Below are 70,619 nucleotides of genomic sequence, written 5' to 3' on the forward strand. Positions count from 1 at the left end.
AGGCTGTTTGGAGTCTGGAGAGTAGCTGGAGGCTGTTTGGAGTCTGGAGAGTTAGCTGGAGGCTGTTTGGAGTCTGGAGAGTTAGCTGGAGGCTGTTTGGAGTCTGGAGAGTTAGCTGGAGGTTGTTGGACTCTGGAGAGTTAGCTGGAGTCTGGAGAGTTAGCTGGAGGCTGTTTGAGTTGGAGAGTTAGCTGGAGGTTGTTTGGAGTCTGGAGAGTTAGCTGGAGGTTGTTTGGAGTCTGGAGAGTTAGCTGGAGGCTGTTTGGAGAGTTAGCTGGAGGTTGTTTGGAGAGTTAGCTGGAGGTTGTTTGGAGAGTTAGCTGGAGGTTGTTTGGAGAGTTAGCTGGAGGTTGTTTGGAGAGTTAGCTGGAGGTTGTTTGGAGAGTTAGCTGGAGGTTGTTTGGAGTCTGGAGAGTTAGCTGGAGGTTGTTTGGAGAGTTAGCTGGAGGTTGTTTGGAGAGTTAGCTGGAGGCTTGTTTGGAGAGTTAGCTGGAGGCTGTTTGGAGAGTTAGCTGGAGGCTGTTTGGAGTCTGGAGAGTTAGCTGGAGGCTGTTTGGAGTCTGGAGAGTTAGCTGGAGGTTGTTTGGAGTCTGGAGAGTTAGCTGGAGGCTGTTTGGAGTCTGGAGAGTTAGCTTGGAGGCTGTTTGGAGTCTGGAGAGTTAGCTTGGAGGCTGTTTGGAGTCTGGAGAGTTAGCTGGAGGCTGTTGGAGTCTGGAGAGTTAGCTGGAGGCTGTTTGGAGTCTGGAGAGTTAGCTGGAGGCTGTTTGGAGTCTGGAGAGTTAGCTGGAGGCTGTTTGGAGTCTGGAGAGTTAGCTGGAGGTTGTTTGGACTCTGGAGAGTTAGCTGGAGTCCTGGAGAGTTAGCTGGAGGCTGTTTGGAGTTTGGAGAGTTAGCTGGAGGTTGTTTGGAGTCTGGAGAGTTAGCTGGAGGTTGTTTGGAGTCTGGAGAGTTAGCTGGAGGCTGTTTGGAGTCTGGAGAGTTAGCTGGAGGCTGTTTGGAGAGTTAGCTGGAGGTTAGAGTTAGCTGGAGGTTGTTTGGAGAGTTAGCTGGAGGTTGTTTGGAGAGTTAGCTGGAGGTTGTTTGGAGAGTTAGCTGGAGGTTGTTTGGAGAGTTAGCTGGAGGCTGTTTGGAGAGTTAGCTGGAGGCTGTTTGGAGTTTGGAGAGTTAGCTGGAGGTTGTTTGGAGTCTGGAGAGTTAGCTGGAGGTTGTTTGGAGAGTTAGCTGGAGGTTGTTTGGAGAGTTAGCTGGAGGTTGTTTGGAGAGTTAGCTGGAGGTTGTTTGGAGAGTTAGCTGGAGGTTGTTTGGAGAGTTAGCTGGAGGCTGTTTGGAGAGTTAGCTGGAGGCTGTTTGGAGTTTGGAGAGTTAGCTGGAGGTTGTTTGGAGTCTGGAGAGTTAGCTGGAGGTTGTTTGGAGTCTGGAGAGTTAGCTGGAGGCTGTTGGAGAGTTAGCTGGAGGTTGTTTGGAGAGTTAGCTGGAGGTGTTGGAGAGTTAGCTGGAGGTGTTTGGAGAGTTAGCTGGAGGTTGTTTGGAGAGTTAGCTGGAGGTTGTTTGGAGAGTTAGCTGGAGTTGTTTTGGAGTCTGGAGAGTTAGCTGGAGGTTGTTTGGAGAGTTAGCTGGAGGTTGTTTGGAGAGTTAGCTGGAGGCTGTTTGGAGAGTTAGCTGGAGGCTGTTTGGAGAGTTAGCTGGAGGCTGTTTGGAGTCTGGAGAGTTAGCTGGAGGCTGTTTGGAGTCTGGAGAGTTAGCTGGAGGTTGTTTGGAGTCTGGAGAGTTAGCTGGAGGCTGTTTGGAGTCTGGAGAGTTAGCTTGGAGGCTGTTTGGAGTCTGGAGAGTTAGCTTGGAGGCTGTTTGGAGTCTGGAGAGTTAGCTGGAGGCTGTTTGGAGTCTGGAGAGTTAGCTGGAGGCTGTTTGGAGTCTGGAGAGTTTAGCTGGAGGCTGTTTGGAGTCTGGAGAGTTAGCTGGAGGTTGTTTGGACTCTGGAGAGTTAGCTGGAGTCTGGAGAGTTAGCTGGAGGCTGTTTGGAGTTTGGAGAGTTAGCTGGAGGTTGTTTGGAGTCTGGAGAGTTAGCTGGAGGTTGTTTGGAGTCTGGAGAGTTAGCTGGAGGCTGTTTGGAGTCTGGAGAGTTAGCTGGAGGCTGTTTGGAGAGTTAGCTGGAGGTTGTTGGAGAGTTAGCTGGAGGTTGTTTGGAGAGTTAGCTGGAGGTTGTTTGGAGAGTTAGCTGGAGGTTGTTTGGAGAGTTAGCTGGAGGCTGTTTGGAGAGTTAGCTGGAGGCTGTTTGGAGTTTGGAGAGTTAGCTGGAGGTTGTTTGGAGTCTGGAGAGTTAGCTGGAGGTTGTTTGGAGTCTGGAGAGTTAGCTGGAGGCTGTTTGGAGAGTTAGCTGGAGGCTGTTTTGGAGAGTTAGCTGGAGGTTGTTTGGAGAGTTAGCTGGAGGTTGTTTGGAGAGTTAGCTGGAGGTTGTTTGGAGAGTTAGCTGGAGGTTGTTTGGAGAGTTAGCTGGAGGTTGTTTGGAGAGTTAGCTGGAGGTTGTTTGGAGAGTTAGCTGGAGGCTGTTTGGAGAGTTAGCTGGAGGCTGTTTGGAGAGTTAGCTGGAGGCTGTTTGGAGTCTGTAGAGTTAGCTGGAGGCTGTTTGGAGAGTTAGCTGGAGGCTGTTTGGAGAGTTAGCTGGAGGCTGTTTGGAGAGTTAGCTGGAGGCTGTTTGGAGAGTTAGCTGGAGGCTGTTTGGAGAGTTAGCTGGAGGCTGTTTGGAGAGTTAGCTGGAGGCTGTTTGGAGAGTTAGCTGGAGGCTGTTTGGAGAGTTAGCTGGAGGCTGTTTGGAGTCTGGAGAGTTAGCTGGAGGCTGTTTGGAGTCTGGAGAGTTAGCTTGAGGTTGTTTGGAGTCTGGAGAGTTAGCTGGAGGCTGTTTGGAGTCTGGAGAGTTAGCTGGAGGCTGTTTGGAATCTGGAGAGTTAGCTGGAGGCTGTTTGGAGTCTGGAGAGTTAGCTGGAGGCTGTTTGGAGTCTGGAGAGTTAGCTGGAGGTTGTTTGGAGTCTGGAGAGTTAGCTGGAGGTTGTTTGGAGTCTGGAGAGTTAGCTGGAGGCTGTTTGGAGAGTTAGCTGGAGGTTGTTTGGAGAGTTAGCTGGAGGTTGTTTGGAGAGTTAGCTGGAGGTTGTTTGGAGAGTTAGCTGGAGGTTGTTTGGAGAGTTAGCTGGAGGCTGTTTGGAGAGTTAGCTGGAGGCTGTTTGGAGTTTGGAGAGTTAGCTGGAGGTTGTTTGGAGTCTGGAGAGTTAGCTGGAGGTTGTTTGGAGTCTGGAGAGTTAGCTGGAGGCTGTTTGGAGAGTTAGCTGGAGGTTGTTTGGAGAGTTAGCTGGAGGTTGTTTGGAGAGTTAGCTGGAGGTTGTTTGGAGAGTTAGCTGGAGGTTGTTTGGAGAGTTAGCTGGAGGTTGTTTGGAGAGTTAGCTGGAGGTTGTTTGGAGAGTTAGCTGGAGGTTGTTTGGAGTCTGGAGAGTTAGCTGGAGGTTGTTTGGAGAGTTAGCTGGAGGTTGTTTGGAGAGTTAGCTGGAGGCTGTTTGGAGAGTTAGCTGGAGGCTGTTTGGAGAGTTAGCTGGAGGCTGTTTGGAGTCTGGAGAGTTAGCTGGAGGCTGTTTGGAGTCTGGAGAGTTAGCTGGAGGTTGTTTGGAGTCTGGAGAGTTAGCTGGAGGCTGTTTGGAGTCTGGAGAGTTAGCTTGGAGGCTGTTTGGAGTCTGGAGAGTTAGCTTGGAGGCTGTTTGGAGTCTGGAGAGTTAGCTGGAGGCTGTTTGGAGTCTGGAGAGTTAGCTGGAGGCTGTTTGGAGTCTGGAGAGTTAGCTGGAGGCTGTTTGGAGTCTGGAGAGTTAGCTGGAGGCTGTTTGGAGTCTGGAGAGTTAGCTGGAGGTTGTTTGGACTCTGGAGAGTTAGCTGGAGTCTGGAGAGTTAGCTGGTGGCTGTTTGGAGTTTGGAGAGTTAGCTGGAGGTTGTTTGGAGTCTGGAGAGTTAGCTGGAGGTTGTTTGGAGTCTGGAGAGTTAGCTGGAGGCTGTTTGGAGTCTGGAGAGTTAGCTGGAGGCTGTTTGGAGAGTTAGCTGGAGGTTGTTTGGAGAGTTAGCTGGAGGTTGTTTGGAGAGTTAGCTGGAGGTTGTTTGGAGAGTTAGCTGGAGGCTGTTTGGAGAGTTAGCTGGAGGCTGTTTGGAGTTTGGAGAGTTAGCTGGAGGTTGTTTGGAGTCTGGAGAGTTAGCTGGAGGTTGTTTGGAGTCTGGAGAGTTAGCTGGAGGCTGTTTGGAGAGTTAGCTGGAGGTTGTTTGGAGAGTTAGCTGGAGGTTGTTTGGAGAGTTAGCTGGAGGTTGTTTGGAGAGTTAGCTGGAGGTTGTTTGGAGAGTTAGCTGGAGGTTGTTTGGAGAGTTAGCTGGAGGTTGTTTGGAGAGTTAGCTGGAGGCTGTTTGGAGAGTTAGCTGGAGGCTGTTTGGAGAGTTAGCTGGAGGCTGTTTGGAGAGTTAGCTGGAGGCTGTTTGGAGAGTTAGCTGGAGGCTGTTTGGAGAGTTAGCTGGAGGCTGTTTGGAGAGTTAGCTGGAGAGTTATTAGCTGGAGGCTGTTTGGAGAGTTTGCTGGAGGCTGTTTGGAGTCTGGAGAGTTTGCTGGAGGCTGTTTGGAGTCTGGAGAGTTAGCTTGAGGTTGTTTGGAGTCTGGAGAGTTAGCTGGAGGCTGTTTGGAGTCTGGAGAGTTAGCTGGAGGCTGTTTGGAATCTGGAGAGTTAGCTGGAGGCTGTTTGGAGTCTGGAGAGTTAGCTGGAGGCTGTTTGGAGTCTGGAGAGTTAGCTGGAGTCTGGAGAGTTAGCTGGAGGCTGTTTGGAGTCTGGAGAGTTAGCTGGAGGCTGTTTGGTGTCTGGAGAGTTAGCTGGAGGCTGTTTGGAGAGTTAGCTGGAGGCTGTTTGGAGAGTTAGCTGGAGGCTGTTTGGAGAGTTAGCTGGAGGCTGTTTGGAGTCTGGAGAGTTAGCTTGGAGGCTGTTTGGAGTCTGGAGAGTTAGCTGGAGGCTGTTTGGAGAGTTAGCTGGAGCCTGTTTGGAGTCTGGAGAGTTAGCTGGAGGCTGTTTGGAGTCTGGAGAGTTAGCTGGAGGCTGTTTGGAGTCTAGAGAGTTAGCTGGAGGCTGTTTGGAGTCTGGAGAGTTAGCTGGAGGCTGTTTGGAGTCTGGAGAGTTAGCTGGAGGCTGTTTGGAGTCTGGAGAGTTAGCTTGGAGGCTGTTTGGAGTCTGGAGAGTTAGCTTGGAGGTTGTTTGGAGTCTGGAGAGTTAGCTGGAGGCTGTTTGGAGTCTGGAGAGTTAGCTGGAGGTTGTTTGGAGTCTGGAGAGTTAGCTGGAGGCTGTTTGGAGTCTGTAGAATTAGCTGGAGGCTGTTTGGAGAGTTAGCTGGAGGATGTTTGGAGAGTTAGCTGGAGGCTGTTTGGAGAGTTAGCTGGAGGCTGTTTGGAGTCTGGAGAGTTAGCTGGAGGCTGTTTGGAGTCTGGAGAGTTAGCTGGAGGCTGTTTGGAGTCTGTAGAGTTAGCTGGAGGTTGTTTGGAGTCTGGAGAGTTAGCTGGAGGTTGTTTGGAGTCTGGAGAGTTAGCTGGAGGCTGTTTGGAGTCTGGAGAGTTAGCTGGAGCCTGTTTGGAGTCTGGAGAGTTAGCTGGAGCCTGTTTGGAGTCTGGAGAGTTAGCTGGAGGCTGTTTGGAGTCTGGAGAGTTAGCTGGAGGTTGTTTGGAGTCTGGAGAGTTAGCGGGAGGCTGTTTGGAGTCTGGAGAGTTAGCTTGGAGGCTGTTTGGAGTCTGGAGAGTTAGCTGGAGGCTGTTTGGAGTCTGGAGAGTTAGCTGGAGGTTGTTTGGAGTCTGGAGAGTTAGCGGGAGGCTGTTTGGAGTCTGGAGAGTTAGCTTGGAGGCTGTTTGGAGTCTGGAGAGTTAGCTGGAGGCTGTTTGGAGTCTGGAGAGTTAGCTGGAGGCTGTTTGGAGTCTGGAGAGTTAGCTGGAGGCTGTTTGGAGTCTGGAGAGTTAGCTGGAGGCTGTTTGGAGTCTGTAGAGTTAGCTGGAGGCTGTTTGGAGTCTGGAGAGTTAGCTGGAGGTTGTTTGGAGTCTGGAGAGTTAGCTTGGAGGCTGTTTGGAGTCTGGAGAGTTAGCTGGAGGCTGTTTGGAGTCTGGAGAGTTAGCTGGAGGTTGTTTGGAGTCTGGAGAGTTAGCTGGAGCCTGTTTGGAGTCTGGAGAGTTAGCTGGAGCCTGTTTGGAGTCTGGAGAGTTAGCTGGAGGTTGTTTGGAGTCTGGAGAGTTAGCTGGAGGTTGTTTGGAGTCTGGAGAGTTAGCTGGAGGCTGTTTGGAGTCTGGAGAGTTAGCTGGAGGCTGTTTGGAGTCTGGAGAGTTAGCTGGAGGCTGTATTTGGAGTCTGGAGAGTTAGCTGGAGGCTGTTTGGAGTCTCATCTTTTGTCATTGTTTTATTTAACCCTTATTTTACCAGGAAAGTTGACTGAGAACACATTTTCATTTACAGCAGCGACCTGGGGAATAGTTACGGGGGGGTAACCAATTGGAAGTCAATGGAGGGACTGGATAGGCTGTGTTATTCGTTTACCAGCCATTTTGGAGGTAGTTTTCATAGGGGTTTTAAGTTGATATCCTCAGACAGTGAGGCTTTGTAGAAATGGTAAGTGCAACAGCTGTCCTTGGTACACACTCTTTCAATTGTTTCCTATAAAACCATCTTGTCTGTATGTCAGTATGTCTGTGTGTCCTTCACAATCAGTTTGTCTGGAACAGAAGTTAGTCGGTATGTCCGTGTCTCGGTGTCCTTCACAACAGTTCCCAGTCAGACAGTTGTATTTATTATTCAGTGTAATTCACAGAAAGGCCAAGGTCCTCTAATCTACACTCTCCAACAAGTCAAGGGCTTACACTCAGTCATTATTCGGAAGTAAAGCCCCTCTTGTCTTTGACATTTCGCTGTGCCTGTCTGCTTAGCGAATGTCAAGTCCTCAAATAACTTAATCCAAAAGGGTTTCGGGTCATGAAAAATTCAACATCTGTGGCCAGACGTGCTGGGAGAGACAATTTGTCAAAGGAGTGTGCCTTCCAGAAAAAACGAAAAACTTTAGAGTGCAGCAGAGGATGACGGACAGAATTACCACACGTCCTAATTCCTAATGGACCGTTAGGTTTGACTGCATTTGTGTTATGTTTTCTCTGTTCCTTAAACTATTCACAACTGCAAAGTTACTTTTCCTAAACGCAGTACATACATTGTAGATTCAAATAGAGTGTGATTAATGTGACAATGCCCATATATATTATCAGCTTTAGATTTGAATCTGTTATAAGTCTCTGTTCCACTGTTCCAATCATCAGTTTACTACATTTCCTCAGTGTAGCGCGAGTAGCGAGTGGCCCTATGGAAAACGTATCAGAGTTGAATCGTGGAGCTCATGTCCATAACATTGTGTTAATATGCAGCTCAACCACCACCTGCTGAGAAAGACGATACTGTATGTTGAGGAAATAGTGGGCAGCTTTTGCTGCTGGGTGAAACAGAGGTCAGTTAGACTCTGAGGGTGCCACAATGAAAGATCATTGTTGACCGTATACAGAGTGGTTACAATGTCTTGTTAGGCCGTTGATATTGAGTTTACTGAATTACTATGCGATGCAACACTGTTGAGTTCAGGCCACTTTCATTTCAATTCAGTTAACTTTCTCCATAGTGCAAATCAAATTCCAAATTGAATGGAATTTAGATTGAAAATTATACTGTGGATATCCATTTTGAGGCAATGATATGTCCTGTGTGGCTCAGTTGGTTGAGGATGTTGTTTGCATGCCAGGGTTGTGGGTTCAATTCCCACAGGGGACCAGTACGAAAAATGTATGCACTCACTACTGTTAGTCACTCTGGATAAGAGCGTTTGCTAAATTACTCAAATGCAAATGTAAAGAATGATATCACTGAGACTTGCCGAAATAACCAAGGTCAACAGCTACTGTCATCCTTGGGTAAAGGTTTTGTTTGGCTGTGTTTGGACCCGACCAGCCCCACCACATTATTCACCGTCTCAGCTTTAAGAGAGAGCGATCGTTGGCATGGGTTTCTGGCTCCAGTGAGTGTACACATGTAAACAGAGGACCCTGTAATGATGTAGACTGTCTGGGGCGTCTCCTGTGTCTCACCCTGGGTGCTGTTTACAATGCTAGAGGACGTTAATCTATCTCCACCAGCCTCTGTCTGCTCAGCCTATAGAGAGCCATGGTGTCTCCTGACCTGCAGTAGGAAGTTAACAGCCAAAGCAGAGTTTGGTTTCTACTGGTTTCAGTGGACAGTTCTGGTTCCAAGTGGCCTTGATGTTGTGTCGGGGTTCTTTATGAGGCCCTGTCTGGTAAGGAATAGGGCAAAGACTAGTTAGTGGTTCAGTACAGATGCCTTATTGGTCTCTGGAGTTGTTAAAGTTATGCTCAAGAGAGTAAAACTTTGTACAAATAGAAAACTCACAGTAAAAGGTAAAGAGGCGTGTAAAACTCCTATCTGGGAAAAAAACTTTAGTTGCATCTCAACTCCTTCAACCCTGACCCCACAGTCGGGTTCACAGGCATACGGAAATGTCCAGTCTGGAGGGTGCTGGAGAGCCAGAGGTGAGACTGGGATCTGGGATCTTAAAAACACAGATACTGTACATGTGCTCACTTTCACTAAAACACAAACACTCACACAGAGGTATGTGTGCATACACACACCTACACACACATGCGCGCATACACACATGCGCGCGCACGCACGCACGCACACACACACACACACACACACACACACACACACACAGCGTATAAGTTCCTGGTGAGAACTGTAGCTCAAGACAAAATGAGTAACCTGCTCTGTTCCCATTAGCTTAGCTTAGTTGACGGCTGGAGAGACATACTTTTATGGAACGATGAGCTTCAAGGCATATTGGCATAACCCTCTTTAACTCTGCGGAAAGAGACCAAAGTTGGAACTGAGTACAATTGAGCCGAATATCATATAATCTATCTGTGTTATGAGATTTCATACTGTACCATGCAAGACATCTCTGCATCCATTAACATCTCTGTCATATAACCCTTCCTTCATACTGTACTATGCAAGACATCTCTGTGTCCAGTAACATCCTCTCTGTCATATAACCCTTCCTTCATACTGTATCCCAGCCCAACACAGACATCAAAACAATCTGTACTCCAAACTTTTTATTAATTCAGTTTCAAAGGTCATTGCACCACATCTCCGTCAAGGTAAAAACTCTTTCTGAAATCGGACCAGCTACTGCGAGGTCAAACGGGATAATTTAATGGCCATTTAATTAACTCAGCTTCAAGTCAAGTTAACAAAGCCTCGCTCTTAATCCATAACATAAACATGGCAGGTCTCCTGTAAAACGTCTTGCATATGAGAATCTGCATTAAATAGAGGTCTTATGGGAGGGTGAATTTGAAAGAGTTTGCCAGGAGTTGAATTCAAGGGTGTGTACTGTCTGAGACTACCTGATCGCTATACTGCATCTAGACCTATCCAGTAGGGTTATCACGAAAGAAAACATAAAGCAAATTAAACTATTTGGTCCTTTAAAAAAAATGACTGTATGTAACATTGTGTGCTATAGCTTAGAAAAGAAACATGATTCTGGGTGACAACATAAGGTTGCTTGTTTCCAACGTTACGACTGTTTTCCTCAAGAAATTAAGTCTGCTTCATGCAGGGGCGCAACTTTGTAAAAAAAATAATTATTATTATTTATTGCAAAAAACACAAGGAAGGGGTAACATTAAAGTATTAGAACATGAAGGACAAACAATACAGCATCAAGACACTATCAAACATGTATCAGTCTTTCCGCAACAGCCATCCTTGTGTGTGAGGGTGCGTGTGCATGATAGTGACATAAAATATATGTCATAGTTTCCTTTTTCATGATCACAATCTTTTGAAGGCCGAACCCTCCAAGATTCCCCCACAGTTTCCCAATAGCTGTCCCTCAACCATTCGAGACCCCTCCCACAGTCCCCCGGAAGAAAAAAAGGGGCGCAACTTTAGTTTTAGAAGTGGGGGGGACATAATTATTATATCAAAAAAATGTATTCGGATAAACACTCCAAAAAGCCTACCCCGACCGCTTGGAAGCATCCGCATGGTCCTAAAGTACATCGTTGCCTATTTTGTATCACATTCCAATTATAAAACAGGGGGGGGGACAAAAAGGCAATTTCAGAATGTGGGGGAGACGTATCCCCGTCCCCAGTGAAAGTTGTACCCCTGGCTTCATGTTTTGTTTCCTTGTCACGATACCGTTGAATTTTGTGATACTGGTACCGTGACAACCTTACTATCCAGACAAACAGTCTATACTGCATCTAGACCTATCCATCGTAGAAGAGAGCCTCCCACTCCTTAGGGACTTTGCTAACATCATTATAAATGTTAACCCGGCATGACATAAACACTTGGCATTTGAGAAACCTCCGGAAACCACAAACATCAACAAGAGTTTGACCCCACCAGCCATTAACCACATTCTTTTGAGCAACAGCAATATCTTTCTAAAGACTTCATTTTGTCAGAGCGTCACCTAATCCACAGTGTAACACGCAGATGTTAATCAAGTACCTCTCCCTTTTCTCTCTCCCTCATTGCCTCGGTCTCCCTCCCTCCCAGTATCCGGCGGCCTTGATGAATCTGGGTGCCATCCTCCACCTGAATGGGCGGCTGCCTGAGGCGGAGACCAACTACCTGCGGGCGCTGCAGCTCAAGCCTGATGACGTCATCACCCAGTCCAACCTGCGCAAGCTGTGGAACATCATGGAGAGGCAGGGTCTGAGGACCACGCAGGGGCCTTGAACCCTCAAAGACACAGGAAACCAGGAAATTGCCCCAAGTGAGGTCCCCTTAATAGGAGTGAAGGACCTAAAAAGAGGCGGGAAACCCCAGGAATGGAGCAAATAGAGGCCAGGGGATTGGTGTGCCTCAGTGATGAATACCGAGGCCAACCCAATCTGTTTGAGATCAGTAGTCTCATTGGAACGGTAGTAAGGGAAGCGTATAAACCTAGTGACCAGAGGCCTGAGGGTTTCTAGGCAGGATATGATGACCTGAGCTGGAGCGAAGGACAGTCGAGTCACATCAGGATGGGAGAGGTTAGCTACACAAGTCAACACAGCAAGGATGACAACCCTCGGTTACTCAGAGGCAGCCTTACTGAGGTCACAGTGTAAGGACTGGGATAGTCCTCATTAGACAACAAAAAACATTCCTAAGACGAAAGCTGATGGGTTACGTGATGACTCGTATCTCTGGGCCCATTTTAATTTATTTACTTTAATTGAAAATTCTCCCTCCGAGACCTGTGTGTATTCCAAATCACTTAATTTGAGTTAGGATGTGACTACGGAACAGAAGTCATAATTCTACTCCATTTGATGATATCATGAGGGCTTTGGGGGCCAAACATTGTACATGCTGTTGGTGCACGATAAACAAGTTGGCCTGAATATTTGCGTCACATACAGTATAGTACAGTCTGGGTTTAAATGCTGATTGCACATAAAGTTGCCCTGCGCTTATCATGACAGTGATAAATTCAAGAACTATTTCCAGTCAAACCCATATTTTGAGTCAAATGAGACAAAACTACAAATTATTCCATCAAGGATGCCAACATATCCAAGCACAACATTTATTCACGCCCAACAGTAGGTCTTTTTAGACGGTGCTAAAGGTGTACATTGTCTCATGTATCAGGATATCCAGCAGACAAGGTCTTCCTGATGTTATGTATTTTATTGTAATATAATTAAGAAGTTTTATTTCAGTTTTAAGAAGTTTTATTTCATTTCATGTGATCAGAAGATTATTAACTTATTGATTTGTGTTTACTGTCTGTGTCAACACCAACACTGTACACACACACACACACACACACACACACACACACACACACACACACACACACACACACACACACACACACACACACACACACAGGTTGATCTAATTCTACAGAAACAACCAGTGGAGTTGTTAAGCAATGTGTCCCTGCTCAGGGATATCAGGTCAACCAGGCTCTCCTAGCGGTGAAAGAGTTTACTAATTGATGGTAAGAGTGGATTTTTTAAAATATGGTTGTGTTTGTTTAAATGATGGGGGATTTGTATATTTTTGTCCTGTTCATTACTATATAATTCATGTTAATTATGTTCCCTGTATTCCACAATAAAAAGACACCTTCAGACCTTGAGTGGGTTAATTCATTGTGGCATCATCAGATTTTGTCTAGAGATTTAACATTTCACATCTACATTTTATAGAAAGGACATCCATTTCAAAGTCTTCATTTGAGTTGGTCCCAATAGATACTGGAATTCTGTCTAAAATAGTTCAAATCTTCTGACTTCAGAGGGAGGGGAATCTTGTGAATAATTTAGTAATACATCTCTCTATCTACACTTCTCTTGCCTACTCTTAGTTTCCATGGAGACCTCTTGACAGATAGGAGAGAGTTAGGGTTGAGTAGAGAGGATTCCCATCTCATCCATTTTAGAGAACATCCTCTGGTGTGTTAGTTTGAGAGTATACATGCAGCTCTTCAAAATATGACAATATGTTGACACACACACACAAAAATATAACTCTGAACACAGAACGTAGACAAATCCATGTGAAAGCAAACTAATGAGGACTTTTTTGGGGGGCAATCCCAATTTCTGCCAGGGCTTGAGCTACTGACGAATCAGACTAAGATCAAAAGGGGATTATGATAAAGCGCCTGACTCTGAACACACCAGGGTGTAAATATTTAACAGGGTATGACTGAGTCAGGAGACACTACCATTAGGAGTGGTAGGGTAGGTACATGGAATAGGGGAACATTACATAGTTATTATCTATTGTGTAACATCATACCTTTGAAGGAGTGAATGATCTCCATTGAGGGTTAGCGTTGTGGCTTAGTCCACCTTTAAAACTGTTCATCAACATTGACTGGGATATATAAGGTATCTGAGCTATAGCCCTTCTTTTCCATGGGAAAACGTTTAGCTAAAGTTCAAGACTGAAAGGCAATATGGGTAGGAAGTGGAGGCCAAGAAAAAACAAACAAGAGCTGAAAAAAGTCATCAAAATGTCAGAGATATAGCTAGTAGCCCAAATATATATATATATATATATATATCACACACACACACACAAAATAGTGTCTTCAAAGTGATAAACTATTCAGAGTAACATGAAAGTGTCTCCTGCCCCCTGTAGAGAGAGGAAATAGAGTGGTCTAGTTCTCAGTGTGGCTCCATCTCAATGTGAATCTGTGTTTCCCAGGTTACGTGAGTTCAGCAGCCAATGAGGAAGTGCTTTGATGCACTCTCTTCCTCCTGTCCGTGTGGTTGAACTCACTATGTGAGGACCGGAGGAGCCATTTCCAGTCCAAAAACAGCAGTTCAAACACAGCAGCAAAAACTGTCTGGTAATGTAGAAATTAGGATCCTGTTCAAGGTGAATTTCATGCTGAATGCCATGTTGCATCGACACTGATAAGACTCTACAGATTGAGGGACGGTTTCCCGGACACATATTAAACCTAGTCCTGGACTGAAAAACATCTTCAATGGAAATTCTCTATTTATTAGGTTTTTAGTCCAGAACAAGGTTTATGTGGGTTTGGGAAACCTGCCCTGATTGTTTTAAGAACTACAAACTCAAACCCTTTCAGAAGAGGTTGTATTTCAGTTTTTTCTATACTTCCATACTTGTTCCAATGAGAACAGAAATAATTTGTTATCACTTCAGCTAAACAGTTTAAACAGAGGTATCCTAACATTTACTAAATTAATTTGTGTGTGATATTTGTTTATATGTTGCTTGTTGTGATGAAATGCAAGGCTTGATTGTGTTTAAACTGTGTGCATACTTAAGTGAACATTTTGCCTGACAAGGAAATGGTTTGAACTCAAATAAATGTTGTGGTTTAGCCACAGTGAAAACTTTGAATTATAATTTACAAAACACTGAAGTGATTTCAAGGACCAATTCAGAGCGAAATATGCAAAATAAAATACATAACAAAGAAATCAATGGACATGTCCAATTCATTCAACGTTTTAATTCCATTCCAGTACAGCAGAGTGACTGCCCTGAGTTGACAGAAATCGAGCATTTTAGCATCTCATCTTCAATCATGAGAAGGGGCCTACAGGTGCGCATCAAGGTCAACAGCGACCTCTACTGCCAGTGCTCTGAAAATCTTTTTTTACTAGGCCACAACCTTTCCTACTGTAGGCTAACTAGTCTGGCTAACACCTAACTTTCAAAATCCTCCTGCTTCAGAGTCTGGAATGGCTCTTTCATGTTGTCGGCACAATGCGTCGATAATGAAGGGGGCTGTGCTGACTTGTTGGTTCTCCTCCTTGTCTTTCTCACTCAAACACCCACACCCACAGCCCCTGAGCGCCGCCCTATTCCGACACCACCGCAATAGCCTATTACACAATCCATCGTGATAGAAATTATTTACATTGAGAATGGACCACTGTTTAAAACAACAGTGAATAGAAATTCCATTAATTTGAATGCAAAATGTCCATTCAACGTATTCCAATGACAGGCTTACAGTTCATATTGCACATGGCAACTCATTGTAGGTCACTCGGTCTCCATCTTTATTTCAATAGTACTGAATTAAGTACTCTGGATATATCTGATTGGGATCAAATATGACAAAAATTCTGGGATACATGACATTGTCCACACAACTGTCATGGAAGTTAATAGCACTTTTGTCATCAGGCTTGAGGAAATCTGTCTTTCCCAGTGTAGTTTTCCCAACTATCACCTTGCACAGAAACATTGTTTTGGTCTTTTGGCTACTGAAGCCTTGTGGTGCCTCACCAAACAGAGGTACTGGATCAGTGTTCCATGGACTGTACTTATCTGCATATGAGGCAAATCTTGCAAAGTAGGTTCCTACATAAAAGGAAGAAGAGGGGTAATAATGGGGTTACTGTACCAGAGAGATTATACCTGCTGTCATACATACTATATTCATTTATAGCCTGTTTCATCATCACTTACCTTTTCCAAGAATATGGCCGTTGATACCAGCTAACCTGTTGTCAAAATTGTATGTACAAATTGAGTGTACGTTGCCGATTTTTGTTCCATGAAACAGCTTCTCCTCCTTGACCTCTGTAACACCTTGAATCCTTCCCAACTGAATCTTTTTCCTTTAAAAAGAGAATCACCATGGTTGTGAAAAAAGGCCTTCCTGCTCCTCTCATCTCTACATATCTCCCCTCACAGTCCCGTTAGTTTGGCTGCTCAGCCTACCTAAATTATCCCTCACCCATCATAGAACTGCCATTCGCAACCAATATGAGCGCTTGGAAATGAGCATCTGGACACTGCACCCACCCACTCAGGTCAGAGTGTTATCGTAGTCCGAAGGGAGAAGACACATGTTTCTGACGACTTTTAGTTGTCGACGGTAACACGAATGTCGGAATGTTGTGCGTGTATCAAAATGCAGAGAGTTTATTAGGGGTTTTACATGCTGTGTAATTTAAACTTTTTTATTTAACCTTCTTTTAAATAGGCAAGTCAGTTAAGAACAACTTCTTATTTACATTGACGGCCTACCCCGGCCAAACACTAACCCGGATGCCGCTGGGCCAATTGTGCGCCACCCTATGGGACTCCCAATCACAGCCAATTGTGATACAGCCTGGAATCGAACTATGGTCTGTAGTGACGCCTCTAGCACTGAGATGCAGTGCCTTAGACCGCTGTGCCACTCGGGAGCCCCAAAAACAATGGTTAATTACCACTAATTACTTACTGTTACTTTGATAGCTTTCGGACATATGTTCTTGATAAGGAAATATTTTTTGATAACAGACTGTCTGTCTGAGCCAGATTCGGAGCGACCTTGGCTGGGACACTGAGAACTTCCCAGTCCCAGGTCTCTCCCTATCTTAGGGGAGGGCAGGGAGACGCTATTCTCACGGACTCCCCTAAACTCTATTGGCGGGCGGATTTGATGGTTTGTGTGGAAGTATGTGTGTCACTATAAATTGAAGGTCTTTGTACTGTGCACGGCAGAACGTTCCGTGAATAAACGTTTAACTTTTGTAGACTGGGCCTCTGATAGAAATAAAACAGACAGTATCATACAAATCCTGATAGCGCAGACTGAGTAAACAAATTGAATTGGTTAATGAACAGGATAACTTAATTCTCTTATCAGTTCTACTGCATGGCTCTTACTATTCTTTAATGTTCAAGTTGCCAATACTGCTTTGCCTATTGTTTATCATATGTAGTATTATTCCATACAGCCATAAGTGTTATGGCATTGGTTGCACAAGTACTTTTGCAGAAGTGGTTTAATTGTTGTATTGGTAAACAGTCTTTTGCATGCACACGCTACAACAGCGTTTTCCATAGTGGCTTCAACATCATGTTCTAACCGGACAGCACTATAGAGGACAGAACCAAACCAATCAGAAGTATATAGCGGGTGAGGGCATTCACAGCTGACCGCTCAGACGGGTGAGGGCATTCACAGCTGACCGCTCAGACGGGTGAGGGCATTCACAGCTGACCGCTCAGACGGGTGAGGGCATTCACAGCTGACCGCTCAGACGGGTGAGGGCATTCACAGCTGACCGCTCAGACGGGTGAGGGCATTCACAGCTGACCGCTCAGACGGGTGAGGGCATTCACAGCTGACCGCTCAGACGGGTGAGGGCATTCACAGCTGACCGCTCAGACGGGTGAGGGCATACCAGCCAACCGTTTTCACGTGGTCCTTCTAGCCGGATTTAGTGACCAACAGTTTTTTACATGGTCCGTCATTTCTCCGGATTTAGCGACCAAAAGTTTTTACAATGGTCAATACAATACCAATAGTGATAGAATACCACCAAATTAGATAGGAAATGTATACTGTACTACATCTATTTCTGGAGAAATTATAATAATATTATGATGCTGATGATATAAATTAGAATTCCTCTTACCTACAGTAAAATTCCCAGAGGTCCAGGTTCTGTATTCTACAGATGGATTTGATGCGTCTGTCTAGTTCCCCCTCCTTTAAGCAGCCTGCCACATAATTATATTCAGCTGTGTCTCTCTTCAGACAGAACACCTATGGGTTAATGATGGAAATGAAATCATACTCAGATTACAAACAAACTCAGGATAAATGATAAGTAAACAAACATGTTATATTATTGCAGAATAATCGACTAAGGTTTGAATATATACTAGATACTACTTCTAACATCTGATGTGATTGAGTTAGCAACAACTTGGCTTTTATATGATCCAATTTTCCACTGGACATATATTGCTTTGTGTTCCCAAATCAATAAAAAAGAGATTACAAAAACTGATATGTAGAACATTTGTTTTATAACTTTATTTTCCTCTGCACCTGATAGGGGTATTTGGTGTCCACTGCTTCCCAGTGTGTGGGCACTGAACCAACACAAGAGCATCTAAAAGAGAAACAAAATAAACTACTTCATGTTAAAAGAAACCAAGCCACCAGTGAGTTGGTTTCACTTTCGTTTCTCAGTAAGTGAGAGTATGTGTTGCCTAAAGGTGGAGTAATACATTTCAGAGACATGTTTGATCTGGATCAATTCCATATCTTATTGAACCCCAGTGATCACAATTGCCAAATCTAAAGTTTCACCTTCCACTATTCCCAGTTTTGTGAGTCTTGTTGGATCGTTTGATTCGCCTCTGCTTCCTTGTTTTGATGTCAGTCAGAACCATCTCTGGAAATCAAAGAGTCCGTGCTATCAGTTCACAACATAAAACCTTTGATGTGAAAATAACTTCAAAACAATTACAAACAAATACTGTATGATATTATTGTGGATACAGGTTGATAGAAGGAATCAAGTAAATACCAGCAAAATCCAGCTTGTTGATGCCTCTGGATGTGGATATCTGTAACACTCCTTTTGGATTTCTTGTGTAATACCTTTCAATGTCCTCACTGGTCAGAGAATTTCTTTCCATTTGATCATTCTGAAAGAAAAATACAATTTATAAGACAAAGCAGTCTCAAACATGTAAGAGATGGACCACTGGGCACAGACGTCAATTCAACGTCTACTCCAAGTTGGTTCAACATCATTTCATTTAAATTATGTGGAAACAATTTGGACTCGACCAGTGTGTGCCCAGTGGGGGGGGGGGGGGGTAGTGGAGATTAACTCTAGACTGACAAAAGAGACAGCTACCTCAAACATGTGCCACGTTCCCCTTTCATCCAGGTAGAACCAAAGCCATGGATTTGTTTTGTAATCTGTCATAACAGGCATGTCTGAGGTGTCCATGTCCTCAACTTCTGAACTGCTTTCTGATTGAGTCCACATCTACATCAGGACAGCAAACACACATCTTATTTACTGAAACACCACTTCAATTTGGCTTGATAAAATACTAGGGAAAATGTTACTTTACCTTCTCCTGAGGTTTTCTTTTGTAGTAAAGGTGAATGGTACTGTAGCTATCCAAGATTAGCCTGCCACTCCTGACCTGGTTCAGCACTGCTTGAAAATGCTGTAGTAAAATCACCAGTCAAACCACACCCTCTTAAAGGAGGACGTCCTTGTCTGAAAGTCTGGTGTATGACGCTCACCTGTGGATTAAAATAAATCCGCTTTTTAGATGGAACGTCTGAGTCACCAATAAAGTTGATGTCAGACTTGTTTTGCAAATACAGTTGAAGTCGAAGGTTTACATACACCTTAGCCAAATACATTTAAACTTAGTTTCACAATTCTTGACATTTAATCCTAGTAAAAATTCCCTATCTTAGGTCAGTTAGGATCAACACTTTAATTTTAAGAATGTGAAATTTCAGAATAGAGAGAATGATTTATTTCATCACATTCCCAGTGGGTCAGAAGTTTACATACACTCAATTAGTATTTGGTAGCATTGCCTTTAAATTATTTAACTTGGGTCAAACATTTTGGGTAGCCTTCAACAAGCTTCCCACAATAAGCTGGGTGAATTTTGGCCCATGCCTCCTGACAGAGCTAGTGTAACGGAGTCAGGTTTGTAGGCCACCTTGCTTGCACACACTTTCAGTTCTGCCCACAAATATTCTATATGATTGAGGTCTTTTTGATGGCTACTCCAATACCTTGACTTTGTTGTCCTTAAGCCATTTTGCCACAACTTTGGAAGTATACTTGGGGTCATTGTCCATTTGGAAGAGCCATTTGCAACCAAGCTTTAACTTCCTGACTGATGTCTTGAGATGTTGCTTCAATATATCCACATAATTGTCCTTCTTCATGATGCCATCTATTTTGTGAAGTGCACCAGTCCCTCCTGCAGCAAAGCACCCACACAACAAATGATGCTGCCACCCCCGTGCTTCACGGGTGGGATGGTGTTCTTCTGCTTGCAAGCATCCCACTTTTTCCTCCAAAAATAATGATGGTCATTATGGCCAAACAGTTCTATTTTTGTTTCATCAGACCAGAGGACATTTCTCCAAAAAGTACGATATTTGTGCATGTGCAGTTCCAAACCGTAGTCTGGCTTTTTTATGGCGGTTTTGGAGCAGTGCCTTCTTCCTTGCTGAGCGGCCTTTCAGGTTATGTCGATATAGCACTCGTTTTACTGTGGATATAGATACTTTCGTACCGGTTTCCTCCAGCATCTTCACAAGGACCTTTGCTGTTGTTCTGTTTTTTTGCACTTTTCACACCAAAATACGTTCATCTCTAGGAGACAGAACACGTTTCCTTCCTGAGTGGTATGACGGCTGCGTGGTCCCATGGTGTTTATACTTGCATACTATTGTTTGTACAGATGACCGTGGTACCTTCAGGCATTTGGAAATTACTCCCAAGGATGAACCAGACTTGTGGAGGTCTACAATTATTTTTCTGAGGTCTTGGTTGATTTCCTTTGATTTTCCCATGATGTCAAGCAAAGATGCACTGAGTTTGAAGGTAGGCCTTGAAATACATCCACAGGTACACCTCCAATTGACTCAAATGATGTCAATTAGCCTATCAGAAGCTTCTAACGTCATGACATAATTTTCTGGAATATTCCAATCTGTTTAAAGGCACAGTCAACTTAGTGTATGTAAACTTCTGACCTACTGGAATTGTGATACAGTGAATTACAAGTGAAATAATCTGTCTGTAAACAATTGTTGGAAAAATTACTTGTGTCATGCACAAAGTAGATGTCCTAACCGACTTGCCAAAACTATAGTTTGCTAACAAGAAATTTGTGGTGTGGTTGAAAAACAAGTTTTAATGACTCCAACCTAAGTGTATGTAAACTTCCGACTTCAACTGTATGCCATACAAAACGTAGGTCATTTCTTCATTTTGTTGTCACTGGTCCATGATGTTCCAGTCAAGACTGGAGGAACTCACTCATTCTGCTAGTTATGATTTTTTTAAATGTGTGTATTTCCTCCTTATCCTAACGGATTGTATTCTTGAAATCTCCTGACGACTGTATAATCCTCACTAAGAAAAGACAATTGTTTAACCCCCCGCCCCTCCAAAAAAATAACAAAGACTAACTCACAATGACTTCATATGAAATGTACTAAGTTATGAGGCATGGTTATATCATCTCTGAGGGGATATCAGTCAATCCCATGCCTCAACAACATTTGAAAGTCAAATATGATTGAACAGAAATGTATGGTGTAATCTTGTGTTGTACTGCCGCCATGTGGCCAATTAGATGCACTCAGCACTTAATTTCCCTCCATTGTTTCATTTAAGTTTCCCTATCACTTAACCTTCAATGATCCTTGGCCGGTAAACATACACGTATAACATTTTAGTTTATTTACAGTGTAAATAACACAACAGTAGGCCTAAATCAAGCCCATATCAAGTTTATACATCAAAGCAGAGGACATGAAGTACTGACCAACATTACATGACTTTAAATGAACACGAAAATACTGTCATTATGACATAGTTTGACACCCTCTCATTAAGAGGAAAGACAATTTTAATTCAGCTCAAGAAAATATTCATGGGGGTATTTCCTTCTTGAACAATGTACAATGTGCAGAATGAGGGAGGTAGATTGTTTAAGGGGTAAGAGAGTGCTTATCATGCATATATCAACTACATACATTACACATATACAGGTAGCCTACTGCATTGTCAGATCATGGTACCAATAGCGGTGAAGGAGAAAGCAGTAGATTTTAAGACATATTGGCCTTTAAAAGCCATCTTGGCCGAAGGTCTTGGCCTCAATTAACTCAGGCAATCAATCACTTGACTTGCACAAACAGTCCCCAAAGAGATTCATCCGGTTTCTTAGCTTAGCAACACTAGCTAGGCCTATATCCTAGCTTTCATTTACAAAATGCTTCTGCTACAGTACAGTACACAGAGACGAGCTGACTATAAGCCTCATGCATGATATGATGTGATAGTACAACTGCAGTGTTTGCATTGTCTGTTTAGTTAGAATTGGAGCAACTCTATGTGAAATCTATCTAGTTTTCCTAGAAATCCAATTTCTTTGGTAACTATATTTGTTATATATACAGTACCAGTCAAAGTTTGGATACACCTACTCATTCAAGGGTTTTTCTTTATTTTTACTATTTTCTACATTGTAGAATAATAGTGAAGACCTCAAAACTATGAAATAACACATATGGAATGATGCAGCAACCAAATAAGTGTTAAACAAATCAAAATATATTTTATTATTGAGATTCTTCAAAGTAGCCACCCTTTGCCTTGATGACAGCTTTGCACACTCTTGGCAATCTCAACCAGTTTCATGAGGTTGTCACCTGGAATGCATTTCAATGAACAGGTGTGCCTTGTTAAAAGTTAATTTGTGGAATTTCATTCCTTCTTAACGCATTTGAGACAATCAGTTGTGTTGTGACAAGTCCATATTATGGCATAAACAGCTCAAATAAGCAAAGAGAAACGATAGTCCATCATTACTTTAAGACATGAAGAACTTTGAAAGTTTCTTCAAGTGCAGTCTCAAAAACCATCAAGCGCTATGAAGAAACTGGCTCTCATGAGGACCGCCACAGGAATGGAAGACCCAGAGTTACCTCTGCTGCAGAAGATAAGTTCATTAGAGTTACCAGCCTCAGAAATTGCAGCCCAAATAAATGCCTCAGAGTTAAAGTAACAGACACATCTCAACATCAACTTTTCAGAGACTCAGATCTTCATGGTTGAATTTCAGCAACAAAAAAACACTACTAAAGGACACCAATAAGAAGAAGAGACTTGCTTGGGCCAAGAAACACACGCAATGGACATTAGACCGGTGGAAATCTGTCCTTTGGTCTGATGAGTCCACATTTGAGATTTTTTGTTACAACCGCTGTGTCTTTGTGAGACGCAGAGTAGGTGAACGGATGATCTCCGCATGTGTGGTTCCCACCGTGAAGCATGGAGGAGGAGGTGTGATGGTGTGGGGGTGCTTTGCTGGTGACACTGTCTGTGATTTATTTAGAATTCAAGGCACACTTAACCAGCATGGCTACCACAGCATTCTGCAGCGATACGCCATCCCATCTGGTTTGCGCTTAGTGGGACGATCATTTGTTTTTCAACAGGACAGACCCAAAACACACCTCCAGGCTGTGTAAGGGCTATTTGACCAATAAGGAGAGTGATGGAGTGCTGCATCAGATAACCTGGCCTCCACAATCACCCGACCTCAACCCAATTGAGATGGTTTGGGATGAGTTGGACCGCAGAGTAAAGGAAAATCAGCCAACAAGTGCTCAGCATATGTGGGAACTCCTTCAAGACTGTTGGAAAAGGATTCCTCATGAAGCTGGTTGAGAGAATGCCAAGAGTGTGCAAAGCTGTCATCAAGGCAAAGGGTGGCTACTTAGAAGAATCTAAAATATATTTAGATTTGTTTAACACTTTTTTGGTTACTACATGATTCCATATGTGTTATTTCATAGTTTTGATGTCTACACTATTATTCTACAATGTAGAAAATATTACAAGAGCAGATTACTGTACAGTTACAATGAATATATCCCTTATACACAGTACCAGTCAAAAGTTTGGATACACCTACTTATTCAATGTCTATCTATGAAATCAGGTCCTTGTATACAGGAGTAGGGCAAGTCAAACATTTGTTTACTTTATGTTGGCGACTTCGCTTGTAATAGTGAGTTATTGCATCCTGGTCACCAAAGTAGTTATTCAGTCTACATCCTCATTAGAAGTGTGTTGCACTTTTTAGCTTTGCTTGACTATGGTCATGTTGGACCCAAACAGTCAAAGGAAAAGAAAAAAAGAATACCTGCACACTGTTAGAACGCTCCCGAAACGTATTCGCAACGTTTCGACAACACAGGGTGATCCTGCCACGAAACATTGCTAATCCATTTCGGGAACACTCCAACAGTGTGCAGTTACTTTTCAGTTTTTTCAAATACGCCACCTCTCGCCCTGACCAACCCACAAGTCTCTAAACACAGTAAATAGACAAACCACTCTTTACGAACTCTACAGCTTTTATAGAAACATAGTCTTCTTGTATGGTCTTCCCTGTTCTGCCATAGTAATCCATTAAGGCACTTCTTATGATCCAAGTCCCAGTCAGGCCTTGAATCAAACAGCGGGAAGTCATCATGGCCGTCCATTGAGTCCCTCCTCTCTCGACCTCTCCCCTGATGTTTCTGAATCCCAATCCCGTCCTGGTAAAAAAAAATCTGCCCCATGTACATTGTGTGATAACGTCCCTGATCACCCCATAGGCGTCAGTAGAACTCAATGAGATACTCTGGGTAAATCTGGTTGCAGTCGAAGATGACGTAGATCTTTGGGTTGGCGAGGTCGTCCACACAGCTATCGAAGAAGTTGCTGTAGCTCATGTCCTTGGATGGCGGTCGGCAGAACAGCGGATTGCCTAACGTGGACTCGCCGACCAGCACTCTGGCCAGGAACATGGTCTTATATGGAGGCTCGCTTGAAAATATCGGCGGGGCTAGTCCGTGCTTCTGCAAGGCAAAGTTATGTTTCCCCGTCGTAAGGCAGAATTTGCTAGAATACTTGGCGTCTCGGGCAAAATAACTCCCTGAGAAATGATGGGAAGGACAGTATTAGAATGCTATGTTTGAACAGTTGAAACTACTGCTGCAAAATTCCGAGAACTTTGCCAAAATTCCCAGGTTTTCCAGAAATCAAAGTTGGAAGATTCTCAGAATCAGGCAGGAAATCCAGGAATACTCTAACCGGGATTTCTGGAAAACCGTGAAATTGTGAGAAAGTTACGATTTCATGACACAACACAGGTGGAATCTACCTCTGCCATAGACGTCCCCGTGGCTCCCAGTTAGCCGCCAGTCAAAGTTATATGTGCATATAGCCTGCACGTTGCTGTGGCCTGTGCCATGAAATAACATTTTCTCCTCAATGTCCACAACTCGCTTTATCTTCCGCAATTGTTGTTTTTTCCTTTAGAAATTGGAGTAAAAACACAAAAGCATTGATCAGTCTCAGCATTTAGGTTAATTATGTTTTCCAACCAAAAGATCTCTAAGAAGTTATCGAAAAAGGTCTATCTATCTAATTCAAACCATCATTCCAAACTGGGATTCTAGGTGCTATCATCAAAATAATTTAGATACTCAACTATACTAACATCATTATAATACCTTATAATACCTCCACACACACACACGCACATCTCTACCTGCAAAAGAACTCCCACAGATCCAGGTTCTGTATCCTCTGAATAGATTTGATAGGGTGACACATGGTCCTTTCATAGAGTCTGACCACTTCCTTGAATTCATAAGTATCTCTGGCCAATGAGACGAGCTGAAAAATAAAGATCCTATTAAATTACTGGTATTCTAATTCCTAATTCTACAAGGTGAAAGAGAATAGTCAATCAGACATGGGTATACTGCAAATCAATGACACACAGTGTTTTAGTTAGAAAGAAACAAACTGGCTAAAGAGAGTCATGGAGTAGGTAGATACATTGATTAAACTTTACTTAAAGGTCCAATAAAGCTGTTTTTATCTCAATATCAAATCACATTTTCTGGGAAACAAATAAGTACCTTACTGTGGATATTCTTTCTATTAAAATGGTCAAAAATAAACAAAAATAGCTTCTTAGCAAAGAGCAATTTCTCAAGCAAGAATTTTGCTAGGAATGTCTGGAAGTGGTCTGAGTACAGAGGGGAAAACTGAAAACTAGCTGCTATTGGCAGAGAGATTTGGAACTCTCTTTCTTATTGGTCTATTAACACATTTTTCACCTGGTGACGTCAGCAGGCAGGCCAAAACTCCATCCCACCAAAACAGGCAGAAATTGCAGGCGGTCTTTTCAAACAGCTCTTACACTAAAAGGGCATTATCATAATTTTACAGTATTATTCCAACCTCATAGTGTTGAAATATATACCAAATACAGAAAAACATGTTTTCGACTGGACTTGGCCTTTAAAGGTAGTCAGCAATGCACAAAGTAAATAGCAATATCGGGCCGATTTCCACAACAACTAAGAGCATTGAAGTGCAAGGCGAAACCTCTCCACTGTTGTCTCGCAGCTATCACGTTGTAGAAGATTGACGTGTCGCCCTGCACATGTGCAGATACACTGTGATACTCTGTCAGTGCATCATCTTGCACCGCGCTCATCTGCAACATCTGCGGTGCTACTCGTGGCAACGTCATGTCTCTGAATATCAGTTGAACACTGACAGGTATAATGCATTATAAGACTTGTCATAAGCATTTATTACTCTACTTTTACAGGTAACACGACTAGGTCTAGAGCAGGTAACACGACTAGGTCTTGAGCAGGTAACACGACTAGGTCTTGAGCAGGTAAGACGACTAGGTCTTGAGCAGGTAACACGACTAGGTCTTGAGCAGGTAACACGACTAGGTCTTGAGCAGGTAAGACGACTAGGTCTTGAGCAGGTAACATGCTGGTCAGGAGTTACCTGTATTTCTACACCTGCCCCATTCAGATAATAACCTGAACCGGCAAAAGTCGGGTAAAGCTCTCTGTCTGAAAGAGGTAGATACACAGCATATTGTCCACACACATCCTTTTCCCCTTACCTGATAAGGCTCGTCTGTATTTATTCTCTCCCAGTGGCAGGGCACCGGCAGGGCCAGATTATCACAAATGAACCTGGGCGAGGGTGACAGATGCATATACACAATTCAGACACATACTGTACAGGTCAGGCCTGGGTCCAACTGCTCGGTGGTTATTATGTCAATGCCCTTAGTTACACATCCTTTTATTTTCACCCAAAATGTAGCACAACATGCATAAGGTTTAACCATAGAACAGGTGACGCTTCTAACCCCACAATAGACTAAAGTTAGCTCCAGGAAGTAAGCTCCAGGAAGTGAAACTGACCACAGAGCCAATGGAGAGCACTCAGAACTCTGTATTTCTTAGTTATACAGTTACAGGCCTGTGGGCTACCTGCATGTCTGAGTTATACAGCTACATGCCCGTGGGTGACCCCATTGGTACAGCTCAGACTCACCTAAAGCCAGTGGCAGAGTGGAACGCCCGTTTGATTGGCCGTTGTTTCCCGGTTGTGACATTGATCTGCTTCATGACTGGTTGTGAAACAAAGACAAACAAAGATCAGGGAATTAGAGACAGACTCCAACATATCCAATGATTGTCAATGATACTGTATAGATGTGTGCCAGTACTGTACTGTTCTTGGTACCTGAGAAGTCCAGTCTGTAGGTGTACTTGGCGGTGTAAAACTCCATGACACCGTGTTGATTCCTGCTGTAATTCTGTTCTATCTGCTCACTGGTCACAGAGCATGCAGCACTTGGATCAATCTGCCACAACCAGAACAAATTGCAAATGAGACTGGGATGGGTAGAGTGAGTGAGGGGATGGGTGGATGGATGCAGTAAAAATGTATGGATGGATGCAGTAAAAATGTATGGATGGATGGAATAATGAAGGAATGGATCGATAGATCAAGTGAGAGGATGGATGGATGAGGAATGCATAGGTGGTGATATGTCCTGTACCTCAAACATGTGCCACACTCCACATTCAGCTAGGTAATACCAGCACCAGACAGCCTCTGACGTGTCCATCTCCTCCACCATCTCTGAGGACTCCTCCTCAGGTGCCCTTATGGCAAACATGCCTGGACCTGGGAAGAGCAGTATACAATGTCATTGCATTGGCTTATAGTGGATAAGGAGTATGCTAGGTTTATCTTCAGCATGACATTTCTTATTTTTAAATATCTGTTCTCATATTTCTCGGTAATTTGCTTGCAACTATGAACAATACCTATGTGAACTGCACCAATATGTTTCCAACAACAGCATTAGGTTCTTCCTGGTTGGCAGAAGAACTGTCTGCCGACATGTCATCAGCTTGTTGCAAATTCTCTGCACCCCGAAGTGGATGTGTGTCTACATGTCAAATAGACGAACACAATTCACTAAGCTGCTATCAAACACCAGCAATATGTTTATCACATCGGGTATATAGTCTATAGGAAATATAACTAGCTACTAGCATGAAATATAGCAGGCTATCTTACCGGTTTATCGAGCGATTAGCCTGCCTCAGTCCTAGCTACTGCGTTTAATAACCTCTTCTAGAATTGGCAATCATATATTCCAGCTAACCACATTTCGCCCCGTGCTGCAAAATCGTATTTAGCACCCAGCATCGAAGATCTTTTGTAGAATTATGCGAATGCATTTGCGTTTCTATTCCGATTGCTATGTTTACATTCGTTTCCTGGTAGCAAAAAAAAAACGTCACAGAGCACGTCATAATTCCAAGTCTCTCCCACTGATGTATGATGCCGCGTCAGCAACAAACATGTTCCAAAACAATTTACCTCCAGGCGTAAATTGGTTCCTTGAATTGAAAATGTATCTTATGTATTTGTTACAACATCATATTTAGCTTTTTAGTTAATAACAAAAATAATGAAATTTTCCTAGAATCATTAATGACATCTCCCCGAGTTCCGACTTCAGTGCATTCCAGACAACTGGGAACTCGAACAAAAACGAGCTCCTACTGTGAAAAAATCGTTTAGAAGGTCATCCAACTCGGAAATCCATGGGGTGCGTTTGTAAATTTGCTCTGGCTATCTACTCCGATTTCAGAGCGCTCTCGTCTGAGTGTGCCAGAGCGCAGAATAACTGATGAATTTACGAACGCTCAACACCCTGTTGAATATGCCGTGTCAGTAAACCTTGGCAAAAAAAAGCGTAATTAAATTGTTGCCAGCAGCACAGTTAGAGTCACCAACGCTCTGGATAACATGAAAACAGCCTAACCAGCTCTGCTAGAGCAAGACAAATGGTCAGAGTGAGGTGTTCTCTCGTTTATGTCTGGAAGTAGCTAGCATGCTAGCTAACTTTAGCCAGTTAGCTTGGGTGCTTGACTGCCGTTGTGAGGTCAGAACGCTTGGATCAACCCTACTCCTCGGCCAGAGCGTCCAGTGTGCGCTCTGAACGCTCCGAGAGCAAAACGCTTTGCATTTACGAATGGACAATCTGACAATGCTCTGAATTTACAAACGCCCAGAGTCCGCTCTCTGGCACTCCAAAGTGAATTTACTAACTCACCCCATGTCGGCAACTCTGGCCTCTTTCTAGAGCTCCCACTTTCCGACCCGAAAATCACTTACGTCATGATTTGACCTATTATTTTTCCGAGTTCCCATTTGTCTTGAAAGCACCATATACAGTATGAACAGTCCCTCCTTGCCTGGCAATTAAAAAAAAAAATTACATCATGAAGAAAGTGCACAACAGGTAAATTACTGTATGGAATAAACATATCTAAATTACTTACGTTGTGACTGTGCTATTTGAAGAGCAATTGTATTTACTTTAGGCCCATCACAAACAATCATCAGCCCTTATTATGACAATAATTCCAGACATTCCAGTGAGTCTGACTGAGGGATTGAAATAAATTGTCTCTACCTAATTCTTTGTTATTCAACACATTATGGAATAGGATAGGATAGCCCAATGCAAAACAAATAATCAAAGAGTTTCTTATTTTCTTTCAATTAATTTAAATGATTTAGTTGAATACATTTTTGTTAAACTTGTGGACATGTCAACTCTCTTCCACATATCAATGGTCCTCCACAATGGCTGTTTTACTGTATCATTCTACATAGCTGTTATAGGCTATCATCCTGGTTCAGTTCAATACCATGTGAAGGCTTTGGAGTTTGTAGACACGCCCCTACTCCCACTTCAACGTTCTTTCCAAAGACCCTCTATCTGGGCAGCCAAAGGAACTGCTTCATTGACTCCTACCAGCTGTGTGGAAAAGCAGGATCTATTGCGTTAAAATAGCGGGTGAGTTGTAAGATTTATTTTGCATGCATAATTGAATGATTGTGCCTAATACATGGAGGATTCACAGGAATGATAGTGCTTACTCACTTTTTTCTTCTTGCATGCATGAATCCTTTTTCTCAAACAAATAAATTGCAAACTTTTGGATTTTAGCATATGCCTAAATAAAAGTTCAAGCTAAATAGCCTGTAGGTCTGCATCTGCATGATTGTATTGCGTTGCGTTACTGCATTGTACATTACTGCACATAATCCATGGAGGAAATGTGCTTAATGGGAAAACACCTTAACGTCAATGTCTTGTGGATATCTAAAACAATCAATTATTATCTTGTTTTTCATACATTTGTGTAGATAGGCTATGACTGACTGCATAACTAAGCAAACAAATAGCCTAGTCATAAATGTTAGTATCCTAGGAGGAGTAGAATGTCTGCATTAGGATCAAGCCTCAGGCTCTCTAACAGAACAAAGACTTAATCTGTCTTGATTGGGACATATTGTGTTGAAGAGAGCCTCTGAGTAGCGGAAGATGTAAACACAGAGTCCACACCAGATTTAACAATGAGAGGGAGAGCGGAAGAAAGAGAGAGAAAGGAGGAGTGTGTGTGTGTGAGAGAGAGAAAGAAGGAGAAAATATGTGTTAGTTCATGCGTGAGAGTGAGTAAGAAAGAGCGTGAGAGAGAAAGAGAGAGCTTTGGCAATATTTACAAAATGTCCTGCCAATAAAGCATTTTGAATTTAAGAGAAAGTGAGTGAACATGGAAGAGGAGATGGTTGGAGGGACCACTCCAGGAGGACCAGTGGACTCAGAGTCCCAGAAACGAAGCTCCGAGGATGCGGTTCAGCAGGAGAGGGGCAAGTGGGCCAACAAGACTGAATTCCTGCTCTCCATGGCTGGTGAGATCATTGGCCTGGGCAACGTATGGCGCTTCCCTTATCTGTGCTACAAGAACGGAGGAGGTAAGTAAACCAGCACCTCCCCATCTATTGACTTTCAGAATACAGTAGGATTACACTATCATGGTCTGAAAGCACTGAAACCAATGAAGAGTTTGGTCATATTTACAGGATGTTGACCCATGTTCAGCCCTTTTTGGGATAGCCTGAACAGAGCAGGGAGAGAAAGAAAGAAAGAAAAAAGGAAAGACAGCTGGTGTGTTGGCAAACTAGAATGCTATTTGGCCCTAAACAGAGAGTACACAGTGGCAGAATACCTGACCACTGTGACTGACCCAAAATTAAAGAAAGCTTTGACTAACTGAGCTGCAGTTCCTAACCTCCTGCCAAATATATGACCATATTAGAGACACATATTTCCCTCAGATTACACAGATCCACAAAGAATTCGAAAACAAACCCAATTTTGATAAACTCCCATATCTATTGGGTGAAATACCAGAGTGTGCAATCACAGCAGCAAGATTTGTGACCTGTTGCCACAAGAAAAGAGCAACCAGTGAAGAACAAACGCCATTGTAATTACAGCCCATATTTATGTTATTTATTTATTTTCCCTTTTTGACTTTAACTATTTGCACATCATTACAACACTGTATACTGTATAGACATAACGGGACATTTGAGATGTCTTTATTCTTTTGGAACTTGTGTTAGTGTAATATTTACTGTTCATGTTTTTTTTATTGAATTGAGAGAAAGAGAGAGAGAGAGGAGAAAGAGAGAGAGAGAAGAAAGAGAGAGAGAGAGAGAGAGGAGAAAGAGAGAAGACAGAGAGAGAGAGAGAGAGAGAGAGAGAGAGAGAGAGGAGAAAGAGAGAGAGAGGAGAAAGAGAGAGAGAGAAGAAAGAGAGAGAGAGAGGAGAAAGAGAGAGAGAGAAGAAAGAGAGATAGGGAGAAGAAAGAGAGAGAGAAGAAAGAGAGAGAAGAAAGAGAGAGAGAGAGAAGAAAGATGTTGCCCGAGGGAGTTGACTCTTGTGTCCGCTAACCCTGTGGGCGGAGCTTCACCTCTAATATTCTGTGAGCAACAAAAGATGTATGCATCCTAAAAAACAAGGATACCAGGCCTGCAATTGCTTTTGTGCAGCCTCTCTGTATTCACTGGAAAGTTCATTCATTTCCTTATGAAGGATATCTATTCAGCTGTCAACTCTTTTCATGGACTCGTAGCTAAAGAACATGTTCTAACTACTGTACAGCAATACCGCATCATCACACAACGGACATGTCAATAAGCATTTCCTTGGTCTATTCACACAAAATGTTTTGTCATTCATCTCAATGGCTTTATCTTTGTATCCTTCCTGCTGTTCTATTTTACTATTTACCATAGCAACACACCTTTCATACAGTAAACACTCTTCTTCATTGGTGTTTCTAACCCTCCACAGGTGTCTTCTTTATCCCGTACTTTGTGTTCCTCTTCTTCTGTGGTATCCCTGTGTTCTTCCTGGAGACGGCATTGGGCCAGTACACCAGCGAGGGCGGGGTCACAGCCTGGAGGAAGATATGTCCCATGTTCGAAGGTGATTACTCTGTCTGCTCCTTACATTATTACATTATGGGCCAGTTCCCCAGACACAGATTTAGCCTATGGTGAATCTTCCAGTCAGGTCACCCATGATACAAGTCACAGTTTGGTTCCAAAAGTAGCATGTTCGAATCCAGAAAGAAAGTGGTTTTTGATATTTTTGTTTTAAGTCTAACCCAAACCTTAACCCTTACCTTAAGCATTCGGAGTTAATGCCTAACCTTAAAAATGCAGAGTTAATGCCAAAACTTAACCTTAAACACTTAAAAATTTGACGTTTGGAACATCTTCGAAATTTGACGTTTGAGGAACATGGATGAATGTCTAGTTCTGACGTGAGACTGTGAGAGCTTGTAGCAGTCTTCTTTATTAATAGATGTCAAGTCCCCTGTTTTGGGGACATGCGTGGTTCTGGTATCGTTTCCGACTGACATTTTCACTGATAAATTGATCTGTGGACACGATAGGTTGAAATGGCTTGCATTGAGCAGTAGTCCTGATTCTCACGGACACAGGAGTATATGTGGGGTGTCCCTCCTACCATTTTATTCACTCTTCCGACTCTCCATCAACTCCTGGCTGAACCCTACATCACAGCCACTAACGACGCATATGCCTGGAGTCCTTACATCGTAGCGCAGCGGGAGACAGTGGTTTCGTCGCTGTACCACATTCAGAGATCGATTTATCGACAGTAAATTAAAATAATTCATACATTTTAAACAAAAAACACTTTCTGCTTGTAACAGACGTACAAGATTAATATGAGATGAAAGGCAAGTTCCAAACGAGCTCAGTGAGCCGTTCACAGCGATGGGGGTAGACCTTTAGATAATATGCACATTTTCTCTAACACTAAACATACAAATATGTACAGTTATAAGGAAGGTGAAATCTTATACTTAGTCGTTGTATAATTTGATTATACTATATTTCGAAAGCATGTATAATTTCAAGCCTTTATTCATGTCATTTCAAGCCTTATTCATACAGTTCTGTTGAATAGGAAATACATAATATAAAATATTTAATATTTTCATATTTTCATGATATTTCTACTGTGTACTTGAGCTTGTATCTTCAAAAGTGACTACACCTCAGCAATGTATAACTATTCTTGCCAGAAAGGTGAGATTTGAACCTTTCTTGGAGTATGCAGCATTACTAGATATAGTTTATAGCCCTCTCATGATAATAATTACTTTTGGAGATTACGTAGATTACATTTTTGATTACATAACCGTTAAAATGGCTTTTTAGTGCAGGACTATCCATTATTTGTGTCTGGGAATCGGGCCTTGTGCCAGTTAAAACAGGGATTAAAATGTGTTGTTTCAGGCTAAACTCATGAGATGCTGCTGTATACAAAGACCTTGATTGAAAACAAATACATTTGACAGTTTCTATATGTAATAGTATTTTTGCTAGGTAGTAAGCAGGCTTTTGTTCCAGTACTAACACTCCTGATTCAACTTAACAAAGTCTCAATGAGATGTTTGTTTATTTAGGTGTTGTAGTGCTGGGCTGGACCAAAAGCCTGCAGGCCCTGTAATTCTCCAGATCCATGGTTTGACCACTGTGCTAAGTTACTAAATTATTTAAAGAACGGTCACCTTATCAAATGTTAACCTGGCTTTGCTTTTCCATCTACAGGAGTGGGAATTGCATCCCAAGTGATTGTGGCGTACTTGAACATCTATTACATAGTGGTGCTAGCCTGGGGTCTGTTCTACCTATTCAACTCCTTCAGGAATCCACTGCCCTGGTCCACCTGTGACAATGAGTGGAATACTGGTACAAGAACTCAACACAGACACACACACACGTAGACATATTACACACGTGCACGTATGCATGTGCACATACTTACTTACTCAAACTCACTCACTAATTCTCTCTGTCTGTCTCTCTCTCTCTCTCTCTTGTCTCTTGTCTCTTGTCGCTTGTCTCTTGTCTCTTGTCTCTGTCTCTCTCTTTCTCTTTCTCTCTCTCTAACATTCTCACAGAGAACTGTCATAATTTGAGTTCCATGTTGTTGAACCCACACCTCTCCCAGTTGGACTCAGACTGGTCCTTCCTTCACAACCAGACAGACTATAATGACTACAATATGTTGAGGTAGGCCTGCTTATTGTACTTTGAAGATATCAGATACACTGGGTGTTGATGAGGTGCAGTCATGCATACATTGAGATTACTGTATTGTGGTTCCTTTTGCTATTTCTCACTGCTTTTTCATCGGTTTACCCCCCTCTTTCTCTTTCAGTAATGAAACCATGAAGATCACGTCTCCCGAGGAGGAGTTTTGGGCGTAAGTTTAAAACCAATCATAACTTCTGAAATACACACGCACACACACGCACACACACATACTGATAGTGATGATGATGAGTCATGCTGACAGACAATATAGGGCCCACCCAACGGCCCAGCAGCCCAGTAGAACACTGGGTAAGGGAAATTAGCCAATTACTGCCTGGAGGGAACCATAAAACAACCAATTAGAGGGCTCGATAAGGATTATTTTGTGTTCAAATTCAGTGTTGTTGTTTTGTTAGACTAGTCTGGTGATTTCGTAAGAGGCCATGGTTCTTCCCACATGATACATTCCTGATGGTGTTTCCGGGTGGTGCAGGATTGGGACATGGGCTGAGAACAGCATTCTGAAGCGTTTTCTTCTAAATGAGAACAATATGTGTCCTTTCTTTGGGGTTCAAAGCCTAAACTAAAACCCTCTAAACTAAACTGGGGGAAATGGAACATCTGTATTTATCATGCCGATGCTCTTTTGTCTCTGTATTCGTGCAGAGGCTCCATATGGAGACTATAAAGTTGGAAAAAGAACACGTGTTTTTCTGTCGGGTTGGCTGTCGCTGTGAATTTGTATAGGTTAGATTTGTGTGGGGAGCGGATCTCTGAAGTAAAACACCATGTCTAAGATGGTATGTAGTACATAGAGGGTCATGGTATTGGGATTTGTATAGGTTAGATTTGTGTGGGGAGAGGATCTCTGAAGTAAAACACCATGTCTAAGATGGTATGTAGTACATAGAGGGTCATGGTATTGGGATTTGACGTAATTTGATGAATGTCGATTTTGACCCATTAATTCCTTGTGGTTACTGGGTTAATTCCGCATGGTTACTAGGTTAAAACAGAAACAACTAAAAGGGTTAAGTTTAGGTATTAATTCCAAATGGTGAAGGTTAGGGTTACGGTTTGGGGAAAGCATAAAACTAAATAATAATTCAATAAAAAGCTTCCAAAAGTTTCCATTTATCATCATCAAGTACTCTCCCTTGTTGCTAAACACTTGTGAACTGCCATGGTGTGTGTGTGTGTGTGTGTGTGTGTGTGTGTGTGTGTGTGTGTGTGTGTGTGTGTGTGTGTGTGTGTGTGTGTGTGTGTGTGTGTGTGTGTGTGTGTGTGTGTGTGTGTGTGTGTGTGTGTGTGTGTGTGTGTGTGTGTTGTTCCCCAGTCGTCGGGTGTTGAGGACATCAGATCATGTGTCTCTGGGTGCTGTGCATTGGGATCTGGCTCTCTGTTTGCTGCTGGCCTGGATCATCTGCTACTTCTGCATCTGGAAGGGAGTCAAATCTACAGGCAAGGTGAGCTGGCAGCCTCCCATACAGACCAAAACAACAGGATCAAATTCATTAGGGCACACCGCAGCAGAATGTTTTGCAAGGGAAAACTAAAATGAGTGCTTCTTATTGGCCAAGCCCAGGTAGTACCTCCCTGTTTCAGTCTGTACAATCTTTGTGTGTGTGTGTGTGTGTGTGTGTGTGTGTGTGTGTGTGTGTGTGTGTGTGTGTGTGTGTGTGTGTGTGTGTGTGTGTGTGTGTGTGTGTGTGTGTGTGTGTGTGTGTGTGTGTGTGTGTGTCTTCATGTGTGACCACAGGTGGTGTACTTCACAGCAACGTTCCCCTACCTGATGCTCTTCATCCTGTTTATCCGAGGTGTGACTCTACCAGGGGCTGGAGAGGGCCTAAAGTACTATCTCTGGCCTCAAATGGACAAGATCTTGGAACCTGGGGTAAGACTGATGGGACAGGGATGGTAGTAGGGAGGAAAGATGGTAGTAGGGAATAAAGATGGTAGTAGGGAGGAAAGATGGTAGTAGAAAGGAAAGATGGAAGTAGAGAGGAAAGATGGTAGTAGGGAATAAAGATGGTAGTAGGGAGGAAAGATGGTAGTAGAGAGGAAAGATGGTAGTAGGGAGAAAAGATGGTAGTAGGGACTAAAGATGGTAGTAGGGAGGAAAGATGGTAGTAGAGAGGAAAGATGGTAGGAGGGAGGAAAGATGGTAGTAGAGAGGAAAGATGGTAGTAGGGAGGAAAGATGGTAGTAAGGAATAAAGATGCTAGTAGGGAATAAAGATGGTAGTAGGGACTAAAGATGGTAGTAGGGAGGAAAGATGGTAGTAGGGACTAAAGATGGTAGTAGGGACTAAAGATGGTAGTAGGGAGGAAAGATGGTAGTAGAGAGGAAAGATGGTAGTAGAGAGGAAAGATGGTAGTAGAGAGGAAAGATGGTAGTAGGGAGGAAAGATGTTAGTAGGGAGGAAAGATGGTAGTAAGGAATAAAGATGCTAGTAGGGAATAACAAATGGTAGTAGGGAATAAAGATGGTAGTAGGGGGGAAAGATGGTAGTAGAGAGGAAAGATGGTAGTAGGGACTAAAGATGGTAGTAGGGAATAAAGATGGTAGTACAGAGGAAAGATGGTAGTAGGGAATAAAGATGGTAGTAGGGACTAAAGATGGTAGTAGGGACGAAAGATGGTATTAGGGACTAAAGATGGTAGTAGGGAGGAAAGATGGTAGTAGGGAGGAAAGATGGTAGTACAGAGAAAAGATGGTAGTAGGGAGTGAAGATGGTAGTAGGGAATAAAGATGGTAGTAGAAAGGAAAGATGGTAGTAGGGAGGAAAGATGGTAGTAGGGAATAAAGATGGTAGTAGGGAATAAATATGGGAGTAGAGAGGAAAGATGGTAGTAGGGAGGAAAGATGGTAGTAGAGAGGAAAGATGGTAGTACAGAGAAAAGATGGTAGTAGGGAGTGAAGATGGTAGTAGGGAATAAAGATGGTAGTAGGGACTAAAGATGGTAGTAGGGAGGAAAGATGGTAGTAGGGAGGAAAGATGGTAGTAGGGACTAAAGATGGTAGTAGGGAGGAAAGATGGTAGTAGGGAGGAAAGATGGTAGTAGGGACTAAAGATGGTAGTAGGGAGGAAAGATGGTAGCAGGGACTAAAGATGGTAGTAGGGACTAAAGATGGTAGTAGGGACTAAAGATGGTAGTAGGGACTAAAGATGGTAGTAGGGAGGAAAGATGGTAGTAGGGAGGAAATATGGTAGTAGAGAGGAAAGATGGTAGTAGGGAGGAAAGATGTTAGTAGGGAGGAAAGATGGTAGTAGGGAATAAAGATGGTAGTAGGGAATAAAGATGGTAGTAGAGAGGAAAGATGGTAGTAGGGAGGAAAGATGGTAGTAGAGAGGAAAGATGGTAGTACAGAGGAAAGATGGTAGTAGGGAATAAAGATGGTAGTAGGGACTAAAGATGGTAGTAGGGAGGAAAGATGGTAGTAGGGAGGAAAGATGGTAGTAGAGAGGAAAGATGGTAGTAGGGACTAAAGATGGTAGTAGGGAGGAAAGATGGTAGTAGGGAGGAAAGATGGTAGTAGAGAGGAAAGATGGTAGTAGGGACTAAAGATGGTAGTAGGGAGGAAAGATGGTAGTAAGGAATAAAGATGGTAGTAGGGAGGAAAGATGGTAGTAGAGAGGAAAGATGGTAGTACAGAGAAAAGATGGTAGTAGGGAGTGAAGATGGTAGTAGGGAATAAAGATGGTAGTAGGGACTAAAGATGGTAGTAGGGAGGAAAGATGGTAGTAGGGAGGAAAGATGGTAGTAGAGAGGAAAGATGGTAGTAGAGAGGAAAGATGGTAGTAGGGAGGAAAGATGTTAGTAGGGACTAAAGATGGTAGTAGGGCGTGAAGATGGTAGTAGGGAGGAAAGATGGTAGTAGGGACTAAAGATGGTAGTAGAGAATAAAGATGGTAGTAGGGACTAAAGATGGTAGTAGGGAGGAAAGATGGTAGTAGGGAGGAAAGATGGTAGTAGAGAGGAAAGATGGTAGTAGAGAGGAAAGATGGTAGTAGGGACTAAAGATGGTAGTAGGGAGGAAAGATGTTAGTAGGGAGGAAAGATGGTAGTAGGGAGGAAAGATCGTAGTAAGGAATAAAGATGGTAGTAGGGAATAAAGATGGTAGTAGGGAGGAAAGATGGTAGTAGGGACTAAAGATGGTAGTAGGGAATAAAGATGGTAGTACAGAGGAAAGATGGTAGTAGGGAATAAAGATGGTAGTAGGGACTAAAGATGGTAGTAGGGACGAAAGATGGTAGTGGGGACTAAAGATGGTAGTAGGGAGGAAAGATGGTCGTGGGGAATAAAGATGGTAGTAGAGAGGAAAGATGGTAGTAGGGAGGAAAGATGGTAGTAGCGAATAAAGATGGTAGTAGAGAGGAAAGATGGTAGTAGGGAGGAAAGATGGTAGTAGAGAGGAAAGATGGTAGTACAGAGGAAAGATGGTAGTAGGGAGTGAAGATGGTAGTAGGGAATAAAGATGGTAGTACAGAGGAAAGATGGTAGTAGGGAGGAAAGATGGTAGTACAGAGGAAAGATGGTAGTAGGGAATAAAGATGGTAGTACAGAGGAAATATGGTAGTAGGGAGGAAAGATGGTAGTAGGGAATAAAGATGGTAGTACAGAGGAAAGATGGTAGTAGGGAATAAAGATGGTAGTGCAGAGGAAAGATGGTAGTAGGGAATAAAGATGGTAGTACAGAGGAAAGATGGTAGTAGGGAATAAAGATGGTAGTACAGAGGAAAGATGGTAGTAGGGAATAAAGATGGTAGTACAGAGGAAAGATGGTAGTAGGGAGTGAAGATGGTAGTAGGGAATAAAGATGGTAGTAGAAAGGAAAGATGGTAGTAGGGAGGAAAGATGGTAGTAGGGAATAAAGATGGTAGTAGGGAATAAATATGGGAATAGAGAGGAAAGATGGTAGTAGGGAGGAAAGATGGTAGTAGAGAGGAAAGATGGTAGTACAGAGAAAAGATGGTAGTAGGGAGTGAAGATGGTAGTAGGGAATAAAGATGGTAGTAGGGACTAAAGATGGTAGTAGGGAGGAAAGATGGTAGTAGGGAGGAAAGATGGTAGTAGGGACTAAAGATGGTAGTAGGGAGGAAAGATGGTAGTAGGGAGGAAAGATGGTAGTAGAGAGGAAAGATGGTAGTAGGGAGGAAAGATGTTAGTAGGGAGGAAAGATGGTAGTAGGGAATAAAGATGGTAGTAGGGAGGAAAGATGGTAGTAGAGAGGAAAAATGGTAGTAGGGACTAAAGATGGTAGTAGGGAGGAAAGATGGTAGTAAGGAATAAAGATGGTAGTAGGGAGGAAAGATGGTAGTAGAGAGGAAAGATGGTAGTACAGAGAAAAGATGGTAGTAGGGAGTGAAGATGGTAGTAGGGAATAAAGATGGTAGTAGGGAGGAAAGATGGTAGTAGGGAGGAAAGATGGTAGTAGGGAGGAAAGATGGTAGTAGAGAGGAAAGATGGTAGTAGAGAGGAAAGATGGTAGTAGGGAGGAAAGATGTTAGTAGGGACTAAAGATGGTAGTAGGGCGTGAAGATGGTAGTAGGGAGGAAAGATGGTAGTAGGGACTAAAGATGGTAGTAGGGAGGAAAGATGTTAGTAGGGAGGAAAGATGGTAGTAGGGAATAAAGATGGTAGTAGGGAATAAAGATGGTAGTAGAGAGGAAAGATGGTAGTAGGGAGGAAAGATGGTAGTAGAGAGGAAAGATGGTAGTACAGAGGAAAGATGGTAGTAGGGAATAAAGATGGTAGTAGGGACTAAAGATGGTAGTAGGGAGGAAAGATGGTAGTAGGGAGGAAAGATGGTAGTAGAGAGGAAAGATGGTAGTAGGGACTAAAGATGGTAGTAGGGAGGAAAGATGGTAGTAGGGAGGAAAGATGGTAGTAGAGAGGAAAGATGGTAGTAGGGACTAAATATGGTAGTAGGGAGGAAAGATGGTAGTAAGGAATAAAGATGGTAGTAGGGAGGAAAGATGGTAGTAGAGAGGAAAGATGGTAGTACAGAGAAAAGATGGTAGTAGGGAGTGAAGATGGTAGTAGGGAATAAAGATGGTAGTAGGGACTAAAGATGGTAGTAGGGAGGAAAGATGGTAGTAGGGAGGAAAGATGGTAGTAGAGAGGAAAGATGGTAGTAGAGAGGAAAGATGGTAGTAGGGAGGAAAGATGTTAGTAGGGACTAAAGATGGTAGTAGGGCGTGAAGATGGTAGTAGGGAGGAAAGATGGTAGTAGGGACTAAAGATGGTAGTAGGGAATAAAGATGGTAGTAGGGACTAAAGATGGTAGTAGGGAGGAAAGATGGTAGTAGGGAGGAAAGATGGTAGTAGAGAGGAAAGATGGTAGTAGAGAGGAAAGATGGTAGTAGGGACTAAAGATGGTAGTAGGGAGGAAAGATGTTAGTAGGGAGGAAAGATGGTAGTAGGGAGGAAAGATCGTAGTAAGGAATAAAGATGGTAGTAGGGAATAAAGATGGTAGTAGGGACTAAAGATGGTAGTAGGGACGAAAGATGGTAGTGGGGACTAAAGATGGTAGTAGGGAGGAAAGATGGTCGTGGGGAATAAAGATGGTAGTAGAGAGGAAAGATGGTAGTAGGGAGGAAAGATGGTAGTAGCGAATAAAGATGGTAGTAGAGAGGAAAGATGGTAGTAGGGAGGAAAGATGGTAGTAGAGAGGAAAGATGGTAGTACAGAGGAAATATGGTAGTAGGGAGTGAAGATGGTAGTAGGGAATAAAGATGGTAGTACAGAGGAAAGATGGTAGTAGGGAGGAAAGATGGTAGTACAGAGGAAAGATGGTAGTAGGGAATAAAGATGGTAGTACAGAGGAAAGATGGTAGTAGGGAGGAAAGATGGTAGTAGGGAATAAAGATGGTAGTACAGAGGAAAGATGGTAGTAGGGAATAAAGATGGTAGTGCAGAGGAAAGATGGTAGTAGGGAATAAAGATGGTAGTACAGAGGAAAGATGGTAGTAGGGAATAAAGATGGTAGTACAGAGGAAAGATGGTAGTAGGGAATAAAGATGGTAGTACAGAGGAAAGATGGTAGTAGGGAGGAAAGATGGTAGTACAGAGGAAAGATGGTAGTAGGGAGGAAATATGGTAGTAGGGAATAAAGATGGTAGTAGGGAGGAAAGATGGTAGTAGGGAATAAAGATGGTAGTACAGAGGAAAGATGGTAGTAGGGAGTGAAGATGGCAGACATTTCTGCTCACAATCCCAAAGCGGAACTGGGGTCTTAGCAAGAAAAGCAAATCAAGACCCTTTAGAGTTAAGCAGTAACCCCAACACACCATAACATCAACACACAGTAACAAAAACACCATCCTCCCGGAGTAGGATGAAGTTGCCCCTAGACGCTGATCTTGGGTCAGTTTTGTATTTTCCCCACTCATTCATTTAAGATACTCCTTGGTCGTAGTCCAATGACCGAACGTCAATGGCAACGGTCAAACACTCAGGCATTCAGACGATTTCTTCAGGTGCCAGAGAGTCCCATAAAAGAGACGTTCTTTGGTATGGATTACCTTTGACCTTAGTACAACTTGGCATGTGACCTGATGGATTCTGGGGTCCGGTATCGCGGTCCCTGGAGAGGTCAAGCCTCGTTTCAGGGGTCAACTATCCTCCGACTTTGCTTCCTGTTGTGTGGGGCTCGTTGGATCAGGAGTAGGCTCAAAAAGGGTGCAAACTGCGGCAAATGAAGCCTGCTGGGTATTTGGGCAGTGTCATGAGCTGTTGTGAGTTTGTTTCTTTGTATCATATTTCAACCAGTCTATTATAAACGGAAACGTGCTGTTTTTCCGTAGCGAGAGCAAACGTCAACATTGGGGAGGGTGAATAATATTACGTTAATTAACCTTGTGGCTAAAACACTGATTCTCAAACAACTAAATTACTGTACAACATCATCTTTCTAGGTATCCCAGCAAACATTCGCCAAGACAGATGTGTCATATCATGTGCGGACAAAAGGATAGTCACAAACCTAACATCTTTAAGTTCATAGGTGTAGGGTGTGAGAGAAGTCGCTAAAGCAATTAGAGACCTGGGGAGGATTGAGAGGAGGATGGGGGCGCTATCGTGGGAATCCCCAGTGACTTCGACTGGAACGGTGGCCAAATGAATACACTTCAGGGTCGGGTGATGATCGGTTATGTAACTCTGTGTCCCGACACAGCTGAAGAACAGACCCGGGAGAAAATGTGTGTTCGACTGCATGCCATGTGTTTTATTTTGGATTTGGGGAAGAAGTCTGGAGTGAGAGTTGTGTATTAGTTTAGAGGTCTGTGTATAGACAGAGAGAAGAGGTTTAGGGGTCCGTGTATAGATAGAGAGAAGAGGTTTAGGGGTCCGTGTATAGATAGAGAGAAGAGGTTTAGGGGTCTGTGTATAGATTGAGAGAAGAGGTTTAGGGGTCTGTGTATAGACAGAGAGAAGAGGTTTAGGGGTCTGTGTATAGACAGAGAGAAGAGGTTTAGGGGTCCGTGTATAGACAGAGATAAGAGGTTTAGGGGTCTGTGTATAGATAGAGAAAATAGGTTTAGGGGTCTGTGTATAGACAGAGAGAAGAGGTTTAGGGGTCTGTGTATAGACAGAGAGAAGAGGTTTAGGGGTCTGTGTATAGACAGAGAGAAGAGGTTTAGGGGTCTGTGTATAGACAGAGAGAAGAGCTTTAGGGGTCTGTGTATAGACAGAGAGAAGAGGTTTAGGGGTCTGTGTATAAACAGAGAGAAGAGGTTTAGGGGTCTGTGTATAGACAGAGAGAAGAGCTTTAGGGGTCTGAGTATAGACAGAGAGAAGAAGTTTAGGGGTCCGTGTATAGACAGAGAGAAGAGCTTTAGGGGTCCGTGTATAGACAGAGAGAAGAGCTTTAGGGGTCTGTGTATAGACAGAGAGAAGAGGTTTAGGGGTCTGTGTATAGACAGAGAGAAGAGGTTTAGGGGTCTGTGTATAGACAGAGAGAAGAGGTTTAGGGGTCTGTGTATAGACAGAGAGAAGAGGTTTAGGGGTCTGTGTATAGACAGAGAGAAGAGGTTTAGGGGTCTGTGTATAGACAGAGAGAATAGGTTTAGGGGTCTGTGTATAGATAGAGAGAAGACCTTTAGGGGTCTGTGTATAGATAGAGAGAAGACCTTTAGGGGTCTGTGTATAGACAGAGAGAAGAGGTTTAGGGGTCTGTGTATAGACAGAGAGAATAGGTTTAGGGGTCCGTGTATAGACAGAGAGAAGAGGTTTAGGGGTCTGTGTATAGATAGAGAGAAGAGGTTTAGGGGTCTGTGTATAGACAGAGAGAAGAGGTTTAGGGGTCTGTGTATAGACAGAGAGAATAGGTTTAGGGGTCTGTGTATAGATAGAGAGAAGACCTTTAGGGGTCTGTGTATAGACAGAGAGAAGATGTTTAGGGGTCTGTGTATAGACAGAGAGAATAGGTTTAGGGGTCCGTGTATAGACAGAGAGAAGAGGTTTAGGGGTCTGTGTATAGATAGAGAGAAGAGGTTTAGGGGTCCGTGTATAGACAGAGAGAAGAGGTTTAGGGGTCTGTGACAAAGAGAAGAGGTTTAGGGGTCTGTGTATAGATAGAGAGAAGAGGTTTAGGGGTCTGTGTATAGACAGAGAGAAGAGGTTTAGGGGTCTGTGTATAGACAGAGAGAAGAGGTTTAGGGGTCCATGTATAGATAGAGAGAATAGGTTTAGGGGTCTGTGTATAGACAGAGAGAATAGGTTTAGGGGTCCGTGTATAGACAGAGAGAAGAGGTTTAGGGGTCTGTGTATAGACAGAGAGAAGAGGTTTAGGGGTCTGTGTATAGACAGAGAGAAGAGGTTTAGGGGTCTGTGTATAAACAGAGAGAAGAGGTTTAGGGGTCTGTGTATAGACAGAGAGAAGAGGTTTAGGGGTCTGTGTATAGACAGAGAGAAGAGGTTTAGGGGTCTGTGTATAGACAGAGAGAATAGGTTTAGGGGTCCGTGTATAGACAGAGAGAAGAGGTTTAGGGGTCTGTGTATAGACAGAGAGAAGAGGTTTAGGGGTCTGTGTATAGACAGAGAGAAGAGGTTTAGGGGTCTGTGTATAGACAGAGAGAAGAGGTTTAGGGGTCTGTGTATAGACAGAGAGAAGAGGTTTAGGGGTCCGTGTATAGATAGAGAGAATAGGTTTAGGGGTCTGTGTATAGACAGAGAGAATAGGTTTAGGGGTCCGTGGATAGACAGAGAGAAGAGGTTTAGGGGTCTGTGTATAGACAGAGAGAAGAGGTTTAGGGGTCTGTGTATAGACAGAGAGAAGAGGTTTAGGGGTCTGTGTATAAACAGAGATAAGAGGTTTAGGGGTCTGTGTATAGACAGAGAGAAGAGGTTTAGGGGTCTGTGTATAGACAGAGAGAAGAGGTTTAGGGGTCTGTGTATAGACAGAGAGAATAGGTTTAGGGGTCCGTGTATAGACAGAGAGAAGAGGTTTAGGGGTCTGTGTATAGACAGAGAGAAGAGGTTTAGGGGTCTGTGTATAGACAGAGAGAAGAGGTTTAGGGGTCTGTGTATAGACAGAGAGAAGAGGTTTAGGGGTCTGTGTATAGATAGAGAGAATAGCTTTAGGGGTCCGTGTATAGACAGAGAGAAGAGGTTTAGGGGTCTGTGTATAGATAGAGAGAAGAGCTTTAGGGGTCCGTGTATAGACAGAGAGAAGAGCTTTAGGGGTCTGTGTATAGACAGAGAGAAGAGGTTTAGGGGTCTGTGTATAGATAGAGAGAAGAGGTTTAGGGGTCTGTGTATAGACAGAGAGAAGAGGTTTAGGGGTCTGTGTATAGACAGAGAGAAGAGGTTTAGGGGTCCGTGTATAGATAGAGAGAATAGGTTTAGGGGTCTGTGTATAGACAGAGAGAATAGGTTTAGGGGTCTGTGTATAGATAGAGAGAAGAGGTTTAGGGGTCTGTGTATAGACAGAGAGAATAGGTTTAGGGGTCTGTGTATAGACAGAGAGAATAGGTTTAGGGGTCCGTGTATAGATAGAGAGAAGAGGTTTAGGGGTCTGTGTATAGATAGAGAGAAGAGGTTTAGGGGTCCGTGTATAGACAGAGAGAAGAGGTTTAGGGGTCTGTGTATAGACAGAGAGAAGAGGTTTAGGGGTCTGTGTATAGACAGAGAGAAGAGGTTTAGGGGTCTGTGTATAAACAGAGAGAAGAGGTTTAGGGGTCTGTGTATAGACAGAGAGAAGAGGTTTAGGGGTCTGTGTATAGACAGAGAGAAGAGGTTTAGGGGTCCGTGTATAGACAGAGAGAAGAGGTTTAGAGGTCTGTGTATAGACAGAGAGAAGAGGTTTAGGGGTCTGTGTATAGACAGAGAGAATAGGTTTAGGGGTCCGTGTATAGACAGAGAGAAGAGGTTTAGGGGTCTGTGTATAGACAGAGAGAAGAGGTTTAGGGGTCTGTGTATAGACAGAGAGAAGAGGTTTAGGGGTCTGTGTATAGACAGAGAGAAGAGCTTTAGGGGTCTGTGTATAGATAGAGAGAATAGCTTTAGGGGTCTGTGTATAGACAGAGAGAAGAGCTTTAGGGGTCTGTGTATAGATAGAGAGAAGAGCTTTAGGGGTCCGTGTATAGACAGAGAGAAGAGGTTTAGGGGTCTGTGTATAGATAGAGAGAAGAGGTTTAGGGGTCTGTGTATAGACAGAGAGAAGAGGTTTAGGGGTCTGTGTATAGACAGAGAGAAGAGGTTTAGGGGTCTGTGTATAGACAGAGAGAAGAGGTTTAGGGGTCTGTGTATAGACAGAGATAAGAGGTTTAGGGGTCTGTGTATAGACAGAGAGAAGAGCTTTAGGGGTCTGTGTATAGATAGAGAGAAGAGGTTTAGGGGTCTGTGTATAAACAGAGAGAATAGGTTTAGGGGTCTGTGTATAGACAGAGAGAAGAGGTTTAGGGGTCTGTGTATAAACAGAGAGAATAGGTTTAGGGGTCTGTGTATAGACAGAGAGAAGAGGTTTAGGGGTCTGTGTATAGACAGAGAGAAGAGCTTTAGGGGTCCGTGTATAGACAGAGAGAAGAGGTTTAGGGGACTGTGTATAGACAGAGAGTAGAGGTTTAGGGGTCTGTGTATAGATAGAGAGAAGAGCTTTAGGGGTCTGTGTATAGATAGAGAGAAGACCTTTAGGGGTCTGTGTATAGATAGAGAGAAGAGCTTTAGTGGTCTGTGTATAGACAGAGAGAATAGGTTTAGGGGTCTGTGTATAGACAGAGAGAAGAGCTCTAGGGGCCTGTGTATAGACAGAGAGAGGAGTAATGAAGGGGCCCATCCCAGCTGGCTGTGGTAGTATGTGGATTATACTGGGATGGATAATGGACTTTGTTATGGGGCAGAATGCAGGCCTCCCAGGCCCTATCGCCCTCCTGCTAACACGAACCAGATGCTGATATGAGTGCGTCTGCTGAGGGTCTGCTGAGATATTGTCAACACACACACATAGGAAGTGCAAGCAGACACAGGCAGCCACGCATACACACAAACACGCACATGAATGGACACAGATGGATGTTGGCCTGAGAAAGACAGTAGAGAGCCCAGATTATTGGCCCTAGACAAACCTGCTGTTACACAAGTTGTAGTTGATTGTTGTCAGCTTTGACAGAGAAATGTATCCAATGTTTTCTGGGTCTACAGGAGATGTATTTGATGAAAACCTCATGGTTTTGACCGTTTTTTGTTTACTTTAATGAGTGAAAGTAGCTGAACATGTGGCAGTAAACTAGATATTCTTTCTTCCTGTACTCTGCCCCCTCATTCTCTCTTTCTCTTCTCCCTGTCTCCATCCCTCTCACTCTCTTTCCTACCTCCCTCCTTCCCTCTCCTCTCTCCTCCCTCCATCCCTCCCCCCTGTCTTTCCCTCCTTGCCTCACCCCCCTCTCTTCCTCTCCCTCCTTGCCTCCATCTCTCTTCTCCCTTTCTCCATCCATCCATCCATCCATCTCCATCCATCCCTCTATCCCTCTCCCCCTCTCTCTCTAGGTTTGGCGTGATGCAGGGACCCAGGTGTTTTTCTCCTACGCTGTATGTCAAGGGGTCCTCACCTCTCTGGGCAGCTACAACAAGTACAACAACAACTGTTACAAGTCAGTGTGACACACCACTGCATACAGCTTCCCCTTCAAAACTCTCTTTGAATCCTCACATAAAAACAAACATATTTTCAGGTACTTCAACTCTGCTTGATTTATAGTTTGCGCTTTACGAAGGGAACCAATGGCATGGTCCCAAAAGTGAAAAACTGCACATCTCTTTTCTGTCCAAACGGTATCCTCTCACATTGATTTAGAGTAGCATGCTACGTCCCTCTTGACGTTATTTGAATTGGATCACCCAGACCTGGGTCAAACACATCATTATGTCACATGTTTTTCAACACTTGAGCTATGCTTGATATAGTTTGCTGTGTACAATAGAACCAATGGAATGGTCCCAAATGTGCAAACTCCACACTAAGTCAAGCGCACCTCAAATACCTTCAAGTGTTTAGTTTGAACTAACTACAGCTAAAAGGACACTGGTAAGTGTAATTGATTATGTGTTCATTGTTCTTATGTATAGTGCCCTCCTGTGAGGTTGCATAAGCAAACACTACATGATTGTGATTTTACACACCATGTTGTGTTCCAGGGAGTGATAGTGATTTTACACACCCTGTTGTGTTCCAGGGAGTGATAGTGATTTTAACTACCATGTTGTGTTCCAGGGAGTGATAGTGATTTTACACACCATGTTGTGTTCCAGGGAGTGATAGTGGTTTTAACTACCATGTTGTGTCCCAGGGAGTGATAGTGGTTTTACACACCATGTTGTGTTCCAGGGAGTGATAGTGATTTTAACTACCATGTTGTGTTCCAGGGAGTGATAGTGGTTTTAACTACCATGTTGTGTTCCAGGGAGTGATAGTGGTTTTAACTACCATGTTGTGTTCCAGGGAGTGATAGTGATTTTAACTACCATGTTGTGTCCCAGGGAGTGATAGTGATTTTACACACCATGTTGTGTTCCAGGGAGTGATAGTGATTTTACACACCATGTTGTGTTCCAGGGAGTGATAGTGATTTTAACTACCATGTTGTGTTCCAGGGAGTGATAGTGATTTTACACACCATGCTGTGTTCCAGGGAGTGATAGTGGTTTTAACTACCATGTTGTGTTCCAGGGAGTGATAGTGATTTTACACACCATGTTGTGTTCCAGGGAGTGATAGTGATTTTAACTACCATGTTGTGTTCCAGGGAGTGATACTGATTTTACACACCATGTTGTGTTCCAGGGAGTGATAGTGATTTTACACACCATGTTGTGTTCCAGGGAGTGATAGTGATTTTAACTACCATGTTGTGTTCCAGGGAGTGATAGTGATTTTACACACCATGCTGTGTTCCAGGGAGTGATAGTGGTTTTAACTACCATGTTGTGTTCCAGGGAGTGATAGTGATTTTACACACCATGTTGTGTTCCAGGGAGTGATACTGATTTTAACTACCATGTTGTGTTCCAGGGAGTGATAGTGATTTTAACTACCATGTTGTGTTCCAGGGAGTGATAGTGGTTTTAACTACCATGTTGTGTCCCAGGGAGTGATAGTGATTTTACACACCATGTTGTGTTCCAGGGAGTGATAGTGATTTTACACACCATGTTGTGTTCCAGGGAGTGATACTGATTTTACACACCATGTTGTGTTCCAGGGAGTGATAGTGATTTTAACTACCATGTTGTGTTCCAGGGAGTGATAGTGGTTTTAACTACCATGTTGTGTCCCAGGGAGTGATAGTGATTTTACACACCATGTTGTGTTCCAGGGAGTGATAGTGATTTTACACACCATGTTGTGTTCCAGGGAGTGATACTGATTTTACACACCATGTTGTGTTCCAGGGAGTGATAGTGATTTTAACTACCATGTTGTGTTCCAGGGAGTGATAGTGATTTTACACACCATGTTGTGTTCCAGGGAGTGATAGTGATTTTAACTACCATGTTGTGTTCCAGGGAGTGATAGTGGTTTTACACACCATGTTGTGTCCCAGGGAGTGATAGTGATTTTAACTACCATGTTGTGTTCCAGGGAGTGATAGTGATTTTACACACCATGTTGTGTCCCAGGGAGTGATAGTGATTTTAACTACCATGTTGTGTTCCAGGGAGTGATACTGATTTTACACACCATGTTGTGTTCCAGGGAGTGATAGTGATTTTAACTACCATGTTGTGTTCCAGGGAGTGATAGTGATTTTAACTACCATGTTGTGTTCCAGGGAGTGATAGTGGTTTTAACTACCATGTTGTGTCCCAGGGAGTGATAGTGATTTTACACACCATGTTGTGTTCCAGGGAGTGATAGTGATTTTAACTACCATGTTGTGTTCCAGGGAGTGATAGTGGTTTTACACACCATGTTGCGTTCCAGGGAGTGATAGTGATTTTAACTACCATGTTCTGTTCCAGGGAGTGATAGTGATTTTACACACCATGTTGTGTTCCAGGGAGTGATAGTGGTTTTAACTACCATGTTGTGTTCCAGGGAGTGATAGTGATTTTAACTACCATGTTGTGTTCCAGGGAGTGATAGTGATTTTAACTACCATGTTGTGTTCCAGGGAGTGATAGTGATTTTACACACCATGTTGTGTTCCAGGGAGTGATACTGATTTTACACACCATGTTGTGTTCCAGGGAGTGATAGTGATTTTACACACCATGTTGTGTTCCAGGGAGTGATAGTGATTTTAACTACCATGTTCTGTTCCAGGGAGTGATAGTGATTTTAACTACCATGTTGTGTTCCAGGGAGTGATAGTGATTTTAACTACCATGTTGTGTCCCAGGGAGTGATAGTGGTTTTAACTACCATGTTGTGTTCCAGGGAGTGATAGTGATTTTAACTACCATGTTGTGTTCCAGGGAGTGATAGTGGTTTTAACTACCATGTTGTGTCCCAGGGAGTGATAGTGATTTTACACACCATGTTGTGTTCCAGGGAGTGATACTGATTTTACACACCATGTTGTGTTCCAGGGAGTGATAGTGATTTTAACTACCATGTTGTGTTCCAGGGAGTGATAGTGATTTTAACTACCATGTTGTGTTCCAGGGAGTGATAGTGATTTTACACACCATGTTGTGTTCCAGGGAGTGATACTGATTTTACACACCATGTTGTATTCCAGGGAGTGATAGTGATTTTACACACCATGTTGTGTTCCAGGGAGTGATAGTGATTTTAACTACCATGTTCTGTTCCAGAGAGTGATAGTGATTTTAACTACCATGTTGTGTTCCAGGGAGTGATAGTGATTTTAACTACCATGTTCTGTTCCAGGGAGTGATAGTGATTTTAACTACCATGTTGTGTTCCAGGGAGTGATAGTGATTTTACACACCATGTTGTGTTCCAGGGAGTGATAGTGATTTTAACTACCATGTTGTGTTCCAGGGAGTGATAGTGATTTTACACACCATGTTGTGTTCCAGGGAGTGAGACTGATTTTACGTACCATGTGTTCCAGGGAGTGATAGTGATTTTACGTACCATGTGTTCCAGGGATTGCGTGGCACTCTGCATTCTCAACAGTGCCACCAGCATCTTTGCTGGATTCGCCGTCTTCTCCGTACTGGGATTCATGGCTCACTCACTCGACGTGGACATGAATGAAGTCGTTAAAGGAGGTGGGCCTCTTTCCTCCACATCCCCCTCTTCCTCCTCCTTCCTCGTCTTCATCCCTTTTTCAAAGTCACACTCCTTACTGCAGAGGTCAAGTTTGTCAACACCTTGATATAGAATGAGATTCCTTAATTTCTGTTATATATCGTGTGAAACTGGGATCTCCAACTCTGGTCCTAAAAATGTACTAGGTGTGCAGATATTTGTTCTAGGTGTGCAGACATATTTGATCAAACAAATTGTGGTCCAGACTGAAGCCTATAATTAGTTGATGTGGAATAGGTATGTTAGTGCTGGGGCGGAACAAGACTCTGCATTCCCAGTCTCTCCCAGTAGAGATGGAGAAGCCTGTGCTATAGGTACGATACTGCTCACTGTCATAACCAATAATGGCCACAAGAGGGCCCTTCAGCCCAATGTACCACACCATAAAACCTCTATCTCAACTGGTCTCCTCCACAAAACATTAAGCCGGTGATATTTACCTGCAAATATGAATAAACTAATGTGTGTGTGTGGGCTGTTTCCCACAGGACCTGGTCTGGCTTTCATCGCCTATCCCAAAGCCGTGTCCCTGCTCCCAGGGGCCCAGTTCTGGGCCGTCCTCTTCTTTCTTATGGTTATCTTACTGGGCCTGGACAGCCAGGTACTGTCCATGTGGCTGTCCATGTTGCATGTTGGTGTGTGTGTGTGCGTGTGCATGTGTGTGTGTGTGTTTGATAGAGTTGTATTTAATTTATTAAGCTTAAATCAGGTAATGTGTAATTTTCAGTTGACAGGATACATTTGTGCATGTATGTGTGTGTGTGTTGTGAACATGTGTGTGTGTGTGTGTGTGTGTGTTGTGAAGATGTGTGTGTGTGTGTGTGTTGTGAACATGTGTGTGTGTGTGTGTGTGTGTGTTGTGAACATGTGTGTGTGTGTGTGTGTGTGTTGTGAACATGTGTGTGTGTGTGTGTGTGTGTGTGTGTGTTGTGAACATGTATGTGTGTGTGTGTGTGTGTGTGTGTGTGTGTGTGTGTGTGTGTGTGTGTGTGTGTGTGTGTGTGTGTGTGTGTGTGTGTGTGTTGTGAACATGTATGTGTGTGTGTGTTGTGAACATGTGTGTGTGTGTTGTGAACATGTGTGTGTACCCTTCCAGTTTGTGTGTGTAGAGAGCTTGGCCACATCCATCACTGACATGTTCCCTGGTGTACTGCGGAGGCCTGGCCGGAGAGAGATCTTAGTACTAGTCATCGCTGTAGTCTGCTTCCTACTGGGTCTGCCTCTCATCACGGAGGTAGGAGAGAGGGAGAGAGGGAGTGGTGGAAGAGAGATATATAGAGGGTGGGAGACAGAGAAAAAGAGAGATGGAGGGAGAGAGAGACGGATGCTAGTAAACTCTTCAATAGCACTAGGAACAGCAGTTCACCTCTGACATCCATGTCCTTCTGCCCTTCCCATCAGAATGGGATAGTCCTCTTTCAGTTGATTGACTCGTACGGCCCCAGTGGGACCAGTCTGCTGTTCATTGCATGTTTTGAGTGCATCGCCGTCGCCTGGGTCTACGGTGAGTGACGTCACTACTAACATGATTGTACTGACTATGTTTACTGTAGTTACTGTTCTAGTCGTTAAAGTTGAATCTATACTCTGAGGGCCAGTTTCCTGGACCCAGATGAAGCCTGGTTCTGGACTAAAATGCTATTTCTAGGAATATTGTCCATTGGGCATGCTATTTAGTCCAGTACTACAATGGGTCTAAGGACAGTCACAACCAGTCACAACATGTTCATATCTGTACATTAAGTTCACAGTAACATTATGTCTAAATTGAAGTTATATTAAGCAGTGTACAAGGGAAGGGGGACACATGGTAGACCACTGTGTCTCAGCATGTTTTCAGTCAATCGAGGGGGGACCCATGTGTGTGAGTGTTTCTATCAAAACGAAGAGATGGATCTCGACTAAAAAAGAAAGTGTGGATGGATTGGCTTTGCAGGTGCGAACCGTTTCCTTGACAACATTGAAGACATGATAGGCTACCATCCTTTCCCTTCGGTGCTGAAGTACTGCTGGCTGTTTGTGACACCACTCATCTGTGGGGTGAGTAAGACAGACACCTGTGTCACCTCTCTCTCTCTCTCTCTTTTCATCTTTCTCTGTGTCTTTCTTTCTTTATGCTCATCTTCTCTTTCTTCATTATCTCTCTCCTGCTTTCATCTTATTCTATTTCTTTCTCTGTACCTTTTGCTCTTTCTCTTTCTTTCTCTCTCTCTCTCTCTCTCTCTCTCTCTCTCTCTCTCTCTCTCTCTCTCTCTCTCTCTCTCTTTCTCTCTCTCGCTCTCTCTCTCTGCATCTGTCTTTATCTTAATGTTTCCTGTCTCTCCCTCGTGGTCTGTCTCTCCCTCATGGTCTGTCTCTCCCCCGTGGTCTGTCTCTCCCTTGTGGTCTCTCTCTCCCTCGTGGTCTGTCTCTCCCTCGTGGTCTGTCTCTCCCTCATGGTCTGTCTCTCCCCAGTGGTCTGTCTCTCCCTTGTGGTCTCTCTCTCCCTCGTGGTCTGTCTCTCCCTCATGGTCTGTCTCTCCCCCGTGGTCTGTCTCTCCCTTGTGGTCTCTCTCTCCCTCGTGGTCTGTCTCTCCCTCGTGGTCTGTCTCTCCCTCATGGTCTGTCTCTCCCCAGTGGTCTGTCTCTCCCTTGTGGTCTCTCTCTCCCTTGTGGTCTCTCTCTCCCTCATGGTCTGTCTCTCCCTCGTGGTCTCTCTCTCCCTCGTGGTCTGTCTCTCCCTGGTAGTCTCTCTCTCCCTCGTGGTCTCTCTCTCCCTCCCAACTTTGCATTAAAACACCTATGTATTCCTTCTATCCGCAAATGAATAGCAAATTACATTTGTTGATCACTATCTTTCTAATACCCATTTCACAATACCGAGCCAAACTAAGCCGAGCTGTACTAGAATGGCCTGGGTACGCATCATCCAGTTGCTGGAGCTGTGCTGGAAAGCACAATGTGAAAATAAAATATCCCAGCCAGCACAGTACAGTTCGGGCTGGCCCTATATTGGAAATCGGGTTCAAGTCGACAGTATCCAAGGCTAACCTTCATCTCCACCTCTTCCTGGTTCTCCTCAGATCACCCTGGTGTATGACACACTGACCAGTTCATCAACCAATCTAAATTTAGAGTACGCACCTGGGCCCTGGGCATCCCGAGTGGCCTCTCTCCTCATCCTCACCCCGCTGATGTGCATCCCTGTCTACATTCTGCTGTGTCTGTGGAGGGTGAGTGTCTATACCTCACCTACCGTCACTCCATCATCACCCACCAGGCACCTACTGGGTGTCTACTTATAGATGTGTTGGTTTAGGGGTGGGTGGGGGAGGTGTATGTGTATACATTTTAATATCTGTGTGTGTGTGTGTGTGTGTGTGTGTGTGTGTGTGTGTGTGTGTGTGTGTGTGTGTGTGTGTGTGTGTGTGTGTGTGTGTGTGTGTGTGCGTGTGCGCGCGCGCTTTTGTGGGTGTGTGCATGAATGTGGGTATTGGGGTTTTTCTTCAGTGTTTTGACCATGTCCTTCCTCCCAGAATCCTAAAGGGATGACCACTCCGTCCAGTGACCTGCGCCAGGCACGGCCACACGAACCCAGACTCAGCGTGTGTGGGCGTGTCATCATCGAGGGACAAGAGAAACCCCCCAGGATCGCAGGGGGTCGGGATGAGAAGCTGGCCATGGAGGAGATCAGTGGAGTCTAGTGTTGATGACATCATAGAACCTCGACCGTCAGGGTGCCGGGCTGCCTGGTTGGTCTATGCAGGGATACCATGAAAGTCTGGGTCGTATTCTTTATGGCGTCAGGTAGCCTAGCGGTTAAGAGTGTTGTACCAGTAACCGAAAGGTCAGCTGGTTTGAATCCCCTAGCCTACTAGGTAAAACATCTGATGCGCCCTTGAACAAGGCACTTAACCATCATTGTTCCTGTAAGTTGCTCTGGATAAAAATGTCTGCTAAATAACTGAAATTTAAAAATTAGCCACCAAACGGAAGAAAAAGGACTGAAAAAGGAGGGACAACCTGAACTTGTTCAATAAAAAAAAGAAGCACATTTTCTATCAAATACTTTGCTACGCTGTGCTCTAATGAATACAACCCAGGCTTCAACTGACCAGACTGAATGGCAGATGGAAGTCAACACCAACAAAAACAAATGGTTGACATTTCAGACGCATCATGCTACAAATGTTTACACCTGCTCTTAAATATTCAGAGGGGTTTTCTCTCTGTTGTATCTGTTATTGTTTACTTTTCCTCCTGGATTGTTATTTTGTTTACCATTTTGATAACCTAGTCCAGAACCCTTTCATATACCTCATATGTTACACTAATGAACCTTGTATATTTCTATGTGCTACATTTTTTTACTTGCCCCATAAACAACCTCCTCATAATAAATTAAAAGGTTTTCTGTATGTTTACTTGTAACCTTTATTTAACAAATATTCCTATTTACAATGACGGCCTACACCGGCCAAACCCAGACGACGCTTGGCCAATTGTGCACCTCCCGATGGGACTCCCAATCACAGTCGGTTGTGATACAGCCTGGATTCAAACCAGGGTGTCTGTAGTGACGCCTCTAGCACTGAGATGCAGTGCCTTAGACCGCTGCGCCACTCGGGAGCCCCCAAAGATGCTAATGACTGATACCCGTTGTATTATTCAACATATTTTCAGTATACATGGCATCCATGTTGTTACATTCCGTCGATCTCTCGGTCTGAAACAGCAAGCGGCCAGCCTCAACTTGTTCCCACTGTCAATTACAAATCTATCTATTCTAAACAGGACTTTCCCTTGCTCCTACAATACAGAACACCATGTTGTTCACCAATACCATACCTCGCCCTCCCCTCGCCCATATGTACAGACCTGGGTTCAAATACTACTCAAAAGAATTTAAAATAATTGATATGTGCTTGATTGAGTTTGCCTGTCTTAATGGACCCATAGAATAGTCCCAACATGTTAAACCCCGCCCACCTGGCACTCCAGGCAGACAAGAGCCAACACTCAAAGATTTCAAATAATATTTGAACCGAGGTCTGACACTGAATGAACTTGGACAACCTACAGTATATTGGTTGGTGGGTAGGTCTACATATGTGATGTCACAGGGGGCACGGGGGGCGATGCCGGAATGGGATCCTATCGTCTCTTTCCTGGTTCTGTGTCTCTGTCATCAGGCCACTGCTCATCCGGGGCTGCCATCCATGTAATCTGAAGCGGCATTCAATTAACTGGCAATTCATCCATATGTCCTTGGGCTCCTCGTAATACCGTTCGCACAGTGGAATTGTGGTACCTAACCTTGGGGCAACAACTCTCTATCGGCCAATTAGAATCTGTGAGAGATTTTTTTGTTGTTGACGTCAGGTAATTAAATATGAGGAAGTGGTTGTTGGGGGCCAATGGGAATGCTAGGCTTGCGTGAAGGGTCCAGTCAGCAGGCCAATAAGAGGATGGGGATTACGGGTGGGGGAGTTATTTAAATTCAAACCACCATTTTGGATGGATGGCTCCAGTTAAGGGCCCCTAGGGGCCTCAGGGAAACAGAGAACAAGAGGCCAGGAGGTCCATCCAACTAATTACAGTATCTGCTCATACACATTGACTGGTCATTCTATCCCCACTTCTTTCCATGCATACACACTAGGAGTAAAACATACGCTAAATATAGTATCTTCTCATTAGGCCATCACATCACTTTGGTGACTAATTTGGAACCTGTGGAATATAGACCATTCTGGTACAACCAACACGGGAATTGATCTAGTGTCAACAACACAATTCGCACTCCAAAGGCTAGCGTTCTGAACATTACCCTAACTAAACAGCACGAAGCTAACCAACTCCGCTACACCTGCACCAACAACATCCAAGTTTTAAGTCAGTTCCGAATCCCTAACATTGTGCCATACTGCTGTCTGCAAATCACCAATGAGGATGCTTGTTCCCACATGTACCCAAGCTAACAGTGAGGAGGCTGCAGTCCAAAATACATGGCTCTGTGATAGCTGTGACTTCACTGAAAGAGAAATATATTGAGTGTAAATTGTGTTTTGGACAGTGTAGTAGTGGATTATCTCCGTTCCAGACTATCCTATCAACGGGACCTGTAATATCCTATGTTTCTCAGAGTCACGGCTGAGCAAGGACATGAATATACATCTCACTGGTTTTTCTATTCATGGTTAAGACCAGACGGCAGACTCGGGTAAGACGAAGGGAGGAGGGGTGTGTCTCTTTGTTAAGAACAGGTGGTGCACAATTTCTAATGTTTTTACTCGCCGGAGTTAAAATACCTTATTTATAAGCTGCAGACCATCCTATTTACAGAGAGAGTTTTCATCTATATTTTCAATGGCTGTTTATTTGCCACCACAAACCAATGGTGGCACTAAGACCGCATACAAGAATCTGTATAGGGACATAGACAAGAAACAAGAAAATGCTCATTCAGAGGCAACGTTTCTCAAGGCAGGTGATTTTAATGCAGAGAAAATGAAATTATTTTTACCTAATTTTTATCACCTCTGCAACTAGAGGCGAAAAAACTCTAAATCACTTTTACTCCACACAAAGAAACGCATACAAGGCCGTCCATCACCTTCCCTTTGGGGAATAAGACCATAACTCTATCCTCCTGCTTAAAAGCAAAAACTAAAACAAGAAGTTGACCAATGAAGCTAATGCTAAGCTACAGACTGGAATATGTTCCGGGATTCATCCGATAACATTGAGGAGTTTACCACATCAGTCACCGGCATCATTAATAAGTGCAACAAAAACATCGTCCCCACAGTTACCGTACATACCCAAACCAGAAGCCATAGAATCCAGGCAACATCTGCACTGAGCTAAAGGCTAGAGCTGCCACTTTCAAGGAGTGGGACACTAATCCGGTCTCGCTACAACCTCCAATAAATCACTAAACTTTGCTGGCTCTGGCACTCAACGATTTGGCAGGGCTTGCAAACTATCACAGATTGCAAAGGGAAACCCTGCCATGAGTTTCCCAGCGACGTGAGCCTACTGTTGCGGCATGCAACACACTGAACCATGCATGAGAGCACCAGCTGTTCCGGACGATTGTGTGATCTCGCTTTCTGTAGCCAATGTGAGTAAGACCTTTCAACAGGTTAACAACTTCTTATGGCTGCATCCCGCTACCGGGATCGATATGACAACAGCCAGTGAAAGTGCAGGGCGCCAAATTCAAACAACAGAAATCTCATAATTAAAATTCCTCAAACATACATGTGTCTTATATCATTTTAAAGGTAATCTTGTTGTTAATCCCACCAAAGTGTCCGATTTCAAATATGCTTTCAGCGAAAGCACTACAAACGATTATGTTAGGTCACCACCAAACCACAATAAGCACAGCCATTTTTCCAGCGAAAGATAGCTTTCACAAAAAGCAGAAATAGAGATAAAATTAATCACTAACCTTTGATTATCTTCATCAGATGACACTCATAGGACTTCATGTTACACAATACATGCATGTTTTGTTTGATAAAGTTCATATTTATAACAAAAAATCGGAGTTTACATTGGTGCGTTACATTCACTAGTTCCAAAAACATCAAGTGATTTTGCATAGCCACATCGTTTCAACAGAAATATTCATCATAAATGTAGATGATAATACAAGTTATACACATGGAATTATAGATATACCTCTCCTTAATGCAACCGCTGTGTCAGATTTAAAAAAAAATTTAAGCAAATCATGCAATAATCTGAGATGGAGCTCAGAACAATAGCCAAATTAGCCGCCATGTTGGGGTCAACAGAAACCAGAAAATACATGATAAATGTTTCCTTACCTTTGATGAACTTCATCAGAATGCAGTCCTAGGAATCCCAGGTCCACAATAAATGCTTGATTTGTTCAATAATGTCCGTTATTTATGTCCAATTAGCTACTTTGGTTAGCCGTTTGGTAAACAATTCCAAAGTCACAAAGCGCGTCCACTATAACGTGACGAAATGTCCAAAAGTTCCGTAACAGTCAGTAGAAACATGTCAAACGATGTCCTGAATCAATCTTTAGAATGTTGTTAATCTTGAATAACGTTCCTCCTCATGTGAACGCGCATGTGAAAGCATGGTCAGCTCGTGGCAGACCTGACTAATTCCTGTCTCCTTCGGCCCCCCTTCACATTAGAGTCATCAGACAAAGTTCTATTGACTGTTGACATCTAGTGGAAGCCGTAGGAAGTGAAAACTCATCAATATCTCGCTGTAATTTCAATGAGAGCTTGGTTGAAAATCTGCCACCTCAGAAAAAATTCAAACAGGACGTGGAACTTCTCAGGTTTTTGCCTACCATATGAGTTCTGTTATACTCACAGACATAATTCAAACAGTTTTAGAAACTTCAGAGTGTTTTCTATCCAATACGAATAATAATATGCATATATTAGCAACTAGGACTGAGGAGCAGGCAGTTTACTATGGGCACCTCTGTGCACCTTTCATCCAAGCTACTCAATACTGCCTCTGCAGCCATAAGAAGTTAACATTAACAAGGCCGCGGGACCAGACAGAATACCAGGACACGTACTAAGAGCATGCGCTGACCAGCTGGCAAGTGTCTTCAATTACATTTTCAACCTATTCCAGACCACCGTAGTCCCCCAAGAACGCCAATGAACCTGTCTAAATTACTATCATCCCATAGCACTATTGCCATCTATAGCCATTAAATGCTTTGAAAGGCTGGCTATGGTTCACATCAACACCATCAACACCATCATCCCAAAAACCCTGGATCCACTCCAATTCGCATACCGCTCCAACAGATGCACAGATTACACCATCTATATTGCACAGCACACTGCCATCACCCACCTGGACAAAAGGAATACATATGTAAGAATGCTATTCATTGACTAGAGCTCACCATTCAACACCGTAGTCCCCTCCAGGTTCATCACCAAACCCAGGACCCTGGGACTGAACAGCTCCCTCTGCAACTGGATCCTGGACATCCTGACAGACCGCCTCCAGGCAGTAAGGTTAGGCAACAACACATCCGCAACACTGACCATCAACATGGGGGCTCCTCAGGGGTGTGTGCTTAGTCCCCTCCTGTACTGCCTGTTACCCACGACTGTGTGACCGCACACTACTCCAACACCATCTTCAAGTTTGCTGACGACACGACAGTGGTTGGACTGATCACTGACAACGATGAGGAGGATGTTAGAGACCTGGAAGTGTGGTGCCAGGACAATAACTTCTCCCTCAACGTCAGCAAGATAAAGGAGCTGATCCGGAAATGGAGGGCTGAGCAGGCCCCCATCCATATTGACAGGGTTGTAGTGGAGCGGGATCGAGAGCTTCAAGTTCCTCTGTGTCCACATCACTAAGGAATTAACATGGTCCACACTTCCAGGTGAGCTCCCTGCCATCCAGGACCCCTATACCAGGCGGTGTCATAGAAAGGCCCAACATATTTTCAAAGACTCCAGCCACCTAAGCCATAGCCTGTTCTTTCTGTTATCGCACAGCAAGTGGATTTGATTTGTAAACGAGGAATAGATTTGACTATTATGTTGTGCAACAGTTCAAGCCTCACACTCCATCATCCTATAGTTTTATGTAAGGGATATTTCCCAAGTAGAATGACAGACAATCACAGAATCATATTTGAATCAATTGAAACAACTGCAAATCATATAACTATAATGATACAGGGTGAGACCCAGATGCAGACACGGGAGGCAGATAGTTTGAGTCTCTGATATTTATTGTAAAACAAGGGGCATGCAAGAGACAGGTTGTGGACAGGCAAAAGATCATAAACCAGGTCAGAGTCCAGGAGGTACAGAGTGGCAGGCAGGCTCGAGATCAGGGCAGGCTGAATGATCAGGCAGGCGGGCTAAATGTCAGGGCAGGCAAAGGTCAGAACCGGGAAGACTAGAAAAACAGAGACTTGGAAAAAGCAGGAGCACAGAAAAACCACGCTGGTTGACTTGACAAGACGAACTGGCAACAGACAAACAGAGAACACAGGTATAAATACACTGAGGGTAATAGGGAAGATGGGTGACACCTGGAGGGGGGGTGGAGACAATCACAAGGACAGGTGAAACAGATCAGGGTGTGACAATAATGGCTATTGTATACTCAACAGATACATGATGTGGCCATATTGTAATGTTCTCTGTACCTCATTATTTACAGGGCTGGATAATCATTAGGAGCTGGTTAGGTTTTGACAATGACATCCTGACCAGGCTGCTGGGACTGACACTGCTCAAATAAAGCTACACAAGGGACACTGCTGAGAATAAATAGCATCACTGCTTATAGTCACTACAGTACAACACACACACACACGCACTCTTTCTCTCTCCAGGCCATTTTCCAGCCTAGCAGATCGCTAGGCTAGGCTATTAAATGCTCTGCAGCCATGCAAAAGTGCTGAGTCAAAACCCCCATAATTAATAGATTAAAGTCAAGCATGTCATAGTGGTAATGTGTTGTTCACAACTTATATACTGTGCTATGAAACAATCTATAGTGGTTCATTCAAACTATAAGGTGGTGACCTGCACGCATAGGATAAATGTGGAATGTTTTTTTCCTGGTCCGGCACATTTAACGTATACGGGCAGATCACCCAATCTCAGCATGTTTAGCCGTTATAAATCGTTGCATACTGTATATAAAGTGTGAACAACACATTGCATGGGGTCATTGGGTCTAGTGATAAAGAATGTAGAAATTGTCTGCCACTGACCACAGTAGTAATGGTGTTAGCTAGCTCGGTATCATTGTGGCAGACAACCAACTGCCAAACCTCTGTGTAACCTCTGCATAACTTCAGTAACACACATGCCAGATTTCATCCTCAATGTAAAACATAGGAAAACCCATTTGCTTGCAGGCCACAACAATAAACAGGCTTGTCTACATTTCAGGCCCCATATAGTTTTACACTAGGGACAACATGGTTTCTGTGAGGGTCACCTTTAGTGCTGGTGTGCGTTTTTCTTCACAACACCACACAGTGCAGACTCTCATTCTCTGTTCAGTGGCGCCTGAAAGTGTCCCATCATCTTGTCAAAGGATGTACATACATCACTCTGCGATCCTTCAGTCGGCCGATACCCCATGTACACACGCACGCACACGCACGCATGCACACACACACACACACACACACACACACACACACACACACACACACACACACACACACACACACACACACACACACACACACACACACACACACACACACACACACACACACACACACACACACACACACTTCACTCCGTGGTCCTTCAGTTTGCTGATAGTGCTTGGCTCCTGTACATCTTCATCAAAGCTTAATGGAGCTGGCAACTGTTTGCTGCTCTCAGCAAGAAATCACATCACAGAAAGCGGAGGGAATAAAAACTTGGATATGCTGTCGGACATTTCTGAGTGACCTGACGTCGTTCGAACGAGAGCGTCTGTGAAAAAATAAATGCCACAGTTTATAGCAGACAAAGAAAAGATCCGAAAGAGAGTGAGTGTGAAAAGGCTTTGATGAAAGTACTGCAGAAGAGAAAGTAAAGTACAACCTTTCCTCACAGACCCATAGTCATCAACATATTCACAGCCATATTCTCTGTTCAATCTGCGCAATTTCCCATATGGAATTTCCCATATGATGGGGCTGTTAAACTGGGGGACCTTTTTTATTGAGACGCATATTCCGAGGCATAAAAAGACGTTATCTGGAGTGATTGAACATGCCTCAGGGTTTTGAGAGGTGGAGAGTGAGTGAGAAGTCTGTGGATGGGTCCTGTAGGAGAGATACATTATGTTATGTTACACTGCTCCAAGCCGTAGATCAGACAAACTGTAAAGGGAGACCTCTATTTGTCCTCATCTCCCCCTCTCTTTAACTCTCTCTCCCTCTAACCTCTAACTCATCTTATAAATTATCTTTGGCTGTTCTCTCTATCTTAACATAACTTCTTGTTCTCCTTTTCTCCTCTCTAGACTCTCTCTCTTTCACTCTCTCTATTTCTCTCTCTTTCTCATTCCAACTCCCCTACACACTCTCTCCCTCTTTCTTTCTCGTTTCTCCCTAAATTGTGCCAATAAAGGTTGTTTTAAAATGAGAAATAACCTTTCTGTCTTCCTCCCGCTCCCTCTCTCCACCTTCCTCTCCCTCTCTCCCCCTTCCTATCCTTCCTCTCCCCCTTCCTCCCGCTCCCTCTCTCCACCTTCCTTTCCCTCTCTCCCCCTTCCTATCCTTCCTCTCCCCCTTCCTATCCTTCCTCTCCGCCTTCCTCCCCCTTTTCTCCACCTTCCTCTCCCTCTCTCCCCATTCCTATCCTTCCTCTCCCCCTTCCTCCCCCTTCTCTCCCCCCCTTCCTACCCTTCTTCTCCCTTGCTCCCCCTTCCTCTCCCTCGCTCCCCCTTCCTACCCTTTCCTCTCCCTCTCTCTCTCCACCTTCCTCTCCCTCCCATCACCTTCCTCTCCCTCTCTCCCCCTTCCTCTCCCCCTTCCTACCCTTTCCTCTCCCTCGCTCCCCCTTCCAACCCTTTCCTCTCTCTCGCTCCCCCTTCCTCTCCCTCTCTCCCCCTTCCTCTCCCTCTCTCCCCCTCTGTACTTGAGGTGTCCCTACTGCTAGGCCCATTAGCAGAGGAGACATTTATACTCCGGTGTCCCCTGCTTTACCGGTTGAAACCTCCACAATATTATCCTTTTATCATTGCATGCCAGTGTGTGTGTGTGTGCGTGCGTGCGTGAGTGAGTGAGTGAGTGTGTGTGGGGTGGGGGGGGGGGGGGGGGGGGGGCATTGATTCTTGGCCAGGGCAGAGCGTGACCTGAATTAACACAAAGGCACAAGGATGCTGCAAAGATAATGCTTTTCACACACTTTCTGTTTTCCAAAGTCACAGACAGAACTGGAGAGCTGTATTTGTAACAGTTTAGTTTTATTGTTGGAATGTTAATGTGGAGAGAGAAATGAGTGAGTGACTAAAAGTTGTACATCCATTTGTTTTATTTTGTTGTAATACAGTTCACAGAAATCGTCAATGGTTCAAATGGTACCCCCACCCTTGCTGCAACAGTATTTGCAGATATATATTTTTGGGAACTTGTCTCGCTAATGCATTTTTGAAAGTGACCTGTTAACCCGTTGCCATAGTGATTGCCTAGTTGCGAGGTCGTTATATAAAAATGTAAATGTTATTACAGATGAAATTACAAGATTAAAAAAGGACCCCAGTTTTTTCTCTGTATTCCACTGTATTGCACTGTATTCCACTGTATTGCTCTGTATTCCACTGTATCGCTCTGTATTGCTCTGTATTGCACTGTATTGCTCTGTATTGCTCTGTATTGCACTGTATTGCACTATATTGCACTGTATTGCTCTATATTGTTCTGTATTGCACCGTATTGCTCTGTATTGCACTGTATTGCTCTGTATTGCTCTGTATTGCTCTGTATTGCACTGTATTGCACTATATTGCTCTGTATTGCTCTGTATTGCACTGTATTGCACTATATTGCTCTGTATTGCTCTATATTGCTCTGTATTGCACTGTATTGCACTGTATTGCACTATATTGAACTGTATTGATCTGTATTGCACTGTATTGCTCTATATCACACTGTATTGCACTGTATTGCTCTGTAAATGAGCATTTCTTTGGACAAGTCAAGGTAGTTCCTCCCTGTTTCAGTCTGTTTTCTTCATTTTGGTACTTAACCCAACCCAGGCCTATTTCTGATTGGCCCCGATCAGTGCAAGGTCACAGCACCTTGACTAAGTCAGTTGAACACTAATGGGAAGATAGTAAAATTCGGATGATAACAATATATATATTCTATAACAATAACAATACAATAAGAATCTAGCTATAACACAAAATCGAGAGATCTAGATATCAAAATATGAGGTCTGTAGATCTATTGGGAGAAACAATATCTCCTGTTTCTTGTACGTAGATAATGTTGTGAAACAAATCCTTAACCGTTAAATGTTTTCTGCTCTGAAGCCGAAGTTAGAGACAAAGGGAAAATAAGCTGTCCCAAAAGCTTCACTGTGCAATGTTTACAATTGCTTTTCACAAAAAGTCTGTAGACATGTTATTTGTTAGGGATTTTACTTCAGGGCCAAAATGTGTTTTGTTCACAGACATCATTGTTCACATCTGACTTACACCCGGTCTAGTTTTTGCTTACGATCGTTTACAGTTTGTATTTGTTTACTGTCCTGTCCTCAAAGAGCCAACTATACAGTATGTCTGACGCAGGCTTTCACAATCACTTATTGATGAGAAGACAACCTCTGAAATACATCAGAGCACAATGGCACCAGGATACACTGCTTTGTACTCAGATGACAGATGTCAGTCAGGAGAACAACAAGACATGTACAACCAAACACCAAGCGTCATGCGGTTGTCTGGAGTTCGGCAAAGTTTACTTGATCGTTGAACTAATGATTTTGTTTAACTCTCTCCCTTTCTTTTTTCTGTCTTTCTCGCTCATTCAAGATGGCCAATGCTAATAGGGATCCTTGGGACGTCCCTACCCTAAACCCTAACCATAACCTTAAACCCTACCCTTACCCTAAACCTAACCATAACCAAAAGGCTTACCTAACCCTAACCTTAACCATTTAAAATTTAAACTTCAATGGGGTAGGGACATCCCAAGGATCCCGGAGAGCACAAACCATTCAAAGACACGTACCGTACAACCGAACACCAAGCACCATGCTGTTTAATTGGATGTTAGGCTGTTATGTTTTTCTTCAACTAACCTCTCTCTCTCTTTTTGTCTCCCTTCTCTCCCCCTGTACCCCCATCCCCATCTCTTTCTCTCATTCATTATTCTCAGAGCGACTCTCTAGCCTTGCTAGAGGAGCGGGATAATTAGCCTCCATTGATCACAGGGGCCACCACAAGCAGATTGATGAAAACCAACTCTGACAACACTAATTCTGCCAGCCATCAGCCAGAGAGTCCCAACTCCCCCACAGATGACAAACTCTCACAAACCTCCAACCGATGACTCCCATCTCCTGATCTGCTATCGACAGGAGCTGCATCTCAAATGACACCCTATTCCCTATATACTGTAGTCCACTACTTCTGAAGTGCCCTGGTCAACAGCGGTGGTCTATATAGGGAATAGGGTGCCATTTGGGACGCAGCCTCACTGTGGGCATTATTAGGCTCCCATTATGATTTTAATCTCTCATTTTTTAATAAAAGCCCTTGGATAAACATGGGTTGCAGAGCTGGTCGTCAATGCCAAGGCTTTGTTGTGGCGTGTATTAATGTTCAATTAGCTCTAATTGGCTTGTATAATTGGATATGAGGGACAAGATATTGGAGTGAAGATGGTTCAGGAGAGATAGTGGAGTCTCTGAGGTCCTTGTGTGAAAGTAATTTCATTCCTTGGCTAGATGGATAGATGATAGATGGAGAAATGGTTTTACTATTGATCATTCCTATGATCTAATGGCAACTTGGTAATGTGATAGAAAAATTACACATTTACCTGATTTGTTTGATTTGCATTTGCGTAAAGATTAGGTTACTCGGTCCAACACTCAAGGGTGGGGGTCGACCAACATCATTATTGCAGTAATTAATACATTTTAAATAAAGATGATCGTTTGAAGAAATTACCACATCTCTCTCAGTACTGAATTTCCATGACAGTAATCAAACCATCAGTATCGTCACTTGTCTTGCAAAGCTGCACCATATCCCGCTATATCACCATTGATATAATAACCAGGGACAGGAGTTTTCCCTGAGGTTCAACAGGTTACGTGGTCAGGAAGAAATCCTGGCCCTACATATAACTGTAAAAAAGACAGACTCAGCTCACACTGCAGAGAGAGTACTGCTTAGTGAGTCTCTCTCCTTCACCCTGTCTCTCCATTTCCTCCTGGAAGAGTGTGAAGTAGACAAAGAAGGACAGTCTCTCTCTCTCTCTCTCTCTATATATATATATATATCTTATCCTTTATTCTCTTGTATCTGTCTGTCTGTCCATCTTACCCTATCTCTTCCACTTCTCTCTTTCACTTTCCCTCTCTGTTTTTCTCAATAATCAAAATCTTTGGATTCCTCCAGTGAGTGAAAGAGAGAGAGGAAGTAGGGTCTGGGCCTCCAGCGCTGGCTACAATGACCCATTTGGCAGCAGAGTGGGTCTACAGTATGTCCCAAATGACACCCTATTCCGTCTATAGTGCACTACTTTTGAGCCCTAGTCAAAAGTAGTGCACTATATAGGAAATAGCCCACTGGGCACAGACATCAATTCAACGTCTATTCCACGTCGGTTCAGTGTAATTTCAATGAAATGACGCGGATACAACGTTGATTCAACCAATGTGTGCCCAGTGGGAGGGTGCCATTTGGCAGCATTGAAGTCTCAGCAGAAGCTGGATTTGCCTGGAGACGCAGGCCCAGATCCAGCATTGAGATGGCAGACATATGCTGCTGGGACTGTTGTTTTCACCCAACTCCACACCTAGTCATACACACTATACTGCAGCCAGCCATAGTCTGCAAAGGAACAGCATTAGCTGACTGCTCTTTCTATAGGTATGAATGGAATGACTTGTTCTCTTGAGGCCACACAGTATCATTGGAAGATATTTGTGGTTTGGGTTAGATCTGAAAGTTGTAAATTGTGTGATATCTGCAGAAATAACTGTGGTATGATTGACAACGTAGAATTATATAAGGTTGCAGTAAAAGATCAGGTCTGCCACTCGGATTAAGTCCTAATTATCTCTCCTTCCTCCCAAAGTGTGCACTTGCTCACTTCCCTTCACTGATTTGAATGGAAATTGTGTGGAAAAGCCCTCGGGCCCATGCCTCCACCAATCCAATGCTTTGTGGGAAGATATGTGGGTTGTAGTGAACAAGTGCACAGTTCAAGAGAAAGGAGATATTATAGGGATCACCCTCAGAGTCGAATGACTTCACATTATGTTCTGTGCTCTTCATATTCCAGGCCTAGTGCCAGTAAGCAGTGAGCAGTGGCTGTTTCATCCAAACTTCCAAATGTCTTTCACTGCTCGGATTAGGCCCTTCTCTATTGGGAAATCCCATGGTAACGGCACTGGCAAAAGCTGACTGACCCTCAAACACAAACACACACATATTCAAAGATACATATTCCCACACTCTGCGATACACACTGTGACACCACCACACACTCATTAGCACTGTGACACACACACAAACCCTGCTCCCCCCCCCCCCCCCCCCCCCAACACACACACACACACACCCACACACACACACTCCACCCCCACCCACACTGCAACACACAATGCACGACACCCTACCGGAATCAGGCGATTGACTTCTCCCTCATGGCCTGGAGCCTCACCGGGCAAAATAATAATCCGATCACACAACAGGTCGAACTTTATTATCCGCCACTCAGTTCCAGCCAAAGGAAGAGACCACCAGCTAGAGAGGAAAAGGGAGAGGGTGAAGAAGAAAGAGGGGGAAGCATTTTTTTTTAAACTTTCTTTCTAACAGCGTTGACGTTATGACCGTTCCCTTGGGTGAGGCAGCGGATGAAAGCTTTTCATAGAGGGGATAGCTGGATCCTTTCTCCATTGGATGGTTTTACTCATTTTGCCTCATGCTACAGGTGTAAAGGTATAAGGAAGGGACCCTGATCACCTGACAAGGGACATTAAGACTTCAGATACAGGTATGCTGCAGATCCTTCTCCATCCTCCTTCTCCTCACAGAGCTCTGAGTTAACTCCAGGAAGAGTAGCTGCTTCTTCAGCTAATGGGGATCCTAATAAAATACAAAAACTACTAGATAAGGTTGAATACTGCCAGATACAGATGCCTAGTAAAGTATTTAAAGTAAAGTATGTACTGTATACCAGGACGAGTACTATACACTTAGAAAAAAGGGTTCCAAAAGGGTTTTCTTTGGCTCTCCCCGTAGGATAACCCTTTTTGGTTCCAGGTAAAAACCATTTTTGGTTCCAGGTAGAACCATTTTGGGTTCCATGTAGAACCCTCTGTGGAAAGGGTTCTACATGGAACCCACAACAGTTCTAGCTGGAACCAAAAGGGTTCTACCTGTAACCAATAAGGGGTCTTCAAATGATTCTCCTATGGCGACAGCCGAAGAACCCTTTTAGGTTCTAGATAGAACCTTTTTTTGTAACAGTGTAGTATAATATAAAACAATGGATACTGTACAAAAACAATATCTAAACTTAACTTATGATACCCAAAAGTTGTCTCCGGCTGTGACAAAAATACAATTTATGAGCGTATAGATTTTACAGACAGTATCCGAAGATCACTTTGGTAATGTGACAATGAAATGACAAATGACGAGTTTTGCTTTTCAAACCAATGAGATCATACGGTCCAAACAAATTATGTTTTCATAATTTCTCCTCTCTTTTATCTGTTTATTTTACAATGTGGAGAACCATTCTTTTCCACAGCTGGGATTTTGTTTGGTGTATCAATTCATCCACTAGTTTAATTGCAGGTGAATACTTTAATACAAAGCATTGTGCCGATAGCAGCCGTACTTCTGTCTAAATGATTAGTAGCAAGGTTACACAAAAGAAGTATCTTTGAAATGACCAAAAAAAGGTTTTTGGTCAACAGGGCAAATTGCCCATGAGCTAAAAACTCCCAGATATGCCTAAATTGGTCATGAGCTAAAAAGCAAAGAGTTTTACATTTGAATAGAGAATAGAAAGTCAAATATGGAAAAGGGAATAAAGACGGTAAAGCAAGGAAAAACAAACAAATACTTCAGGCCATTTCCCAAGAATATTGCCATGAAAATAAATATGCACATTTACCAAACTAAAGCACATTTCCAAGAAGTACCGTAGGTCAAAAGTTTGCAATTTAATACATTTACATTTGAGTCAGACAAACATAACTTATAGCCTTCTGAAGTTTAACATGCTCCGGGACTTTGGCGACTTGTTTGTTGTTTAAACTAGTTTAAACTAATCCTCCTGCTTTGGGCTGGATATGTCAACGTCTACTTCATACATGCATAATCTATGAAGGACTGTTTTACAAAATCCCCAGTTGGAAAAGTTTTTCTGGAAGCTGTGCCACAGCATTTACCCTACATATCCCCCACGTGGGCCAGCCTCCTAACAATTCACGTTCTAGCCAATGAGCTTCAACCCCTCGCCATTTGAGTGACAGCTTGCAAGATGCACACACAGCAGAGCAAGAGAGACAGAAATCACGCAGTGCGCATATCTACACATATGTGATGTAGTAAGCAATTAAATCCACTAAGAAAATATTTTATCATCTTTGTAGACAGACTTACAGTATGTCACAAACATTAAATACATAGTGCATTACACATACAGACACACAACATGTCACAGGCATTAAATACATAGTGCATTACACATACAGACACACAACACGTCACAGGCATTAAATACATAGTGCATTACACATACAGACACACAACACATCACAAGCATTAAATACATAGTGCATTACACATACAGACACACAACACGTCACAGGCATTAAATACATAGTGCATTACACATACAGACACACAACATGTCACAGGCATTAAATACATAGTGCATTACACATACAGACACACAACATGTCACAGGCATTAAATACATAGTGCATTACACATACAGACACACAACATGTCACAGGCATTAAATACATAGTGCATTACACATACAGACATACGAGGGGGCAGTAATGGCCAAACTCAATATGTTTGAATTGATTATGCCGCCATACTCAAACACATTAGTGTATGTCGTCATTGAGGGTTCAGAGTTAGCATGGATGCACCACAACTCACAGTTACCTCTGTTATATATCTATCTA

General features: G+C 43.4%; 3 protein-coding genes across 3 annotated transcripts; 1 reads left to right on the plus strand and 2 right to left on the minus strand.

Annotated features, from left to right (window-relative positions):
- Positions 1 to 14,123: 14,123 nt before the first annotated feature.
- Positions 14,124 to 18,593, minus strand: LOC120041862 (protein mono-ADP-ribosyltransferase PARP11-like). The gene is made up of 8 exons (XM_038986729.1): positions 18,486 to 18,593; positions 18,263 to 18,397; positions 17,927 to 18,047; positions 17,707 to 17,791; positions 17,443 to 17,506; positions 17,024 to 17,154; positions 15,078 to 15,229; positions 14,124 to 14,969 (listed from the first exon to the last, which is right to left on the minus strand). The coding sequence occupies exons 2-8, from the start codon at positions 18,395 to 18,397 to the stop codon at positions 14,671 to 14,673; spliced, it is 987 nt and encodes a 328-aa protein (XP_038842657.1). The 5' UTR covers positions 18,486 to 18,593; the 3' UTR covers positions 14,124 to 14,670.
- A 4,400-nt stretch (positions 18,594 to 22,993) lies between these two features.
- Positions 22,994 to 27,781, minus strand: LOC120041860 (protein mono-ADP-ribosyltransferase PARP11-like). Its single transcript, XM_038986727.1, has 8 exons — positions 27,593 to 27,781; positions 27,066 to 27,193; positions 26,747 to 26,867; positions 26,555 to 26,630; positions 26,115 to 26,187; positions 24,726 to 24,853; positions 24,336 to 24,487; positions 22,994 to 24,107 (listed from the first exon to the last, which is right to left on the minus strand). Exons 2-8 carry the CDS (start codon positions 27,183 to 27,185, stop codon positions 23,791 to 23,793), a joined length of 987 nt encoding a protein of 328 aa, XP_038842655.1. The 5' UTR covers positions 27,186 to 27,193; positions 27,593 to 27,781; the 3' UTR covers positions 22,994 to 23,790.
- Positions 27,782 to 29,307: 1,526 nt separating this feature from the next.
- On the plus strand, positions 29,308 to 55,126 carry LOC120041861 (sodium- and chloride-dependent GABA transporter 2-like). The gene is made up of 16 exons (XM_038986728.1): positions 29,308 to 29,387; positions 30,133 to 30,349; positions 31,737 to 31,871; positions 33,530 to 33,670; positions 33,883 to 33,994; positions 34,143 to 34,187; positions 35,355 to 35,484; positions 35,778 to 35,912; positions 47,013 to 47,116; positions 50,581 to 50,705; positions 51,234 to 51,346; positions 51,842 to 51,979; positions 52,147 to 52,249; positions 52,682 to 52,785; positions 53,808 to 53,957; positions 54,261 to 55,126. The coding sequence occupies exons 2-16, from the start codon at positions 30,148 to 30,150 to the stop codon at positions 54,426 to 54,428; spliced, it is 1,905 nt and encodes a 634-aa protein (XP_038842656.1). The 5' UTR covers positions 29,308 to 29,387; positions 30,133 to 30,147; the 3' UTR covers positions 54,429 to 55,126.
- Positions 55,127 to 70,619: the final 15,493 nt, after the last annotated feature.

The sequence above is a fragment of the Salvelinus namaycush genome, unplaced genomic scaffold (assembly GCF_016432855.1).
Source record: "Salvelinus namaycush isolate Seneca unplaced genomic scaffold, SaNama_1.0 Scaffold565, whole genome shotgun sequence".
Classification (NCBI taxonomy): domain Eukaryota; kingdom Metazoa; phylum Chordata; class Actinopteri; order Salmoniformes; family Salmonidae; genus Salvelinus; species Salvelinus namaycush.

Excerpts from the sequence above, each read along its gene's own strand:
- LOC120041861 (XM_038986728.1), top strand. The coding sequence starts at position 30,148 with ATGGAAGAGGAGATGGTTGGAGGGACCACTCCAGGAGGACCAGTGGAC. Across the intron at positions 30,350-31,736 it reads GTGCTACAAGAACGGAGGAG|GTGTCTTCTTTATCCCGTAC; the intron begins GTAAGTAAACCA and ends AACCCTCCACAG. Across the intron at positions 35,913-47,012 it reads ACAAGATCTTGGAACCTGGG|GTTTGGCGTGATGCAGGGAC; the intron begins GTAAGACTGATG and ends CTCTCTCTCTAG.
- LOC120041860 (XM_038986727.1), bottom strand. The coding sequence starts at position 27,185 with ATGTTTGCCATAAGGGCACCTGAGGAGGAGTCCTCAGAGATGGTGGAG. Across the intron at positions 26,188-26,554 it reads CACTCTGCCACTGGCTTTAG|GTTCATTTGTGATAATCTGG; the intron begins GTGAGTCTGAGC and ends ACCCTCGCCCAG. Across the intron at positions 24,488-24,725 it reads CTGTGGGAGTTCTTTTGCAG|GAAAAAACAACAATTGCGGA; the intron begins GTAGAGATGTGC and ends CAATTTCTAAAG.
- LOC120041862 (XM_038986729.1), bottom strand. The coding sequence starts at position 18,397 with ATGTGGACTCAATCAGAAAGCAGTTCAGAAGTTGAGGACATGGACACC. Across the intron at positions 18,048-18,262 it reads GAACGTGGCACATGTTTGAG|AATGATCAAATGGAAAGAAA; the intron begins GTAGCTGTCTCT and ends TTTTTCTTTCAG. Across the intron at positions 17,792-17,926 it reads CAACAAGCTGGATTTTGCTG|AGATGGTTCTGACTGACATC; the intron begins GTATTTACTTGA and ends TTTGATTTCCAG.